Source organism: Eublepharis macularius, chromosome 10, assembly GCF_028583425.1.
Source record: "Eublepharis macularius isolate TG4126 chromosome 10, MPM_Emac_v1.0, whole genome shotgun sequence".
NCBI lineage: Eukaryota > Metazoa > Chordata > Lepidosauria > Squamata > Eublepharidae > Eublepharis > Eublepharis macularius.
The window spans coordinates 70,429,748-70,501,836 of record NC_072799.1 but is presented as its reverse complement, the minus strand read 5'-3'; the positions used below and the strand labels follow the sequence as shown (position 1 = coordinate 70,501,836).

The window sequence follows — 72,089 nt, the reverse complement described above, 5'->3', positions numbered from 1 at the left end:
CTTTTTCACTGTTGTGGCACACTGAGCTCACACTCCATTGTGACATCAAGCTATCTTTTCCTCTCAGTCTCAGTAAGTTCAGATTCCATTAGCATATACTTGAAGTTGGGATTTTTTTTTTTTGCTCCAAGGTACATCTTACACTTGTCTACACCAAGCTGCATTTGCCACATTGTTGCCTATTCACCCAAATTTTGGAGATTCTCCTGGCAACTACACTGCTTATTCCCAGTTCCAAATTATTTATGAGCAAATTAAATAGCACTAGCCCAAATATCTATCTTTGTGGGATCCCACTGCTTACTTTCCTTCACTGAGAGAACTGCCCATTTATTCTTTCACTTTGTTTCCTGTTGTTTAACCAATTTTTAATCCATGAGGACCCATCCTCTTATCCCATGACTGCTAAGCTTACCCAGGAGTCTTTAGTGAGGAACTTTATCAAAAGCCTTTTGAAAGTCCAAGTGAGTAATATTTACTGGGTTACCATCATCTACATGCTTGTTCACTTTCTTCAAAAAACTCCAAAAGTTTGGTGAGGTAGGACTTCCCTTTGAAGAAGCCATGCTGATTTTCCCTCAGCAAGCTTTGTTCCTCGATGTACCTTATAATTCTTTCTTCGAGTACAGTTGCTAATAATTTGCCTGGACAGACATTAGGCTAACTGGCCTGTAATATCCTGGTTTCCCTCTGGATCCCTTTTTAAAAATCAATATGATAGCATGAAATATCTAGTGTTCTAGTACAGTGGCTGATTTTTCTGACAAGTTACATTTATAGGTTAGTAGATCAACAATCTCTCATTAGAGTTTCTTAAGAACTCTCAGGTATATGCCATCAGGACCTGTTTATGCATTGTTTTTTTAATTCCCCCATTAGATCTAAAACTTCTCTCTCATCACCTCAATTCACTCAGTTCTTCAAAATCCCTTACTGAAAAATGTGTCTGTAGAGAGGGTACAGTTTGGTGTAGTGCAAACTGGATTTGATTCCCCACTCCTCTGCTTGAAGACAGCTGGGTGATCTTGGGTCAGTCACAGGTTTCTCAAAGCTCTCTCTGCCCCACCTACCTCACAGGGTGTCTGTTGTGGAGATAATAATAACACTGACTTAGTAAGCCACTCTGAGTGAGTGTTAAGTTGTCCTAAAGGGTGGCATATAAATCAAATGTTGTTGTTGTTATACATCCTCCACACTTTCCACAATTAACTTAGGGCCAAGCTACAAGTGATGAATGACACTTGAATGGGGGGAATACACGTGAGTCTGTTCACTTGCCATTCAAGTAGCATTCGTCAATTGTAGCTTGGCCCACAGATGCTAAGAATTCATTGAGCTTCTCTGCCATCTTCTCATCTTCCTTTAGTAGTCTTTTTATTCTTTGATCATCCAAAGGCCCAGTTACTTTTCTGGCTGGTTTCCTTCTCTGTAGTCTTCAAGCAGTGCCTCTCTAACACCGGAAAAATGCAATTCCTAGCATATTATAATACATTCTCCACTTCAGTGTTTGCTTTATTGAAATACATACAAGTAGAGCACAGACAGAGGCAGAGAAACTCTTACAGGGAAGCATATCTGGTACACAATATAAAATCCCAAGAGAGAGAAAGAGAAAGACTCTGAACTCCTAAAGTGCTTTGGCTGGAGCTGGATTTACACATAAAACAAGTAAACTACATTTTAGGGCCACATATTATGAGGGGTCTCTAAAAAATACAAATTGTACAAAATTGGTTAAAAATATGCTTAGGAGGAGGAATAATGCTATTGAGCCTCTTAAGCTTGATAGAGTTTATGGCCTCAGCATGTCCTAATTTAGCACTGACTTCATCCAGTCCATAGCAGTCAGTCTGGTTCTCTCTGTCTTCATGAATTTCAAATCTGTTCCTTCCCTTCAGTTGATAGATCACTTCCTCCAGGCTTTGATAGGTGCCTCAACAGAGCCATTAGATCAATCAACTTTTAACAATTATCCCCCAATGAGGAAACATCCGCAGGAATTACAGAACATTATTATTCCTTCATTACAGGTCTGGCTCCAGCCCCTTTAGCCCTAATTCAAACTGATCAGCTACCAATCTTGCAACAATCAACTGAAGTATCATCTATATATTGCTCAGTAAGTTTATAGGTTTGCACTCCCCACTTCCTGGAGTGGTGAAAACTTCCAGGATAAATGCTTCTTTTTTTCAACTAAGGAAACTTTGGAGAATTAAGGTGTCGTTGTAAATATACCAACAGAACATCAACGGAGACAAAGGTTTCTTCCACAGGAAGGTTTTGCTCCAGTTTATTATCCCAACTAGAACTGGGTTTTTTAAACATCTACACAACATTACCCCCAGTTGTCCACTGCCCAGAGTTTTCCTTTGCTCATTCCCATATCTAGTTTTATTAAATTTTAGGGAAAGATGCTACAGGGATGGAAAAGTGTGCATTTTCCAAGTTCCCTAAAAAGAGAGAGAGAGAGACTTCTGATGGTATGGGGGGCAGCCACAGGGTGCTGAACCAAGTGTAGGGGAAACTGTGAACATCCCATTCCAGCTGCAAATGCCTCTGCATTCACAGCAGCAATGAGAGGGCTTTGTGGAGAACAGTTATTGTGTGGAAACAATGAAAGACACTTCTGCAGGCATCGGACTTCTTAATTACATTAGAATCTATCCATCATCCCTGACAAGTATTTTGTTAATGTGTATAAAACTGACGTTTGTTTTTTCTGAAATATCCCTGCAGAAATTCTTCTACAAGCATTGTCTCCAGTAGTATCCTAAGGACTGATACGATTACTTAACAAAGAACATAATATAAAGGTAATAGCAATTAACTCAGGCTTATTTTCACCAGTTTGGAGATACACGGTCAGTCACAGGAAGGACAACATTCAACAAAAAATAATGTTTTATACATCTATCATTGCGCAGTCATTCAATCTCACCATTCGATTGCATTCAGACAAAACTCAATGTCATTATCATTTACATTAACCAGAAAAGAATAAGAATACATTTGATAAGAATCCATATTTTGTATACCATTTTAGACTTCAGCTCTTGCACCACACTTGTTGTATTTCTAGAATGAAGATGCCCTTTCTTGAATTTTGTTTTATCCCCATGCCAAATTTACAAAAAATTTACCAAACAGCCGTATGGCCTACTTCATCTTGAAAAATAACATGAACACACACATGAGGCTGCCTTATACTGAATCAGACCATTGATCCATCAAAGTCATTATTGTCTATTCAAACTGGCAGGGTCTCAGGGAGAGGTTTTTAACATCACCACCTGACCCTTTTAGCTGGGGATTAAACCTGAGATCTTCTGTATGTTGGCAGAGTTCAGGAAATAATCCAATCCACACTTTGGAATTTGCTTTCAATGCATTTACCGCAACCGGATTTTGCAAAAGACAACAACGGGCTACAGGCCATTAATGCAACAGAGAGGCCTTCGGAACATAAGCACTAACACATACTAACTCACAGCGGAGAGAGAAAAACAAGAGGTAGGTGGAACTGCAAGAGGAAACATTCAATAAACCCCCAAAACTAGAGAATGCTCCACAGCTCCTCCTAGGATATAAGTGGACTACCTTTTCAGCAGTATTTACATTTAGACACTTAGTAAGCTGTTGCGTCTCCAACACTTTATGCCAAGCTGCTGTACCACTGAGCCATACGCCTCCCCTCTCTTGCCACACCATTCTTGTTGTCTTGTGGACTATCCTGATATGGTAATAATATATAGAACAGCATCCAGTCAACATAAACGAACAGACAAAGCCTACTTTGCCTACTTTAATGCAAAAAGCAAAGCCTGCTTGTAGTCTAATCATCCGTCAGCTTAATCCCAGACATCAAATCTTAATGTAAACATTGCTTGGAAATGTTAAATAGTGGGTTCAGGTGCTGAGTGATTCAACAAGCTGTTTATTCGATCAGAACATCACTGAAAACCTAGGAAGCAAGCTGCACATATATACACAACTTTCATTCCCAAACCACCCCCCAACTATCTTAATATCTAATGAGAATACGCAGAACAGGAACCCTTCATTTGCATCAACTATATATATTATAACTTATTTACAGCTCAGTGATTGGCCTTTATGGTGTCGCCCTGATTGGCTGCTACCAGCAAAACAACCAATGACAGTGCAGGCTTCAGTACCCTTGTTTGAGCTAGAAGCCTGACCAATACACGTAACACTAAATATGTTGGTGTTTCTGTGCGTGTCTGAAGTTGTAGAATTATGTGCCAGCATTGTACCATGTAAGATTAGACCACTAAAGAGCAGTAAACCGTTCATGTAATACATACCTGCTTAACAGCGGAAGGGAATCCATTGCAGATAACTGTCTGAATATAGGGTTGTCAACTTCATTTGTTACGCTGCTAAAAGTGAACATTGCCATATGAGTTCAGTTATTCATTCGCGCAGGAATGTTTACAATTTTTTAAAAAAATACGGTTTGGATATGCTCGGTCACCCATGACTTTGGCATGTGCCTTGTTTGCCAACTGTGATCAGGGACCTGATTGTTCACCAAGCTATTCAAATGCCTCTGAGAGAATTTGGATACATCCATTAATACAATTACACTATTTTCTTGCACAATACCTCCCCCTCCCAACTGCAACGGCTTCCAGTTTTTAAAAAGCACATAGTTGAGTGAATATTTGAGATTTTAAGTTAAGACTTACTGTGTGGGAACCAACCATGAGTTCTGCTAGTAATAAAGGGGTGCACTTTGACCAAAAAAGGCTGTGCTGGAGATCATGGATCCTATATAGACAAAAGTCATGTGGGTTGAGGGCTGTAGTAAGGAGGGGAATTGGGTAAGATTCCATGTAAAAGCTGGATGGATCCAACCCACGGAGTCGTTGTGTATCTTCCATGTCTGCTCCAAATGTTGTCCTTGTAACCACTTCTTGCAATTGTTTCATGAATAGATGCTACTGACTGTGCATGCACAAAATGATGTCAGTAATTTAAAAGATTCATCTGTACGAAAGCATAAAGGTATTACTGTACGTAATTCCATGAATTACAAATCGGCCAGTTTCTGTATGACCGTATTGGGGAGGGGGGGATGTGCTACATCTCCAGCAAGTAATTATTCAGTTGGCTGTCTAAACAAAAGCTGCAAACTGTTTGTTTACTTATTTACCAAGGCACAATCCTGTTCTGCAGCCCAAGGGGTTACTGCATTGGTGCAAAACTGCACAGCACAGCACTATGCCTGGGATGAACTTCAGCAGGAAACTTTGACAAGAGACATCAAAGGGATCTGATCAGGAGCTTGAGCTGCTGGTAGACCTGGCAGCTCAGACAAGACCTGATGGCTAACAGCATGCCTAACGGTGAAATTCTGCCTTCCTTCTTTCCATATTTCTACAGACGTGTAGCTAGGTAGTCTAATAATACATAAGTGCTTCTGAAAAGTCTATAGAAATATACATTCTGGAAAATTTTATTTTTATTTCAAAAACTTGTTTTTTGCTTTGTGATTTCCTTTGTGACCATACAGTATAAAATTGGGCAATGATACTGAATATTTAATGACTGAGAAAAAAAGAGATTTTTTTTTCCCCTGGAGGTAAAGTTGTAACAATGCTGGCACCACTATTGAATGATGTCTCTACAGCTTGTAGAACTCTAACTGTAACCTCATTGGTTTTGAAGGCTTTTGTTTCACCTTGTGCTTGGATTACCAAATTACTGCCCCAACCCCAAACAGCATATTCATTGCATCTCCAGGGACTCTGGTGAACGGAACAATTTTGCTACGGCTGCTGCACACCCAAGCCTCAAATGCAGTTTTTTTGCCAGCCCTGGATATGCCACTCTATGCTAATAGACAACTCTCCCCCCTAAATGGCTCCCAGTTAGCCATGGTGAAGCTGAAAATTTTTTTTTGCTGGACTGGTGACAGAGAGTATTAGTGAAAATTTATCCCTGGGTAGGCACCTGGCCCGAGTTGTAACAGGAACAACAATTTTCAGAACACCATCAGCCTTACTGAGAGCCAGTTTGGTGTAGTGGTTAAGAGTGGCGGGACTTTCATCTGGAGAACCAGGTTTGATTCCACACTCCTCTGCTAGAAGCCAGCCAGGTGAGCTTGGGTCAGTCACAGCTTTCTTAGAGCTCTCTTACACCCACCTACCTCACAGGGTGATTGTTGTAGGGATAATAACGATATATTTTGTAAACCGCTCTGAGTGGGTGTTAAGTTGTCCCGAAGGGTGGTATATAAATCGAATGTTGTTGTTGTTGTTGTTATTCTAAGCAGCAGCAGACTAACAAGGTTGCAGGATGAAGGGCCACCTACTCCTCCATCAACAAATGTAGTGCATTAAAGATGGGGTGGGAACTTGTGTGCAGATATCCTAACTATGGGAGAAGGGGGGAATTTGTGCCTGTCTACATTTGGTTGCCATTAATCTCTGTCCCTTCGCCTGTGACTATTCATCTACCTTTTCCATCAATCTCAGAATGTTCTGGCCAACCTTTGACTGGGAGTTGTTCTGAATGGTATTTTCAGAACAAACAATGTGAGTATAAGCAGAAGGGAAGGCTGCTTTTCATGAACTAATTTTAGCCATGAAGAAACAATGACTAGTTTACCCAATGCAAAAAAGTTGAAACCTGGCTGAATGGAAAGCCAAGAGAGAAAGTGACTCAGTCTGGCACAGCCAGCTTTTCAACTATTATACCACCATTTCAATCTAATCAAGGTGTTCCTTGGCACAATACTCAGTTGTCGTCTCTAACAAAAGGACCCCCAGTAATGGTAGCCTGTAATTGTTTCTAACTCTCCTCCTTCCAGTTCTCCTTAGCAGGAAAGCAGTCCACCACGGCAGCCCTTCTTAGCTACACCGTACCCCAAAGACTCCTGCTTCCTTAGTATACAGAAGTTCCTAGAGCCCAGGGCACATCTCTGTTTCCTAACCAATCCAGAGGCTTGCCTCTGACTACTTCTGAAATATCCCTGCCTCCCTCCAAGCCAAGAAATCCAAATGTTTTGTTCCTATTATTCCTTAGCAAGAGCTCACAAACTGCATATTCTGCATTCTGCTTTGTTTGCCAAATCCACTCCTGTTCCCTGTGATATTCCTCCCTGGATCTCCTTTGATTATTCCCTGGAATCTCTGCCTGAAACCTTGCTTGACTCTCCTCTGGCAAGTGTCTTTCCTGGAACCCCAAGATCTTCCCCCACCAGCTTGTATGGAAGTCTGAGTTCTTGCTGGATTGTCAGATACCTGGACACCTGCATTCTCAGAGGACTTCTCCCCATGCAGATCAAAACAGGTAAACTCTTTCTCTTCCTGTCTCTTGAGTTACTTGCCGTCTAACATATGTATTTGGTCAGCATTGAGAATAGCAACATATACTTCCAGGCTTCGTAGTCTGCTGTAACATGCTTGAATGTTATTGTGTCTGCATACATTTCACCTCAAATAAACTGTACTTGTTATTCTCTATCATATCCTCACTTACTTACTCAGATGTGCTCTGGAGCCCCATCATTTTATCATTGGTTCTTAAAACAAAAGTGTGGTAGTCTACATCAGGTTGTAGATGTATTTTCTTTCTAGCCAAGTGTTTATTTTATGTCCATATATATTTTACAGTATTTATACCCTGCCTTTCTGTCCTCATAAAAGCCACATTATTTTAAAAAAACATGTTAGCAGCTCCTGATAAGACAGAAGAGAGCCACAACAGAGAAGAGATTTCACTCCTGCCCTTGATCATTTTGTGTCACTTTGGGTCCATTTTGAGTATTTGGGCTCACTTGCACAGTACACAGTTTTGGTGTACTCATGTATAGGCTACAGGCTGCACAGTATCATGCTTTCTCCAAGGACCTCAAGGTGGCACATACCTTCCACTCCTACATTTTATCTTTGCAACAACCTTGTGAAGCAGGTTAAGCTGAGAGTGACAAATCCAAGTTCACCCAGTAAGTTTCATGGAGGAATAGGGATTTAAACCCAGGCTTCCCTAGTCCTAGACCATCACTCTAACCACTCACTGCCTACCTTACAAGGTGGTTGTGAGAATAAAATGGAGGAGGAAACTGTGTGCACTGCCCCAAAATGCTTGAAAATGGTTTGGACAAATACGTAATATAATTCCAGGTGATAAGAATAGGATAACTAGAAGGATAACTACAATTGGGTCTCGAGGAATGGTTCAGCAGAAATAATTGTCAGAAAAAAACAGCAGTGTGTGTGTTTTTTCCCAGAAATGTTCAAATCAGGTTGTGGCACAAGAACACCATGTAAAAGCTTCACTTAATCAGAGCAGCACATGAACACCCAATCCAATGTACCAATGCGTCTTCGCAGGGTGGTTCCCTGTGACATACACCCTGTTTCTAGGAGGAACACATTTTATCTCTTTAATCAGGAAGAGATGCCAGAAACTCCTGCTTTGACACGTGCTGTATAATACAATGGCTCTTTGCAAGGGTAAAATATGTATTGACCGGGACAGTGTTTATGCATCTCAGTGTGTTAAATGTTATTATTATACTTTGAATCCTCAGTTCCTGTACCGAAGATTTCAGATCTGTAATAGCTCTCTGGCCCATACGGGTTATGCACCTATGTTTGAAGTCATGTTTTGGCATGTTCCCTTGAGGGTTGAACCCTATGAGGCCTGAGTCAGGAGGAACCTCCACTTCCTAGTCATTCTCAACATGAACAGTTTACAGCCATGCCGAATGCATCTTGTGTTCATTTTATTGGTTTCTGTATTCATTTGTGCTCTGCATAGTACTGTGACATATCTTTTGCTAACTCGGCATTTTAAAAAGAGTATCTCCTCCCTACACACAAACACACACTTGAGGCACATACATGTAGCCGCTTAAGAGATGACATCTGACAATATGGCCTATAAAACTTTATGCTACAATAAATGTGTTAGCCTTGCTTCTTGGATATCCTATGATGTGCCAGTTTCCTATGTGCTCAGTTGGGTGTGCAGTCTGATAAATATTCTTCATTTCCTTCTTATTGGATTGTTGCTGGAAATAAGGTAAGTTTTGCCTTACTCTCAGATTCCCCTTTAGTGGAATTTAAAACCCTTGCATGAATGCATTGTCTCATTGAACTACTGGGATTATAGTAATGCCTACAGTGAATATACAATTGCATATTCACTTGTTGCTTGTTCCAGAGTCTATGTTCCCCTTGCCATACAAAGGACTGCTTCTCCTCCCCACTTCAGACAGGAACCCATGTGTGGACTAGGTTATGGACCTTCTCTGTGAGTTTCTTCTCCTCAATAAGCTGTGCAAATGACTGGGTAATATGGTTTGGTATGACCAGGGATTTTTTTCAGTGGGAACGTGGTGGAACGGAGTTCCGGCACCTCTTAAAAATGGTCACATGGCCAGTGGTCCCGTCCCCTGATCTCCAGACAGAGGGGAGTTTAGATTGCCCTCTGCACGGAGGGCAATCTAAACTCCTCTCTGTCTGGAGATCTGGGGGCAAGGCCACCGGTCATGTGACCATTTTCGCTGAGGGCAATTTAAACTTTAAAAAACTCCCCCCTTGTTCCAGCTGACCCCAAATGGCGTCATTGTGCAGTCTTGAGTTCCACCACCACTTTTCCCAGAAAAAAAGCCCTGGGTATGACCATGCTTCCTTTCATGAGTGTTGGCCTGTCAAAAGAGTGTTACTTGCGGGAAAGGACTCATACCCCAACTTGTGAGCCAATTTGGTGTAGTGGTTAAGAGCGTGGGACTCTAATCTGGAGAACCGGGTTTGATTCCCCACTCCTCCACTTGAAGCTAGCTCACATTGAGTTTGTTGTGGGGATAATAATAACATACTTTGTAAACCTCTCTGAGTGGGCATTAAGTTGTCCTGAAGGGTGGTATATAAAATCGAATGTTGTTGTTGTTGTTGTGGCACTCACTGCAGTGTGGTAGTTACAGAGCTCCTACCAGACATGCTACAATCCTCCACATAGTGGGTGCTGTGTTTCCTTTACTTCTTCCGTTCTATGGGAGGGTAGAAACACAGTGATGTCAGAGAGGCATGCCGAGATTGTGTTTTGAAAGCTGCTTCCATGCACAGCTGACATGGAAATGGACAATGATGGTGTTGCTATAGGCTCCTGTGTAATTGCCCTGTTCTCAGCTCCTTGGAATTGGATCTTTTAAAAACAAACATATTTTCTCTGCTGAGTGTATGTTACTGGCATCAGTAACACATTTGAATTGGGAGGCTTGGGATTGTTCTGTTAGTTTCTCAAAATTAGTTTCAAGCTACTCCAATATGTCAAAGATGCCATCTGCAGCAAGTTCTCTGGGCTGGCTACAAAAACAAGAAATGTCAATGCCAATCTTGATTTCAACAGATCTTGGATGGTATTCTCTGTTTGGGAAGCATTATAACCCCCCCTTTACTGTTTTTTTCCCCTTTTTTATTTCAGATTTCCCCCGCAAACCTGGACACTGCCCCAGGTTTGCAGACACATACCATACATGACTCCCATTGGATAGATTTTGATCCATATTCTGTGGGCATGTTCAGAATCAGCTGTATTCGTTATAATTACTCTAATTTGGGGGGGGAATGGCAATATTTGAATGTTTTCATTCTGCACCTGCCTACCTGGTTTACAGTTCATGAAGATCAGAAGGAAAAAGAGAGAAAGCATCTGCTCAGTGGTGCTGCACCTGCTAGTCACAGGGCAAAGGTTTGTTTCCACACTCTAGCACACAAGCAACACTGGAGTCTGACGGGCAAATACAGGTGAATGCTGCTGGGACGCATAGAGGCTATTGTCTACCCCATGCTTTCATCTCGTTGGTGAAAGTAAAAGGTATCTGCAATCTTCTCTCAGCAACATATTTTCTCTGCAATAAATAATAATAATATAGAACCCTGACGACATGGCTACATTACACTGTAATACGTATCTTGGTTAGGAGGCTCAGAGAACTACATGTAACATGTAGTTTCATTCTTAGGGTAAGGAAAAGAGGGGGGAAACTAACTTGGCTATATCACAGCACGGACAGAGGTATTGTGTGGGACTGCTGCAATCTACATGGCCAGATCCCATTCTCAGCATGTCTGCCATGTTCTGGCTAAATGCAGTGCCTTCCGGACAGCATTTACTTTCTTATTATATATTACCTGTGCCCTCTTTCCCTTGCATCTTTTCTTAAGTTGTCAAATGGAAGCATCTTTGTTTGTTCTGCCTTGCTACCTGCTTTCTTAGCTTGTGTTGCCAAAGTTTTTTTCTGCCCTTTTTACACAGGGATGCTTTGTCAGAAAAGATCCCTTGAGATAAAAATTCTGGATAACTGCATCCCACACAAATTGACAAAAAAGGTTAAAGGTGCAGCATATTTCCCACTTAAACCAATGGGAATGAAAAAAAAATGATAAAAACGTGTAGCTTAATTTTACACATAGCAGAACTTTAACATTTAAAATGAAAAATAACTAAATGTGAAAAAATATGCATATCCCTAATTGTCAGGTGCACCTTATTTTGAAATGACCTTAACTTTTTCACAACTCATGATGATCCTTTGCATTACAATATCACATCTCTTCAGAACAAAGTTTGCATCACCACTTCTAAAGAACTACACCACAGCAGAACCCTTATTTAAGTAATTTTGAAATTGTTCAGGCTTTTATGTTGAAATTCTGATTACATGAATTAAGGTGATAGTTTATGTGCCATAAAATAATCATAAATTCCATATTGGAAAACATTGAAATATTTCTAAAGACAAAAATGCTTCCAAAGACAGCAAGGATGATATATTGAGTAACAGGGAAATGGAACCCAGTGTTGTGATAAATGAATCTACACTGGCTGCCTTTCAGATTTATGCCAAGTGTGCTTCTATATCAATTCAGACAACACAATTACAGGACCTAATATTAGCCGTACCATCATACCTGCTCATTCTCCAGTGTAATAATCTGTTGAGATGCCGTTGTGCTGTTCACCCAAGACAAATGGGTTAATTTATATGCAAAAAAAAATAGGCAGTCTCTCTCTCTCTCTCTCACACACACACACACACACACACACACATTAAGAAATACTGGGAGAACACTTCAATCCAATGCCTGCTGCTCATCAAAAACACGCCAGGCTTCAGCAAATGAATTTCCAACAGAGACACCAGTCTGAAATTAGACTTTGTCAACTGGTTTTATTATACGGTCAGGGGGTTGCGTGATTAAGTACGTGTAGAATGCAGAGCACTGTTTTTAAACAGAGGACTCCTTAGGTCAAGGCTTGTCAATGTGAAAAGTGTGACAAAAACACAGCTAGTATTAACAAGCGTTTGTTTTTACGGCCTCTGAGGAGAAACTGCCCCCACCCGTCATCTCCCCCCCTCCCTTCCCATTAGGGACTTTGCTTCTGGGTAGGGTTTTGATTCCTTCTATGACTTTATTTTTGGCACTTCCCTGCCTTTGTCTTGTGCTCACTACAAAGGGGGCCCAAGGAAAACGTGTGTAACTTTCGGAACTGCCAAAGGAAGAATGCCTTATTTTTTTTTCCCCCCACAGAAGCTTATAATGTCTTTTCACACCGCTGAGGAAGATGATCCAGGCTCAAGTTTGAACAGTTCAGCCTGGCTTTTGTTTGCTTATCAAAGGGGGGGGGGGGCGGTAAGAAGAAGAAGAAGAGAGCTCCTCCAGGCGTCGATGGGATCCTTGGCCTGCTGGGGCAGTCTCTCTCCCAGAACTTGGCTGGAGCGTGACCTCTTCCAAAGATCCACGCCGAACAATAGACGAGCGCTGACAGAACCCGACCGCAGGGACAGCCCGGCCGCGGGCCTCTGTCAGCACCTCCGAGGGAGTCACTCCAGAAGGGGAAACGTGAGGAGAGGGAGGAGGGAGGAGGGAGGGAGGGCCGAAGGGCGGGAGGCAACTTTCAGCGCAGGTGACACCGAGTTCGGCTCTGCCGACGAGCGCTCGTGTTTGTGTTTTGGCTCGGACGCTTCCTTCCTTCCTTCCTTCCCGCCTCCTTCAAAAGCGAGCCAGCCAGACCGTGGGGGAGACGCGCGGGGAAGCAAAGCTGCGCGGGCACCAAGGGCCATGTACCTGAAGGACAAAGTGGCGCTGGTGACTGGAGCGGCTCAGGGCATAGGCAAAGCCTTCGCTCAGGCGCTGCTGGAAAAGGGCTGCAAGGTAAGTGCGCCCGCCTGCGGGCTTGTGCGTGTGTGAGTTGGTGTTGTTTGAGGGGGTGCCCCTGCGCAGCTCCTCCCCACGAGCGACCTGCCTTTCCCCTGAGCTGTGGAAGGGCGTGGGGGAAGCAATCACAGGGGTTTCGGAGAGTGGCGTGTGTGTAGCCACACTCACACAGCTTTCCAAAGTCTTGTGACACCTGAAAGGCTAGCAAGGGCTTCCCTCTCCCCAGCATGAGCTTTCGTGGAGTAGCGCCCATGCGTTTGCTTTCATTCCCTAAGGCTTACAAAACTGGTGTCCAACGACTCCTGTTTACACCTCTGCCCCCTGGAAACGGGGTACAGGTACCGTATGTACGGTACCTGTACATACTGTACATACGGTATGTACAGGTAAGCACCATGCATCATTCTTTTTGACATTCATACATCAGTACAAGACTCCCTCTACGCTCACTGTATCTTTATAGTACGCATATGGAAAGATATAGGTTCATGGAAACCAATGCAGTTGTGTTTACTGTACAACTAGAGCATTAGCCAGTTGTTTCAAGGAGTATTGAATAAACATCTTGCCTTTTATTCAATACTCAAGGAGTATTGAATAAACATCTTGCCTTTGAAATCAGTGGGACAAAGTTGCTAGATTACAGCTATACTGCATACATTAGAATTATATATGCAATTTCTATTCAGATTATCTAATTAAAAAACTGTAATTTATAACAACAACAACATTTGATTTATAAACCGCCCCTAAGGACAACTTTATATACATTACATACATATTCATTCAACTTTATATACATAAAACTTTATATACCTTATCACTATCACAAGCTGCCTCCTTCCTTCCTAGGCTGAACAGACTAATTATTTCTTGTCCCTTATATGTCATTGTTAAAGTTCTTATGGGGAGGGGAGTTTCTTTTTCACTTTTTCTCAATAAAGCCTATGATTTTTTTTCTTTTAAAAATGGCATTTCTCTGTCATTCCTTTTTAAATTTCTCTTTGTAGATATATTAACACAACCTGTTGTTACTTCAGTGCTTGCAGTTGTTCTGTGTTACACATCATGGAACAACTGCTTTAGCAAGAGGTTAGGAAGGTTCAAGAAGACATTGGCCATCTCTGAGCATCAGCAGAGTGAAATTCTAAATTGTTAAAAAAAAAAATAACCGTCCTTCTTGCCCTCCTCTCTTTAGATGTCTCATTTCAATTCCTCATTGATTAGAAACTGATTCCAAATTGTATTGTCGAAGGCTTTCACGGCCGGAGAACGATGGTTGTTGTGGGTTTTCCGGGCTGTATTGCCGTGGTCTTGGCATTGTAGTTCCTGACGTTTCGCCAGCAGCTGTGGCTGGCATCTTCAGAGGTGTAGTGACACTGAGAGATCTCTGTCTTTTGGTGCTACACCTCTGAAGATGCCAGCCACAGCTGCTGGCGAAACGTCAGGAACTACAATGCCAAGACCACGGCAATACAGCCCAGAAAACCCACAACAACCATGATTCCAAATTCCTAAAAAGGGGGAAAGAAATGGAGTGTGGGATTTCAGGGAGAAATGAGGTAAAGAGGAATTATGAGAATTTCTCTAAACAATGCGGGCCATGGTGAGGACCCCTTTTTTAGCCATCCCGTATTGACTATCACTGTTTATCTTGCACAGGTAGGCCTTGTGGATCAGAATGCAGAACTAGGTAAGGAAAGCAAAGATAACTTGGACAAGCAGTTTGATACACAGAGAACCATCTTCATTCCCTGTGATGTTTCAGATGAAGAACAGCTAAAAGGTAATGAGGGAAATGCTTTCATTCATCATTCTCTTGTTACCTTACCATAGCACGCAGCAGCCTGGGAGAAAAATGTGCTCCGGAAAGAAAACCTGTCTATACCTGAGATTCAAGCAGCATTTAAAAGTCTACAGCGTATACTAAATCTATAAGTGTGAAATATTAGCTGTATGTGTATGTGTGTCCTAAACTGAATTATTTGGCACATCATGAATAAAATAAATGCCATAAAATGTTTGGTGACATAAGTTCAGCAGAGCTGAACTGTTTTATATAAAGTACTGTGTTAAAGTTCAAATACAGAACTTTATGTTCCAAAACTAAGAGTTTAAATTTTGAAAGTAGTATATTTTAAAAATAAAATTGAATCAGTTTTTAATAACTATGGGGAAGAATCCATCATTTGGGATAGGCATGTATTTAATAGGGTTTTTTTTTTGTTTTTCTTACAGCGCTACTTATGCATAGACACTAAACTGATTTTAACATCCCTACTATTTTAAGAAAATATTTGTAATATAGATTGGAAAAGATACTAGTGATAGTGGAAAGTTAAGTCTGCTGAGAGTTCAGGACAGAGTTAGTAGTGCCGTATGAGCTTAACCACTTTAGTTAGAAATAAACCTCAATAATTTCAGTGGGGCTTACTCAGTGCAAAAGTGATGTATGGGCTCTAGGAAGGAGAACTTCCAAGAACGACCATATTTCACTCCAGGGTTTTCTCTGGAAGTGATGTTGTGGTGCCAAGGATTTTTTTAAAAAATTCTCCCACTGCTGCTTGGAATGGTGTCAGACAAGGACAGCTACTGGTGGGAGGCCTCCTGCCATAGTGAGTAGCAGATCTAAGATAGAAGCAAGTTCACAGCTAGGCTTGCCATCCTCCTTCCCAGGACAGGGGAAGCCCTGCCTCTTCCTGCTCCCCCCGGCTCTGCTCACCTGGTTGGCAGGGGAGAGGCACAGGGAGAAGAAATGTGTGCACACATTCCTGCACACCCACATTACACCAGACATTGAGGCACAGTTGGGTACTGAAGCCAAGCTCAATGGAAATCACCCATTTGGAGCTTAGTTCAAGTTCAGCATGCCCAGTGGTTCCCCTGTCAAGCTGGAAAATGAGCATGATGGAGGAGCCACAAGGTGTGCGTAGATGAGCTCAGTAAAAATCCCTTCCGAACGGGTGATTTCCACAGAGCTTGGCTTCAGCATGCCTAGTGGCTCTGCCGTCATGCCATAAAATGACATCATTTTATGGTGCCATGGGGCAGTGAGGGAGCATGCACAGCCTTGACAAGTGCAAGGGAGGTAAATACTCCACTTTGGCCCCTGGGGCCCCTGGCAACTCTACTCACAGCACATTGGACTGTGTTGTGGTTTGGCGACAGACCCTTTTTTTAAAAAAAAACAGTTTGGTGTAGTGATTAAGAGTGGCAGGACTCTAATCTGGAGAGCCAGGTTTGATTCTCCACTCTTAAACTTGAAGCCAGCTGGGTCAGTCACAGCTCTCTGAGAGTTCTCTCAGCCCCAGCCACCTTGCTGGGTAATTGTTGTGAGAATAATAATAACACACTTTGTAAACTGTTCTGAGTGTAGAATTAAGTTGTCTTGAAGGGCGGTATATAAATCGAATGTTATTATTATCATTATTAAATATAGCATTAGGCACCTATAAGATGACTGGGTAGCCAATAGGCAAAGGGATTTTAATCAGCTATTTAATTTGGTATGGTTTCCATTCAACAGGTTTTCTTCAAATTGGTCCCTCATGGAAGAATGTGAGAATAGCTGGTCTCTTTTGGGGGGGGGGCTAAGCAGGAATTTTGGAGCTGCTTTCCTAGGAAGGAGGCCTTTGTTTAGCCTGCTTCATATTGTTCCTGGGTTGGCGGCAATTATCATTTACTTTGTTCTTTGACTGGTTAGGCCATACCTGAGATGGCAGGAATTGTTTCTATAGTATGGATGCCCTGAGGCATCTAAGGATGAAGTTTATTGTTTATAGAAACTAACCTTAGAGTGGCAGGGTGAGTTGGGAGCAAATGTCCTGAGCAGCATCAACCATGTCTTTAGTTGCTTCAGCAGCATGTGGAGAGTGGGAGGTGAAGCATAGGATCTGTTTACACTGTTTTATGTGCAGACTATGATAGTTTATTATTTATTTATTTATTTATTTATTTGATTTATACCCTGCCCTCCCCATAGATGGGCTCAGGACGGCTAACAATATTCAAAAATACATTAAAAGTAATAGTAACACTGGGCAAGTTTGAAGCCATGGTGGGTTTGCCCCAAAACTGGTAGCCATATGGCAGGGGGGGTATGCTTCAGCCATTAAGAAATCCTAGCTCTACACATATACCAATGTTTTATGTGTTCATCAGAGGTGCCGCTACAATGTGGCATTTTTGTAGTACTTTGTGCGACCATGATGGGAATCGTGCTTCTAAAATAATTTACTTACTCATGGGTCATTTCGTAGAAAAAGAGCTGCAGGAACTCATTAGCATAACACATTAGCATAACTTATTAGCATATGCCATGCCCCTTGATATCACTGGAGCAGCTCCACACAGACAACAAAGCCAGCAAAGCACAGATTTTTAAATAAAAAATTCCAGTGCACACTGCACATCTGGGAAGGGGGGACATACTGCAACATTCAAGAACAGTATGTTTCTATGCATTTCAAGACAGATTCGAGCAGCTCCACACAGACAACAAAGCCAGCAGATATACTCACTTCTTGCAGGTCAGGAGGATGGGTTCTGGAGGACTCTGCAAGCCATGGGCCACCTCGACCGACCTGCAGGCTGGGAGGATGGGCAGTGCAGGCCATTGCGGTGCCAGCTGACCACAGCACCGGCTCTGGAGGCCACTGCAGGCTGTGTGGCCTGCCGGTCGGGACGACGGGCAGCATAGGCTGCAGCAGCGCCAGCTGAACATGGCGCCAGCTCTAGAGGTCCCCCCTGCACAGTGCCCCACTCATGCACAGCCACCCCTGGCTTCCTACCTGCTGCTGCTGCTGCCTCTGCTGCCACCTGCTGCTGAAGACACGGGCAGCAGGGAGGAAGAGGAATCACATGGGCAGGGCAACCAGCCACGTGATCTCTTTTTTGGATCTCTCGGAACGCCTTTCCGGCACGTCCCCCCCCCCATGAGCCCTGTACTTACTTAACCTGAGTCAGGATTAGAAATAATACTTATACATCAACACACAAACCAAGCCATTTCACTGTGAATTAACCTGGCCAATCTCCACACCAGGATCATAATCACCAATTTTAGCCATTGCAGTTCACCTAGGAAAGATATATCCAAATACACTTACCCCAATAATATCTTCACAAACATAAACTGACATATTTTCACTTTTGAACCTGCAAACACCTAGTCTCAAGAAAGACAAAATTTGCTACAGCATAGACTTTTTTCCTCTACCCACCCAAAGATTCTGCAAAACATGTTTTTCTTATTAATAAATTAGTAACATTTCTCCTAAAAAAATGTGTGCATTCAGTTCATGCCAAAACCAATGAAAATAAATCATATAAACTGAAATGATAAATTTTAAGTGATTGAAACAATTATTTGTCTTTTAGGGAATTTGAATATCATTCCAGGTATCAAATATAAACAGCTTTAGAGAGAAGCGTAGATTAATCTTAGTTATTTGGAAAATTGCCTTAGAAACAGACAGCCAGAAAAGATTAATTTGTGGGCATTTCCTCCATAAGTGAATTGGAGAGACTTTTTGCCCACAAAGCTTTCAACGTTTAGGGCTAAGACCCTGATTTATTCTATATAGTCTGTTGGGACAGAGATACCAATTTGCAAAAAAACTCAGGGCTTTTTTTCAGGGGGAACGCGGGGGAACGGAGTTCCAGAACCTCTTGAAAATGGTCACATGGCTGGTGGCCCCACCCCCTGATCTCCAGACAGAGGAGAGCTTAGATTGCCCTCCGCACCGCAGAGGGCAATCTAAACTCCCCTCTGTCTGGAGATCAGGGGGCAGGGCCACCAGCCATGTGACCATTTTCTCCGAGGGCAACCCACTGAGTTCCACCACCTCTTTTCCCAGAAAAAAAGCCCTGAAAAAACTTATTTCCAAATTATTAGCAGCGGGTCATTTGACAATTGCAGCCTTTTGGTCAGAGTCATCTGGGCCTTCCTTGGATAGATGGCATGAGAAACTTTGGGAGATTTGTGTTTTGGAGAAAATGTGCACAAACCTTTTTTCTGTAGTGTTCAGCAGAGCAGTTAACAAAGAAATTAGAAATCCTGTCTTTGATTATTTGGAACTCAGAAGGATCCTAGCACAGAGAAAAGACTATAGACTTTGGTTTTCTCTTTAATTGTCCTTATGTCTGAAGCTAATATGTTCTTTTACATTCTCCAGGGGTCTAATTGTGTTTATATTTGTGTACTTTTTATGTGAAATAAAAGAATTAAATAAATTTACCTCTATAGATAAAATTACAATAACATGGGACACATTTTCAAGGTTACAAAAGATAAATCACTACTTAAGATTAATGAAGAGTTAGAAAAGTCTTGTTTCTATTATATATATTCACTTTTGTTCTTTATGCAAAAATTGTAATTTGAATTGTATCACTGATGTTGTTTTGATATATAGAATTGTATAGAAATAAGGAAACTCTCTTTCTTCCGCTCCTTTTTACTTATAGATGCATTTAAGAAGATATTTGACTCTTTTGGGAGGTTGGATATTGTTGTTAACAATGCCGGAATAAATAATGAAAAAAACTGGGAAGTCACAGTCCAGATTAATTTGGTAAGTTAAATAATGCCTTAAATAGAGTAATGGGGCATTTTATTTAACTAGCATTTTTTTTTAACAGAGTAGCTTCCGGAATGAAAGGATATAGGGTTTCAGAATTTAGTATTTTTAGCAGTTTTATTTTGATAAGCATATAAGAACTATGCAGCATGATCATATATGCTTCATTTTAGAAGTAAGTCTTGAATTCAATAGTCCTTACTTCCAGCAAGTATGCATATTATCATAGCAGCAGTATGACTTACAAATGTCAAGCTTTTCCTTGATGTGAAGATTTTAAAGCAGAAGTTACTCAAGCATTGCTTTATCTTGCTTGCACGTCTCCTCTGAACCAGGACCCAAAAATTCTGCTGGATGTACATTGAGTCAAGTCAATGTACCACTGGGCTCAAATCCTGCTGTCCTACTGCAGACCAACATGGCTACCAACCTAAAATCAACCACTAGGCTTCACAACTGAGAAAAAAGATTGGTTAGAGCCGCCTTGGGAAATGGACAATGGGAAAGCTGAAAGGAATATTTACAGGGTACTTCACATTATTGCCTTAGAATAGGAGTAGCTATTCTAAAATAGCAGTTTATAAATTAAAAAGCAGTTTATAATGTCAGCCTTTACTACCTAAATATGTTCTTCATCTCTAGATACAAGTAATAGTATGCTCCTGCATATATTATCAGATTTGGGTTTTTTGTTAACCAGGAGAATAAATCATGACAGTTCTTTCATTCCCTATGAAAAGGTGGGTTGAACTGTTGGGAAATATCCTCTCAGAGCCAAACTACACGAGATGCCAAACACGTGTTCTTCATGTGTCGAGTCCCACAAGGTTCCTTGGGTAGTGTAATCTTACAAAGAGCAGCCGCTTGATGCGATTCTCTTCTGAGTGAAGAGCGATGGGAGGGATTCTCTCTCTTTTACAAAAAAGCCCTGGCTTGGGTTTTCCTCTGGAAACATGGAGCGGGTGGTGGTGGTGGGGAGATGTAATAGGAGCCAGGAAATCCAGGGTGACTTTTTGAAACAGAAAGAGAAAGAAGGGTGAAAAGGTCTTGGAATCGTGTGACTCTGTTTAAGATTGCCTGCCAGACTGTTAAATAAAGTCACTATCATGTTCAATAGTTCAGTTGTCTGGCATGTACAACATATACAGTTGTCTGAGATATTTTCCTCAATGCAAACGAAATAAATGCAAAGTCTGTCATAGCACTAAGGTTCCTCTAGTGTCACCGGAATATCTACAGTGAAGTTACTTAGCTCCAGGAAATGTTTCTGCTGCTAATTTTTGCATATTTAAAACTATTAAAAGGGTCAAGACATTTTTTCCTGGTCAGTTGGGCAACCTTACATTGTATTAAGAATCTTCACTGCACTATCAAAGAAATGTTTGACAATCAGATGATGTTTAGCTTCTACCAGTGATGCCACCTTTTTAAAGAAAATGGGGAAGGGGGAGCACCAGTGGTCAGACCAAACCTGCTTTCTTCAGAGAAGTTCACTTCTTCTACCTGGATCTTTCTGCAATCTGATTTTTCAAAACCTGGTGAGAACATCTAGGACGAATCACAAATAGCCTATTTAAAGCTGCTCTCTTATGTACACTTGACTAAGTCTCATTTAGATTTGCATTAACATAACCCTGGCTAAATATGTAGAGCATGGAGCCTGCATTACAATGCTAAAAACAGATCCATTTATACTTGAAAGTAAATCTCATTTACAAATAAAGGTACAAAAAGCCATGCCCAGAAAAGAAAAGCTAACTTCTGACTTAGCTGTCAAATCACAGATGTTTAAGTGGTATTTGATACAATACATTCAAAGGCTACATTTTTACTATGGTAATAGTTTTCACAGTATACATTATTTTAATGGCAGGAGCAGATTAGAAACTCTTTTGCAAGCAGCAAATGCTATATATTCACTGAGGTAAGGGGTATCTTCTCATTAGGCTCTGTTAGGCACTAACAGCCGATTATGTTAAAGAAAGTAAAGGTTTTTGGTAAATGTGCTCTGCTCCAGAATTTGTGTTTCCTCTGCAATAGTGATCATGGGGGATCTCTCTTAAAACACGTCTATAGAATTTCAGACTAAATCAGGTCTTAAAATGCAGCATAAGCAAGCCATAGTTTGAATTAAAAGAGATGGTCTAAAATGATATTGTTTTGTAACATCTGTAGGCTGGTTTGAAGAATTTCTACTGATAGGTGATGGATCTTCTACCAATGAGATTTCTCACTTAGCAGAAAAGACTTTATAGATGTTTTCTAGAAAATAGAATGGAACCATGAATGTGTAATTTCACTGTCATCTGGAATATAGTAATTTTTTTTCTTTTTGAAACATTGCATACATTAGTAAAAAGAAGGCCAATTGTTTAATTATCTTCAATATATTTAGAACTTAGACTTGCACCTTACACATATGAAATAAATATTGCAGTTCAGTGAAAGTTACTCTGAAGTACACATACATAGGATTCAAGGCCTAAGTAAACTGGGAAACAGGCCAGTTCTTTAAAAAGAAGTCCATGATTTTATATTTTAAAAGTTCTATACAGAAATTTTAAATATTTATTAAATATTCCGAGTAATCCCAATCAAAGTGCTTTATGAGCTTATTACATGGAACAATGGAACTTCATCTATTAGCTACAGAGTGGCCACAGAAGATCTAATATGAAATGCTATTTTGCATCACATAGTTAGCATTCAAATTGTCTTAATAAGAAATACAATCCAAAAACACCTCAATAAATGTTAGCAGATTATAAAGGGGACCTGATTCAATACATTTCTATTCTTACCCTGTTCAGATAAGTTAGGGGGTCATTTTGTAGAAAAAAACCTGCAGGAACTCATTAGCATAACTCATTAGCATATGTCACACCCCTTGGTCGGGCCAAAATGGCCAGGATTTGGCTGCTGCCAGATGGGGGAGTGTTCCCCCACCTGGCAGTGGCCCGATCAGGGCTGTATTGCCCCCAATCCAGGCCAAAAACCGGCCCAAAATGGCCATTTTGGTCATGTTTTGGCCTGGATCAGGCCCGGATTGGGTCAGTGCCAGACAGGGAGGGGTCCCCCATTTTGGGCCCGTTTCAGCCTGGATCAGGGCTGAAATGGCCAGGACCATGTCGGTGTCAGGCGGGGGAGGCTTCCCCCGCCCAGCACCGACCTGATCCCAGCCATTTCGGCCCCAATCTGGGCTGTTTTGGCCCTTATCCAGGCCAAAACGGGTCCAAAATGGCCAAAACCAGCCATTTTAGGCCCGTTGAGGCCTGTATCAGAGCTGAAACAGCCGGGATCTGGTTGGTGTCGGGAGGGGGATGCTTCTTCCGCCTGGCACCAACTCAGTCCGGGCCATTTTGGATCCAATTGTGGCCATTTTGGCCCCAATTGAGGCCTAAATGGCCCAAAATATTTTAAAGTCACCTGACTTGGGGGACCTACCGGAATGGCATTCTGGCGCGTTCCCCCTTGAAATGAGCCCTGGTGCTTATGACATCTTATACTGCATTTTAGTTGCTGGAAATGGAATACCAGCACATAAATCCAACCTTGAACTATGTCAGCACTTGTCACAGAACTGGCACTAAAACTTGGATGGTTTCCAGGAATGATTACATGTGTATTTACTTTTGGTACAGCCTTCAACATACAAAACACTACTCAAAAGGAAAAGAATATAGACAAATGACAGTCATGATCTAGTTTATAGTACGAAGTACAGTACATAACTCTATAACCCAAAACAAACATAGAAGAAAGTTCTCTCCTTAAAATTCCTTTTATAGTTTAGGATTAGCTTTCATAACCTTTTGAAAGAAGGAGGAAGGGTAAGAGAGAGAGGTACTCAAATGGCTTATCCTGTAACTTAAGGAAATACAGAAGGAACGAATAAAGTAGAATAGCCTGCTCAGGAGAATACAAAAGCTTAAAGTATGAATATGTTTTGTAATAAACATGACGGTATTCATTTATTATTGACGTTCCAAAATCCTGCAAGGGAAAAATAATTTACCCTCTGGAACTTTTTCAGTGCTGTATATGTTCCATAATTCTATCTCAACTGCAGACTGATCCTATGAATACTTTCTAAGGGAGCTGAAAGTTCTACTGAGGTCAATATGACTAATGGCCTAGTGATTACATGAATTCTAGTTCATTCATGGTTAATTGGATCCACATTTACTTTATTTCCACATCCACTTTTATTTTGCATAGCTAATATTTCTCATTATTATTACCATAAAACTATTTTTGTATAAATGTTGTCTTGTTAGTTAAAAGTATAAAGGCAATAACAAGTACAGCATGCAACACTATAAAACAAAACAAGCATAGAAGAAGGTACAGTCATTAAGACAAGAACATTTTATAATTTAGGGTTAGCTTTTATAACCTTTCGAAAGAAGGAAGAATGATAAGAGAGAAACGGAACAAAAACAAGCATATCTACTCAGAAATAAGTCCCCTTTTATTCAACTCTGGGGTGGCTTATTTCCAAGAAAACAGTCTTAGGATTGCTACCATAGGTTCTCAAATGTCTGATAATGTAGCTTAAGTAAACACAAAAAGAAAGAATATAACAAACATTTGAAAGTAGACTCCTAAGCACAATACAAAAACTCAATTTATAGTAGTATAATAATCATACCAGTGTTCATATATTCTTGACTCCCTCCAAAGCATTTTTTTCAGTGCCCTGTATGTTTCATGATTCTTATCTCAATGGCAGGCTAATCCCATGCATGCTTTTTGAAGGTGATAAAACGCCCACTGAGTTTAGTATCATTAATTCTCTACTAATTATATAAACTCTAGTGCATTCATAGTGTTTTGGAACCAAGCCATTAGCATGCTCTGATGTTTCTACATGGTATTACTTATTATAAAACCATCTTTTATATAAATTCATTATATAATCATCATTATATAAATTCATATGTCGATCATTTAGACTTATCTCAGTATAAAAATCAAAGAAGATCCAGCCTGTGTGAAAGGAAAGTCTGGATCATGTTTCCTCAGTTTAATTAATATGTATGTATATGTTGAACATAACCAGCCAGTCACTTAAATGAAATTAATGCTTATGGAACTACTAGGCTTTAATTAAAGGATTTTTTGATCAACAGCATGTGTGAATTGGGTCAAATGGTAAAGTAGTTTTTAATAAGAGCTCGGGGAAAAAACTGCCATTTAAAAGCACACTGTCAAGTTCAAAACTGCAAGTTGTTCCTTTCAATACAAAAAATGTCAGGAAGAATAGTAGATAATCAAGTTGCGTAATGACTTTTACAAACGTTTTTGTAAAGGGAAATTTACAGCAAATGAAAGGGAGGATTTATCACTAAAGATAAGGACACTAAAGCCTTTCTCTTACTAGGGCAAGATAAGGGGAGGGGGGGCTAGAATAAACATCAGAAAAGGCAAATACAGTTAGCAAGGAATGTATGGAAACTGACCAATAATAGTAGTAGTAAAAGCAGGGGAAACATAGTGAGGCAGGATGAAGGTGTAGATCAAAAAAGGAGCAGCTCAAATACTACCTGGCTAATTCAAAAGTTCAGTTCAACAACATTATATTAATTTATTTAGTGGGACAGCCTATTTAAAGGAATCACAGACAACTATAATGGGAAAATAGTTATGTCTAAGAACTGGGGAACAGAATACATATTTCCTGATTGTGAAATAGTAGGAAAAGAGCATGAAGAATTACTGGTTGGTTACATTAGTTCTAAGAAAAGAATAGCACAAAATGCAGCAGATTTTCAAGAGAAAAAATGATACTGCTAGAAACAGCCAACATGGGTTTAAAGGAATGCACTATAATATAATAAGAGAAAAGACTTACTGTGTTTTAAAATTCAGTTTCATGTCACATTTTCATAAACTTACCTCTCTTCAAAACTGAGAAACTAATAGGGATACCTAGAAATCTGTATGAGAGCTCTGTTAGACTGCCCTGCTCATTCATGAGCGGAACTACAAGTGACAAAAGGCACAGGTTGGACACTTGTCAGCTTCCCTCAAGTTTTGATGGGAAATGTAGGCAGCTTGGCGGAATGTTGGACAAGTGACAGTTGAAAAGTCCATTGGACAGCAGTCAGAGAGCGAAGCTGCAAGACCAGGATGCCTACATTTCCCATCAAAACTTGAGGGAAGCTGACAAGTGTCCAACCTGTGCCTTTTGTCACTTGTAGTTCTGCTCCATGACAGGCTACTTTTTAACATTCTTAATCCTCATCCTCACAGAAATAAACCTTAAGTACATATAACTTCACTAGTACATATTTATACCTTGTTACCCTTGCCTTCCCCATCCTACTGTCTAAAAAACCCTAAAGTGGAAACACCTTGGGATAGCAATCTTTCGTTTTTCAGGTGTATTGATGGCACTATCATTTCACAAGTCTCTTTGAAGTGCAAACACCATTTAAAATGTTTCCACTTAATGGTAAATGCTAACAATTATAATCACACACAACACTGTACCCTCCAATAAATTATATAGAATGTGCGGGGAAATGGGAGGAGGAGACTTGAGATGAGATTGAGAAGCAGTGAAGTTTAACTTTTGCTAACAGAAATTAAAAGATGCCATGAACATTGACCTACAGGAATGTGTATTTATCCGTTTGAGTTTATGTATGTTTATAGAAAATCTGTTTAAGGGGAAGTTTGTGAAAACAGACTTCTAGAGTGGGCTGATTGCTATGGTATGCGGGTAAAATGCAAATAAAATACTATAGATTATAGTTCTGGCAATAGGAGATTATGTGCTGTTTAATTAGTGTTTTCAAAAATTATATTTTTGAAGATTGGCCTTTACGGAATGTAAAGGGGAGAAAAGAAAGAAAAGAGGACAGGAGCAGGGCAAGTATAACATTTCTATCCACAGCAATTATACAAAGGTTTCTAACTCTTTAGTGAGATAAAAGCTTTTAGACAAGAAAACTAGAAATAGCGATACTAAACATGGATTGCATTCCATGTTCTATTTATGACACATCCATTCCTTGATCCTAACCACAGTTTCAAAGGACCCTGATTGCAGGGTCCTTTCCACATCCGATGGGCTATCAGTTTTCTAAACCCAGCAAACGGCCTGCAGGACAACACAGTGGAAATGGTAAAGTTACAGAAGTTTTAATGTACACAAAACTGACTGCCTTCCCAGAGACAATAGTTGTGTGATATCTGTGGAAATTCCTGGATAAGAGGTTGTCAAACTTCTTGCCAATTTCACTTTCCAGTGAAACTTCTTCTTTAGATTATCTGGTGAGGTGAGAAGAGAGTTTCTCTGTTTCACCAAAGCCATTCCATACTCATCATTGCATGAGCAGCATTTATTTTTGCCCTCTCATCAGCAACATGTGCAAAGGTTTGCACATCCACTTTTCCTTCTCAACAGAAAAGAAATAACAAAGCATAAGAAGGGACTATAATATTCAGCATGAGCAGAATAGAATGAAATTGAGAAGATTACACACCTATTTTTTCTGCTCATGGAATACAGAAGTTATAGAAGTGATAGAAGAATACAGAAGTGATACGGAATACAGAAATGGTCCATCTTTTCAAAGTATCCAATGTGAAGCAGTACATGATTCATACATAATAGAACCAGACCATTTTGCTCACAAAGAAAAAAGTGAAGTTGATAGATTTAAGAGTCCATCAAGAAGCCACAGCAGAGAAAGTTGAGTCAGCAATTGTTTCGACTTCTTTGCCATTCCCATTTTGTTTGGAACAATTGCTAAGAAAAAAATCTGTCTCAAAATGATACTTCAGTTAAGAATGTACCTTTTATCAACATTCGGTACAAGCCAAAGGTACCATAAAAATGATGTTGTCCAACACCCTGATTCCATATTTTTTGGGTACAGCAAGATGTGATGTTTTGGACATGTCAGAAAGAGTATCCATGGTTTTTCTGTCTTGGGAAACAAGGCTGGTACAGTAAGGGGAGCAGAGGTCTCTCTGGCCGTACTGGCACCTGCTTATCCTTTTAGTTTGGGTCAAGCTGACAACAGCAGTGATCCTGCCACCAACTCAAGCCAACATAGTATCTGGAAGAGAGGAGGGGGAAAGCTTGTTTATCAGTTATTAGTATACCACTTGCCCTGCGCCCCTTTTCACCCTTGGTTCTAATCTCATGATGAATTCTACCACACAGGTACTAGAATAAGGAAGGTATCTGAGTATCAATATGCGAGTTCATTACAATAACAATATTAATTAAAATTATTTTTTCATGTTTTTGTTGATTAGTTGATATTTGAATAGCCCTACTCAGTGAGAAGTATATTTATAGATAACTTAGAAGATGATGGTATAACCACAGGGGTATTTAACCTAGTTCAAAATGTATACTGAAAGAGTAATTTAAGCAGATTGATCTCAAAGTGAGATGCTGCTAAGCATAGTACCTGCTTTGTATTTCTGTATTAGATTTCAATGATTAGAGGAACATACATTGGTTTAGATTACATGAAAACAGAAAATGGAGGCAACGGTGGGGCTATTGTTAATATATCATCATTGGCAGGTAAGAAGGTTGTATAATTAAATTTGACTATTTCAGAAGCAAATCAGTATTTAATGGTCATTTTCTAACTATCATAGATTGTACTTTTACTACTATTATTTAAATTTTTATTCCAGTAATTCTTGAAGATACTGGAAAGAATTGCAGCATTTTATTAGCAAGATAATGTTTTGAGTAATGATAAAAACACATAATGCTCACCAATTTTCCTCATCAGTCACTACATCCTCTTTGTAATCTGAGCTCCATGCAGCCTAGTAAAAGCTAAGGGATATACACAGATTCACATTTTTCAGATGGCGAAATTCTCATACCACCAAAATCAACCCCATTCCACTACTTCTGTTTCCCCTGTCCACCCCCACCCCCCACATCACAGGCAGGTAATCTCCCACACATTCCCATCGCCCTGCCTCCCATTTTTCTGCCTTTGTACTCCCTTCTGACTGGGCTCTCTCATAAAATGCTTTCCCAAGTTTCTGGTCCCATTTTAAACACTAAAAAGGAGAGAGAAAAGTTTAGCCCTTTGTACTAACTCCACCTAGTGTTTTTTCTGCCAGAAGAGAATTGGCTTCATTGGTCCAGTGACACACTGTTATAGTATCATTATAAAAATAATTCTATTGAAGGGTGAAACTAGATATGATGGTTGATTTGGGGCTTCTGGCAAAAATGACAATCCTGTATCCAGATTTCAACCCTCCTTCCCCAGAATGTTTATGTAGAGTTCTCAAGCTGTGATGTCATCATATCATGCATATAACTTTCTCCATACCACATTATTGGCCAACACATGTAGGGAAACAACACTAGTAAGTCTGCTAAAATGTTACTGGAAGAAGAGAGGGAACTACTCTAGTGTCATGTCTAGTTCTGCTCTTGGAGATTTCTAAAAATTAAAGGGAAACTGAAATGGCCTTGGGGGCATTTGCACCGCCAGAGGTCTGCATGTGCAATCATTCACCGTAATGTAAGAGCAAGGTCTAGGTCCAATAGCATCTTAAAGACCAACTAGATTTACAAGAGCTTTTGAGAGACAAAGCTCCCTTTGTCAGATGTAAGAGGAAGTTATAGCATAAGAACAGTCCTGCTAGATCAGACCAGTGGTCCATCTAGTCCAGCATCCTATCTCATACTGGGGCCAACCAGTTGCTATGGAGGGCCAACAACAGGGCAAAGAGGCTGAGGCCTTCCCTTGAAGTTGCCTCCTGGCAGTGGAATTCAGAGGTTCACTGCTTCTGAATGTCGAGATTCCCTTCAGTCACCATGGCTAGTAGCAACTGATAGACCATCTTCCATGATTCTGCTGTGGCTATCACTACACCCTCTGGCAGTGAATTCCACATTTAAAAAAACTAATTGAGTAAAGAAATATTTTGTTTTGCCTGTCCTGAAGCTACTGCCCAACAGTATCACTGGATGCTCTCAGGTTCCAGTATTTTGGAAGAGGGAGATCTATCCACCCTCTCTACCCCATGCATGATTTTATAAATCTCTATCATGTCCCACCTTCTTGTCTCTTTTCTAAACTGAAAAGTCCCAGACTCTTTATCCTTTCCTCCTAGGAAAGGCGTTCCAACCCCCAATCATCTTGGTTGCCCTCTTCTGTACTTTCTTCAGCTCTGCAATGTCCTTTTGTAAATGCCCCTGGCCCCAGACTCACCTGGGCTGGCATTTGCGGGCCCGCGCGGCTGGGGAAATGGAAGCAGGAGCAGTTCTCGCCGGCCCTGCAAAGACGCGCGTCCCGGCTTGATGCTGGGAGGCGCAGTTTGAATTTCACAGCCAGCCAATTAGAACAGCCAGCTGTGAGTTGGAGGGTGGGAGATGTTGCCCGACCTGAGTGAACATGTTTTCACTCAGGTGAACATGTTTTCCATGTGTGCTTTGCAATACCCAGACTGAGCCTGAACACAGCATGTGCTGACAACCAGGAGCTGGAACATGTTTTCACTCAGTGAACATGTTTTCACTCAGGTCCTCCCACCCTGTATATAAGGCAAGGCCAGCCAAAGCTCCTCCAGTAGGCATCGGAACAGCGATTCCCACCCACCCTCCGCATGATTTCAGTCAAGGGTTCTATGTTGCAAGTTGTATCAGCTACTGCGTTAGCGTGGTTATTTCCTGCTGGGGGAACCCTGGCCGTATCAAGCTGGGCACGCAAATGGTGACCAGAACTAAACACCATATTCCAAATAAGGCCACACCATAGATCTGTTCAGGGGCATTAAATAATGGCTGTTTTATTTTCAGTTCCTTTCCTAATAATCCCCAGTGTATAGTTTCCCATTTTCACTGTTGCAGCACAGAGTTGACACTTTCATTTAGCTATCCACTGTGACCCCAAGGTCTCTTTCCCTCAGAGGGTATCTCTAGACATGCAGGTTGTGTTCAGGTTCCCCAGACCAAACTTAGGTCCTCACAAAAATGGCTGTTAAAAAAATAACGGAGAGCCCAAACGGCCTCAGAACGCCACTGTAGGGATAGGAGGAGCTCCTGCTTTCCCCATGAAGCCGTTTCCCAGTGTCAAAATAGTATGGGGGGTGTTTCCCTGTTTTTACTGTTCCATGTCACAGAACGTTTCACGTGGAGCAGCAAAAACAGAGACAACCCCCAGCTTTTCTTTTGGAAAAGGTCTTGAGCAGGGAAGCAGAAAACCTTCCTCACCCCTTGGAGGCATTTTGAGACTCTGAGGGCTCTCCTTTATTTTTTAACAGCTATTCCCCACAGCTGCTGAGTAGCTACTGGGAACTCAACTCTTTAAAAACCTGCACATCTAGAGAGCCTCTGCAAATTCAGACCCCATTAGCATACATAGGGCACTTACACTGCAATCCTACACAGATCTACACAGGATTTTATTTATTTACTTTATTCTTATTTATTTTACTTCTTTTGTATCCAACCTATCTCCCCAGTGGTGACCCAAAGTGGCTTACAGCATTCTCCTCTCTTTCGATTTTCTCCTCAAAACAACCCTGTGAGGTAGGTTAGACTGCATGTGTGCGATGGGTCACCCAAGGTCACCCAGCGAGGTTTCATGGCAGAGTGGGGAATCGAAACTGGGTTGCTCAGATCCTAGTATGTCACTCTAGCTACTGTGCCACATTGTTTCCGGTGTGGCTTATTTATTTAAGCCATTTCTATCCCATTTATCTCCTTGGACTCATGACAGCGAACAATGCAGCAACCAAGTTACAAGGAGATAAATAATAGAATCGTACTCTAGACTGCCCTGATCTGGAGGCCATAATTTGGTCTGAGTTCTTCAGATTTTGGAAGCTATGCAGAGTTGGTCCTGGTTAGAACCTGGATGGGAAACCACCAAGGAAGACTAGAGTCACTGTGCAGAGACAGATAATGGAAAACCACCTCTCTTTGTCTCTTGCCTTGAAAATCCAGCAGGGGTCACCATAAATTGGCTGCAACTTAACAGCACTTCACACACAAGTGTGCTCTGGTCTACTCAATGGGGTTTACTCTCAGGGAACTTTTAGGGTTGCTCTGTTAATCTCAGATTAAGGAAATCCATTCAACTCTTCAGAAGATAAATTTCTAAAAATTTAAAGTGAATATGGTGTTGACTTTGAAGAACGCATAGAAATGTTAACTGCTGAAAAATTCAACACAAAGTTTCTAACTAAAGCCAGTTTCAGAGAGCACATTTTAATAAGTGTATGAATACAATCACACCAGATAATTATTTCCAAGTGATGTCATTAACATTTCAAGCCCTAAACAGCCAAGGTTTCCTAAAAGGCAGCTTCTACCTGTATGAGCCTGGCTGCGACTTCTTCAAGTGCTGCTGCTCTGTTCCATGTGCCCATGAGATTGATGGACAAGCATGATTCCCCACTCCCACCCCCATTTTGGAATGTTGTGCCCCAAGAAACCTGCCTCTTGCACTTTTGGTCTTCCAGCAGAGTGGATGGGTAGATTCATATAGCAGAAGGTGGTTCTTAAGGTATGCTGGCCTCAAGCCATTTAAGGCTTTAAAGGTCAATTCCAGCATCTTGAATTGGGCCTAGAAGCAAATTGGGAGCCCATATAGATGGAACAAGACTCGAGTGACATGGCCCCTACAACCCAGTTATTCAACATTCTGACCACAGCAATCCATACCAGCTGTAGCTTCCAGTCTTCAGGGGTAGCTAACAGGAAGCCTGGCTCCAGCAGCACTTCAAGCTCTGAACCAGCTCCTCAGTGAGTAGGAGTTTAACCCCATCCAGAACACGACATAGCCCAATTCTCGGCTTAAACCTTTCCCCACTAATAGCACCTCTATTTTGTTGGAATTAAATTTCAAATTAGCCCTCATACATCCCGAAACTGTCTCCAGGCACCCGTTCACACTCTCCACAGGCTCTTTTGGATCTGATGGAAGCAGGAGATAGAGCAGAGTGTCATCTGTATATTAATGACAACTTAGCCCAAATTTCTGTACCATCTCAGTGACTTTATGTAGATGTTGAAAAGCATGGAACCTTGCAGGGTACCAGTGGTCAAAAGGTGGAGCAGCTGTCCCTCCAGCACCACATTCTGAAAACTACCTTTGATGTAGGTTAGGGTAGAATAGGGTCTGCAGGTTCCAACTATGAAAGGCAGTCCTAGAAGGTTACCATAATTAATGGTATCAAAAGTAGTTAATAGGTCCAGAAGTGTCACATTCCCTGTGTCCTTCTCATGGCACAGGTTATCCCCCAGAGTGACCAAGGACATTTCAGTCCCATAGCCAGGCCTGAAACCAGATTGCCTGTCTTCTGTTTTTTCAGCGTCTTTTCTGGGTGCTTCCAGAAAAGGCGCTGAAAAAACAGAAGCCAAATAGCCTGCAACCATTTTGAAAGTGGAGGCATCTGGAGTCAAGGGGAAAAGCTGCCAGCTTTCAGAGAGTGAGCTGTCTCTTTAAGGACATGTGGGAAGGGCCTATCAGAAGGCAAGAGGGGATGTCTGGTGTATCGTTGGGAGAAAAAATAGGGATACTTCTGGCTGGGGTGATTCTGAATGTTACTTTGGCCATTGCGATATCTTTTTTCATGGATTATAGCAAGTAGAAAATGATAGGTTTTTTTATCCTGCTTTATGTGGATTCTAGTGTGGTACTACTCTAAACATTTCAGTTAAATGAGTAGTATCATTTAAGCAAGCAAGTAGAGTTCCACGGTAGCTAGTGTGGTGCATTCCAGTATGTGGGTCCCTGGTGCATTGTTTTATGAAGAGGAAGAAATTTTTTCCAGTTACATTAAATTTCAGAGAAGCATTTGACATTTTTGCACTACTTTAATTTTGCTAAAATTATCTACAAGGCCTTTGAAACAATCCCTCTATGTTTTCTGTTATGTTCCTTAGAAATGTAGTAAAGATAATCAGCTAGATTTCATATTCTGTGAGAGAAGGGCATCCCTTCGAGACCAGAAATCTATATTTCTCATCCAAGTTGTCTGATAAAGCCTTTTAGGGAGGCATTAAAGTTTCTTATCCCTCTCCTTTTAAGACAGGCTGTGCCTTGGTACTTTGAGTTATATCATTTCCAGACAGACCTCAAGGGCACTGTTGCACAGCAGTCAGGCAGGTCATCATACTGTAACTGAGCAGTAGCCGAACTGAAGATCTGTAGTATAAAGGAAACAGCTAGTAATGATATAGAGAGTTTTTAGTTGAGTTCCTTCATTCAAGTTTCCTATTTAGGGGTCAGAAATTCTGACATTTGCCTTATAATAGTGGTGCTAGCAGTAAGAGGTTAAGAACTTGGAATCTGCCTTATCTTTGAGTTTCCTGTCCATTATAATGGGTGTTAGTCATAACTTGAGACTATGTGTCTGTTAAACATTATTATTTCCAGTTCAAATAAACATGGGAAGTTATACCAACAAAAACCTGGTGCGCAAAACACCCACAGCACAAGTCACAGAGGACTGAAGAAGGCTTGCCTCAGCCAAACACTTGTAAGAATGAGGAAAATAAGCTGGAAACCAGCAACTCCCAATATCCTGAGAAAGAACCCGGCTGGGCTAGGCAAAAGGTATAAGAGAGCCAGTTTGGTGTAGTGGTCAAGAGCGCAAGACTCTAATCTGGAGAACCGGGTTTGATTCCCCACTCCTCCACTTGAAGCCAGCTGGGTGACATTGGGCTAGTCACAGCTCTCTGGAGCTCTCTCAGACCTGCCCACCTCACAGAGTGTTTGTTGTGGGGATAATAATGACATACTTTAAAAATGCTTTGAGTGTGCATTAAGTTGTCCTGAAGGGCGGTATGTAAATCGAATATTATTATTATTACTATTATAATTTCTACCTCTGAAGGTGCTTTGCCTTATTCTGTAGACTGCTGGAAAGCAATGGCTTCATCAAGACTATCTTTCTAGTTCACTATTTAAAAAATTGCTTTATTTCTAAGGCGCTCCATTTACTTAATGCTTTTCTGCCCTCCCATGCAATCTTTTTCAATACCAACAAATTGGTAGCTCCTTACAATTTCCTGATAAGATGCTCCCGTCTAGCACTTTACAATATTCAGGCTTATCTCTGAACCCTTTCGTATTTTTTTCCCTAGAATATTGAGGGCTATTTAACATGAGCTCTGTAACTTGAGCTGGACACTTTTTCTCATTGTGAACAGGTTCCCACAGATGCAAGCTACTATTTATTGTATTTATTTTATCTATTGTATTGAGAGCCAGTGGAGCATAGCAGTTAGAATGTCATAGTAACTGAAGAGACATGGTTGAAAGCTCATTGATAAGTCACATGCACTCAGTAAAACCTATCTCACAGGGTTGTTATGAAGGTAACATAGAGCCATATATGTCATTTTGAACACATTAGAGTAAGGGTAAGATAAAAGTATAATGAATAATTATAATTAATATATGGCGTTGTGGTTAGATACTGCTTCAGAAACTTTTGGCTGAGAGGCAGGGCACAGGTTTTTTTAAGTAAACTTTCTTGCACATCTGCAGTACCTGCAAATGTGATCTGAGCAATTTCATGAAAAATGAAGTCTTGCATTCGTAATGAACAAGCAGTGAACATGTACGCAACCATAAGCAAAGTGATCGTGTGAATCAGGGTTTTTAAAAATTATAAATTCAAACCATTTCATACATGTAAACATTTTAAGTTTATCTCATTGGATGATATTCAACAGCAGAGGAAACTAGGAATATTTATTTATATCTCACTTTTCTCTCCAACAGGAACCCAGAGTAGCATATAACAACATTCTCCCCTTCTCTATTTTAGCCTCACAACAATCTTATGAAATAGAGTGAAAGAGAATGTCTGGCCCAAGGTCGCCTAGTGAGCTTTCATGGCAGAATAGAGATTTAAATCTGGGCCTCTGAGGGCCAAGCTACAAGTGACGAATGACACAGGTTGGACACTTGTCAGCTTCCCTCAAGTTTTGATGGGAAATGTAGGTGTCCTGGTCTTGCAGCTTGGCTCTCCAACTGCTGTCCAATGGACTTTTCAACTGTCACTTGTCCAACATTCTGCCAAGCAGCCTACATTTCCCATCAAAACTTGAGGGAAGCTGACAAGTGTCCAACCTGTGTCAGGCATCACTTGTAGTTTGGCCCTGAGATGCTAGTCCAACATTCTCTCAGAGATAGTGTGAATAACTGTATTACATATATTATTTCCATAGTTTCAGTCAAACTTCAAGATAAAATATATTAACATAAATGTTATTGTATATACGCTAACACTTGTATTATATATACACTAACATTTTATCAGAATGTATGTTGATTTTTAATTAATATTTGCATCTAATTTATTTTCCTCATTCAAGGACTTATGCCTGTTCCATACCAACCAGTATATTGTGCTTCAAAGCACGGGGTTATTGGATTCACACGTTCAATGGCTGTGAGTATGTATAGCTAAATAATTATCATAATTTTCTAACAACAAAATCACCTATCCACTTTCACAGAATTCTTTTTCATTGGGTGAGGGGAAGCTATTGAAAGCAACTGTGGACTTTGTTCAATGTAAAAAGAGTAGAATAGTCTTACCAGGTTGCCTTCCCCCACTGCTCCAGCCCTGGCTCAATGAAGTATTGGGAACAAATTGGGGAGATTTTATTTTATTTATTTATATTTAATATATTCTGCCCTCCCCACATCAGCAGGCTCAGGGCGGATCACAACCAAGTTAAAAAATATATTTCATCATATATACAATTTAAAATCATAAAACATCCTAATACATAGATTAAAATACATGTAAACATATTCACACATACATACACATATATATGTGTGTATGTATGTATGTAAACACAGTGGCACATAATCCAGATGACCCCCTATTTAGTCATCTCTAGAGTATTTTGCCAGGGATGTATGAGAGATGGAGGTGTCACTAGTAGGGGGGGCATAGACTGTGTTCCCCCGGCTAGGGGGCACCGCCCGGCATCAACCATATGCTGGCATACCAAAATGCCATGACATCACTTTTGGTATCTGGAAGAGATTTCATGTCCACTCCACAACATTCTAGAAATTCCCCCAAATAGCTACAGTTTTTACCACAGATTTTTGGGGAATTCCTAGAGTGCTGTGTGATGCCTTTTCCCTCACTCTGCACCCCTATGCTCCTTTTCCCCACACCTTCCCAGCTGGCAAACCTAGACTAGAGCCCCTCAAGATGGGAGAAGTGCAAGATATAACTGTCTTAATGAAATAAAATCATTTTTCTTCTTTAAAACCCAATTCTCTGATATTTTTAATATAGCCTGGGTTACCTGTACAAAGTAAAACCAGTGCTAAGAAGGCACCTGCAATCAAAACAGTATAAATCTATGCAGGATATTTGGGCTCATCCCAGAAGCCTTGTAGGGCAATGGCCAGAGCCCTTTGAGTGTCATGTAAATACAATTATATATTAGCTTCTTATATATATATATTTTGTATGGATAAATAGGCAAATGCTAATTTAAACATGAAGTGTGATTCTTGGCAAAAATTGTATAGAGTAGCCAGTAATTAGATTGGTTAAGAAGCCCATATAGAACTAAAAGAGACAACAGGCCACTTCCCTTTCTCTTCTCTGCTCTCAATAACCTGTTATGAATGAAAGCTTCAGACTAACTTTCTAAGTATCCTGTGAGGAGGAGGCAAATTGTGAGAGACAGGTGGATAGTACAATCTGTGTATTTCCCCTTCCACCTGAATGATCTATAAAAATATTGGCTTGGACTGAAAGAGTCCTTGTCTCTGCTAGAAGGACATAGATGGACAAACTAATTATCACCTGAAGGCCAGATTTTGTACACAGGCTAGTTATATATTATTTATCTTTACTTTGTTTTGTTTTTTAAAAAAAGCTCAAATCTGTAATTCAGCATTGGGCCTGACTATATTTGTTATTTTACAGCTAAGGAGTAGACAATATTTCCAAGAGAGCCTTCCATCCTTTTAAATTTTAATATAGAAAATTATATGGCTCAAACAAACACCGCATAATATTCCATACTGTACCACTGGCAACCTCCTCCCTAAAAATACAGCAAAGGCAAATGGTACTAAAAAGAGAAGAGTTGGCAATGGGATGCAGATGGGGTTATTTCATTATTTATTATTTGGCCCCCCAGTTGAAATAAAGAGGCAGACACAAGGCTTGGGTAAAAAGGGCCACTTTTATTAATGGCAACAACATGAACTTCAACCCATGAAACCTGGCAAGGGTCCTAAAGCGGTACAGGTCAAGCCCTGGGGTCACTACCCTGGACCCCGCCTTGACCTGTCTGGGCGAGACCCGCTGCCCCGGGTGCGAGCCATCCAACTGCATGGCTTGGATCCGGCCGGCCTGGCAGATGGTTTCCCCCTTAAAGCTCCACGCACCCCCGCCGCAGAGCATGAAGGCAGGACTTTTCCAGGGGCTCCCACCAGGCAACCTGCCCTCTCAACTGGCCGCCGCAAAGCATGCCAGCCGATCCTGACAGGCCCCCAATATCCCCACCAATGGGGATATGCCAAGGGTGCTCACCATCCCGCTAGCATCCCCCCAGCTAAATCCTGCCAGTGAAACCTATACAGCACCACCGTAGCCAATAGCCACAGCCCCAGTGAGCAGTGCAAGGTAGGCGAAAAACTAAGCTCCCAAAGCCAATCAGGGAACAAAGAAAAAATTCCTACCTGGCCCCCCAAAAGGCAACCGGTTAGCAACCTGCACTAATACTGGGCGGGCGGGTGGGCCGAGCACGAGGAGGCGAGTGCTAAGCAGAGGGCGAGGCTGCGCGAAGCTATGCGCCAAGCCCCGCCCCCTCCCAAGAGGCCCTACGAGGCCGGGGAAACTGCCGCTTATTCTGCCGCGGCGGCAAATGCGGCCCCCGGCCTCAAGCCTTTGGCTGCCGGCCAGGAGGGGCCGAATTATTTCATATGCTGCCTTTCCCCCCATGGGAACCCAAAGTGGCTTTACCTTCTTCCCCTCTCCTCCATTTATCCTCACAACAGCCCTGTGAGGTATGTTAAGCTGAGTGTATTACTGGCCCAGCAAGAGTGTCCCAGATTCCAGACCAACACTTTACATGCTACACCACACTGGCTCTGGATTGTTAAAACAAAAGAGGAATGTCTTTCTTTCTTACTTACTTACTTACTTACTTATTTTCTTAACAGATGCTCTCTAAAACAGGAAACTATGGTGTACGAATCAACACAATTTGTCCTGGTTTTGTTAACACACCAATTCTTCAAACAATTGAAAAGGAAGAGAATATGGGTGAATATTTAGCATACAAAGACGAGCTCAAAGATATGATGAAATACTACGGTTTACTGGCGTGAGTAAAACACATATAATATCAATTATCATCTTTATTCAGCTAGAAAATATATAGCAATACTGCAGGCTGTTATACACATATAATGGAGATTGCAGAAGGTAGAAAATAAAGAGGACACCAATCTCATAACAATTATTATAAATAGTGTGAGGGTTTCATAAAGCATTCCTGTTTAAGATGCTGGGATATGTCGGCATGGTATTCCTGTCCATGTAATATATCTCAGTATGTCTCCATCTTTGAGATGTATTTACAACCAGTTATTCCAACTGTGTTCCATCTTGGACTTTTAAACCGCTCCAGTGCTCAAGCTGGAATCCCTTAGACTCTTTAAGGGACAGTGGAAGTAAGTTTTCTCACTTCATCCAAATCACTCCTGGGATGCTGAAAGCAAAATGGTGCCCAAGAGGGTTAAATTTTTAACATATGGGCTATGTGGAGGATGCCACTTTCCACTCAGCTGCCCTTTTAATAGCCTTTCTGTTTCTGGCTTCATTGATCATTGCAGGTGGGGACAAAAGTGGAGAAATATCAGCCTCTCATCTTTTGGCATTGTAATAGAAACTTTTCCAGTATGCCCATATACCCCTCAACAAGGGATCAGGAAACCTCTGATCTTGCTTCTTGCCAGCATCAGCTGCAGATACCATAGGGAGCATATAATGGTACCTCTTAGGAGAACCAAGAAGAACCCTTCTGAGTGAGATCAAAAATCTCTCCATACCACCATCTTGTTTCCAACAGTGACCAGGAAGGCAGGGTATGAAGGCAACACCCCACGGCCATTACAGATGGGGCCCATACTTCAGAAAACCAGCACCTCCCGGGGGAAGCTATTACCACCAGGGGGCACCCCAGCCTGCCCCGAAAACAACTTCTTGAACAACAGCACCAACAAACGCTACCCAGACCCTTCACAGTTGCCCTACCGGGAACTTACCACCGGTACTAAATTGTCCTCAGCCTCACTGGGCTAGTAACCCTTGCCTGCAACCTGCTGGCCTCCTCCCCCACCAGATCACCCACCATCCCCTCCCTGCCTGGATCTGGGACAGGCTGCATAGGGCTGGTTGCCCGAGCAAGAGGGACCCTTCACAGTTGCCCTACCGGGAACTTACCACTGGTACTCAATTGCCGTCAGCCTCACTGGACTAGTAACCCTTGCCTGCAACCTGCTGGCCTCCTCCCCCACCAGATCACCCACCACCCCCTCCCTGCCTGGATCTGGGACAGGCTGCATAGGGCTGGTTGCCCGAGCAAGAGGGACATTCGTACCTGTATTTGCAGGCTCTCCAATTACAGGACCCTTTTGCTGTAAAGTCCCAGCAAAGGAACCAGAGTTGTGACTGCTGCCCCTCCGGAGCCCAGGCCCCTGTGGACACTAAGGGGCGGTGGATGATGTGACTGCTATCTGACATCTCCTGAATTTGGTTTTGCAGGGGACATCACCTGCAGCCACAACTGCTGGTGAATCTGGTCCCAGGGGAGGTGCGGGTTGAGAGCCGCCCGCATCCTAAACTCTTTGTCGTACTGCAGCCATGCAGCACCAACGAAATCCATGTATCCCCTGTAAATAATGTTCAGATACTTGAAAAGAGACACCACCCATAAAGGCTGGGCTCTACCCAACACCCCCACATATATCAAAAATCCCAGAAGCCAGTTGTGCCAGTTGCGGTCCACCTATCTCCTCCTGATTTTTTCTTTATCCCTCTTATCTAGATTGTCTTTATCTTTCTTCTCCAGCTCCCTGAAGAGAAGGATGAAGACATCTACATACTCCCCTATTATTATCCTATCCCTAGTAGCCTGTGTCAGGTGGTCCCCAAGGAGCAGGGCTGTGTCTCCAAAAGGGACTGTCCTGTAAGGCACCTGCCCATAGGCTGGCAATCCAAAAGGTGGAAAGGCCCATGGCTGGCATGTGCCATACTGCCAACCCAACAAAGGAGGGCCAAGGGGTTGGCCATCAGCTGTCCCTCATGCTGGCTGATGGCTCCCCATCATCAGCTGAGTACTCAGGTTACCCATTACCTGACCTGGCCACTGCATTAACCCGGACGGTAGCCATGATGAGGAACTGAAAGAGTAGGAAGGTGTTGTGGGACCCAGGGACCCAGAGGCAGTGGCCTGACCCCAGGGTCTCCGTGGCCAGGTGGCATGCCTGCTGTGGCAGGGGTGACTTACCCTCTGCTGTGCTGTGCTGCACCACCGCGGCAACTTGGCCCCCATCTCCTGGTCCTTCCGGCTCCACTTTGAATACTGCTCCCCCTCTGGCACCTCCTGCACCTCCTGGCTGGTACTAGCCGCCACCAGACCCGCTGCGGACTCAAGAGCAGAAATGCGTTTGAGGGGCTCCCGCTGCATAGCCACCCTAGATGCTGCCCTGACTGGCCTGGCATGCTTCTTGGTGCCACTTACTGGAGGGGCGGCCTTCCTAGATGCCATCTTGCCTCAGCGTACAGTTTTCCCCAGCTTACAGATCTCTGCCCTATATGAAGCACTCAAGAACTACTATATTATTATTATTAATGTTCAATTTATTTGTTTATTTTTATTGCTTCTTGCCAAATGGAAGTCAGACAATGAGGACACAGGCATCCCCCACAGACACACCAGTCTGCCCACAGGGCCTATAGGCAGCCTGCACAAAATGTCTGCCCCTACAAAATGGCGGTCCGTTCGTAAAATAGAGCCTACCAAGAACAGGCCATAGTTGCTGCCCAGGCCAGGCCTGACTATCCCCAGGAGGAGGGAGAAATGGGCAAACCGCCCTGCAAGGGGAAACTGGGCAAACCACCCTACAAGTCCCGTAGGCCTTTGGAAAATGGGGGGGGGGAATGAAAAGAAGGCCAAAACTACCTCCACACACTACCAACGCCACTCTGACTTTCGGCGGTGCCGAGCAGCCACCAGAATCGCCCCCACTGGTCCCCTGAGCTCACTGGGGGGGGGAGCCAAAGCATGAACCCCCCAACCCCGCTGCTGTATTCCTACCATGGCCACGGCCTACAAACCACTCCAAAAGGAGGGGGCAAAGCCAGGCGCATTCGTCCCCACCACTACTGAGGCCGTGCCGCCGAAAGGGCCTTGTGAGTGCCCCGCTCTGCTGCCTCCATAGCAAACAGCAGCCGCTGCTGCAGCATCAGGAAGGAGCCGGCACAATGTCGGGCCTGAGCTCCCAGCAAGGAGGACAAAGCTATAGCCCTAGTCGCTCCCAGGAGCAATTCCATGCAACGAATAAATGGCAGGAGCTCAAAAAGCCTCCTGCTCTGTCTGATCACACGGAGCAACTGAAGCCAGAGGGGGAGGAGACACCTTCTCCGATGCCTGTCTCTGCCCCCTGGCAGGTCCCAGATGCCTGGGAAGAAGAGAAGTCTGCCTCCTTCTCCTTCTGGGGGGGCAAACTTCAGCCCCCAGCAAAGCCTCTGCAAGGCAGCTGGGAAGGGCCGCATTAGCAGCTCTCATCATATTGCAGAAGCAAATTTCATTGGTGTCCCTGAGTTCTAGTATTATTGGAACGGGAGAAAATTCTCTCTTTATGTACTTTTACCACTCCCTGTATAACTTTATGAAACCTCTATAATGTTTTTAAAGTTATTTTCTACACTAAATAATCCCAAGCATTCAAGCCTTTCCAACTTGATCATTTTGATTTTTCTTTCAATACCCTTTCAGCTCTATGAAATCTCTTTTTTATTATGTATTGAGCTTTGATATAGAACTAAAATTTAAAAAGGCATAAAAACAATAAGGAATGACAATCAGTTGAGAACAATGCTCCTATTCCATTATAAACATAAACACCCCCCAAAAAAATTAAAGTCTATTTATAGTGTCTGTATGTCCTGGTCATTCCATTATCTTTTCTTGCTATTACACAAAACAGTTGGCATCACTGGTGTATATTTAAAAGAAAGAAGAAAATAGAGAGGAATGCATACTAAATGAAAAAGAGGGATACAAGATCAAACACACACAAGGGAGAAGGAACCTGCTAGAATAAGCATATGTGCTCAGACTCACTTCGTCCATCATTAAAACGAGAGGTAGCGTTCCACTGTCCTAAACAGTGTAAAAAGACACTGAACTTAAACTGGGAAAGGCAGAAGCTGAAGATGGCTACTGCCACACCCTGATACTGATTGCCTTTCTCTACTACACAACACTATTATGTTTGTTACGCTTCCTGCCTCTCCCAACTGTTCCCACTTCTCATTTCGTGTCTAGCAAGACTACAAAGCCAAAACACATCTTGTGAAATTTTACCTGACGCAGGTCTGAAGCCCGATGAAGCAAAGCCCAAACAGACTGCCTTTTATCTCTGCCTAGTGAGATTCCCCCCCCCCCCCGCCCCCAGGCAGGTGCAGCAGATGGAGGTATTCTAACAAATCCTCTGTTGCTGTTTTGTATCTATGGAAGAGAGGGTTAAGCAGCTATTTGCCTACATCCCAAAGGGACAATGGCTGCTACTTGCACTGGAGGAGAGGGAGTTACAGAACCATTTGTATATGTTTATGTGCAAGAGAAGGCATCTGATAACTGTAATACCGAGTAGGGGATCTCTTGGAACTGGAGGCTATGCAGGGAGCTCTGAAAATTTCAGAGCTAGCAGTTTGGCCTCTAATGTAGGCTTTCATCATACATTTGACCAAGTAATCACATACTGAATGTGCTGAATCTCAGCAGGTGTCAAAGCCATGGAAATAAATGTGTGTCCATTCTGCTGTCATATTGGCATGCATGAGCATATAAGCAAATTGGCTCTTAGCTTCACTGAAACTGCTGGACTCATGCATAGATAGCCAGACATAGGATTACAGTTTTATTATACTTCTGCTCTGTCACCTTTCCCAGGAACAGACAATTATAATCTGTAGTGAACCATGTCTGATTCTTATCACTTGAAATTCTTTTATAGACCATCACTGATTGCTGAGGGACTGATAAAAATACTTGAAGATGATACGTTAAATGGAGAAGTTATGAAGATTACAACAAAGAGAGGAATCCATTTTCATGAATACAGTCCACTGTAATTTCTGTCAGACAATAAATTCTAATACATTACCTCAGTTTGCTTTGAAGAAAAGAATACTGTTATTTACATAAAATAAAAAAATAAAGGTATGTTGGAATAAATGGTTCTGCAAAAAGAAAATCTTGGTTAATGTTAGTTTACCTGAATTTTTAAAAATTACTGTCAGTATCCCTTATGTGAAGGATGGGGGATGTTGCCAAAAATGGGTTTTTATATCAGAAATGTAATTGTTACTTATTTTATACAAAACGTCATTTCAATTATTGTAAAAATATTTATGATACTATCTAATTTTATTTGTGGCAAAACATTATAGAGCTAAGTTATAAAAGTCAGATAATTTAGATGTCAAGTGTGCTTTTAAAGTTTATCGCTAGAACAGCTGCAGCACACCCTTCAGGCATTCACAGTTACAGTGAAATCCTAAACAGAGCTACACCAGTCTATGCCCATTGAAATCAATGGACACAGACTGGTTTAAATCTGTTTAGGATTTCACTGTGAATCCCAAATATTGACACGGTCTGCACTGTGTACTGTCAGGGTCTGATTTACTTTTGCTATAATTGTCTAACTCAATGGTATTCAGAGTGTGGATCAGGATTCGGACCCAAAAGTGGGTCACAGCTTTCTTACAGGTGGATTGGAAGGCCAGGAGAGATGAAGTCAAGCAGGGAAAATTGGCGGAAGAGACTCTGAGATAGCAAATTTGGGTTTTTCTCTGCATAGTGTGTGAAATGGCCATAAAATACAGCTTGCTGTTCAGTAATGTTATATATTTATAAACACTAAACTTGGAAAAATAAAATATACATTTGTTCAATATTAACTGGTGAGATTCCTGCATTTATTTGGGTGGGGGGAGCATCATGTAGTTACTTTATAAATGATTCCTGAAAAATACAGTAAGTTTAGATTCCTCTACAAATTATTTGAGAACCGCTGGTCTAATTAGTGCATAGGATAAGAATAATATTGGAAGCTGTCCATTAATCTTACTGTATACAACCATTAGCTTTACAAAAAAATGAATTTAAAAATATTGTCTTTGGCTATGGGACAGGCATTGTACTAAGCACAAAGGCAATGATGTAACATTCACTGAAGCTAATCATTTCTGTAGGCACTGTACCAAGCCTCCCCAAACTATCACAATTACATATTCTGAGCCCAGTTCAAAGTTACAATTTATTTAAGCAACTGGCACCAGAAGTGCCAGTTGCTTAAATAAATTGTAACTTTGAACTGGGCTCAGAATATGTAATTGTGATAGTATTGTGTTATCAGTTCAGAACCTGCTTTTGTTTAGTACATTAATTTTCCATAGTATTTATGCGATAGTAGCAACAATTCCTAGTTATCTAATAAGAATTGAAGAAATATATGCCACAATTGACATACAACAATGAATTATTTGCCAGTATAAAATAAATATAAGGCTACAACATATCAAAAATAAAAGATTAACTGTTGTAAATTAATAGTTCATCATTTACCATATGTTGCCCTGAATGGCATAATTAAATCTGAAACTTGAGATATTGATACATTTGAGAGTCACATGCTTGTGACTCTAAAATTTATTTTTCAATTGCTAGGATGAGGTGGGGGACAGAATTTAATAAGACAGAGAAATTAACAGTTCAGTCCTCAGGGGAGGGGGACATGCCAAAAGTGCTCTGGAAGCAGACTAGTTCCCACCACGATGGTGTATCTGTACACCAACATAAACCTCATTTATGATGGAGGAGCACCCAGGCACTGCTACACCAGGGTTTCCTGCCAGAAGGCAGCTGCAGTGGCTGGGCACTGGCAGATCTGGAGCATAAATCCTTGGACCAATGGTGGGACGGATGGGACGGGGGTGGGGTGGGAGTTAGTCAGCTCCCTAAGCCCTTCCAGCCTCAGAAATACATCCAACAGCTGTGGAAAGTTACGCCTTGAAAAGGGTGGTGTAGCCCATAGGTGCCCATGTTATGGGAAAAGTCATCTTCCCCCCATGCACATCCCCTCCCAAATGGCCCAGAGGAGCACAGGACGCTGACTAAAGCCACAACCAATCTGCTTGCACCCCAGCAGCAGACGAGACACCTCCCCGGCACCCAGTCATGCCCCTCCATGCTACATGAACACTGGCCAATGTGACTATTAACTCAGTGAGTGCGGGCGTGGCACATGGCTCTGCCCAAGAACCTTCTGCCATGGGGACTTAGAGCCAGAGACACCTTGGTGGTGAAGAAAGAGCACGGAGAAGGCACATAGCAAAACTGACCAAGCATTTTGTGCTCACACACGAGAGGAGAGCTAAGTCCAGAATGTCTGACTAACATCTCCCATTCAAAAGTGCAAGAGTCCAGTTGCATCTATAAGACTAACCAAATTTGTGGTAGGGTATAAGCTCTCATGACTCACAGCTCACTTATTCAGATACAGCTAGAATGTGAGGCCATCTGTCTCACATTCTTGGAGAGAGGAGTGATTTCAGATGCCAATTGAAAATAGCCAGAAAATGACAATAGCAGATGTGATTGGATTATGTGGGCAGGGCCATAGTGAGGATAGCCGGTACCCGTGGGCAGCTCAAGGGCTGTTGCTGCCCCCCTGAGCACTTGTGTGTGCGCACATGCACCTAGACTGTGCGATGATGTCATTGTGTGTGACATCATCGTGCAAGGCACGCCAGCCAGTTGGAGGGCTGGGAGGCCACCCGCTCAGTTGCCCCGCGCTGCCGCCACCAGCACGCACTTCTAGCCAGGCACAGCTGCTGCAGGCCAGGTGCACCCATCGGCATGGCAGGTGGCCGGGGCGGTGTGCGGACAGCCTCCCAGCCCTCCATCTCAGCTGCCAGTGCTGCTGCTGCCAGTTCTGTGGTGCACGCTCCCAGCTGGCAGCCACATCCAGCACCCCCTCTTTGTCGGCGCCAGGGGCAGGCGACCCCCCCTGCCCCCCCATAAATCCGGCCCTGTAGGTGGGATATACCGGGGGGAGGGTAGGTGTGGAGAAATCAGCATTGGTAATGAGACAGGAAGCCTAGATCTCGATTCAGTCCAGGTGGATGCATTGTCTTGAGCTTTATGATCAGTTGCAATTCAGCAGTCTCTCTTTCTGATCTCCCTTTGAAATTTCTTGGCAGAATAACCACTACTTTTAGTTCAGCAGCTGTATATCCCAGAAGGCTAAAATGTTCCCTCACTGGTTTTTGACACCTGTTCTGATACATAGGGATCATTCTCTGTTTAACAACAGTATACCTTATGTATTTTAAAATCATTAACTCCAGTGTTCTATATTATAAATGGAAGTTATGCTTGTTTCTGTTTTAACCCTGGCTGGCTTGAAGTTGTTGGCTGAGAGGAAATGAAACACACATACAAAACTCAAACACTCTTGTCATGACAAATGGGCAAAATAAAATAAATGGTGGCAGCATATATAGGAGAAGTAAAACTCTTTCCCTTTCCCCAGTAGCCTTAGGCAGTAGTTGGGTGAAGGGAAGTAAATATAGGGAGCTGGCTGCCTGTTTGGTGGAGTCTCTGGGAAGAGAAGGGGCCCAGTGTGGATTTCAGTCAGGGCTCTCGGCCTGATAAATAGAGAGACAGGTGCCATATTGCGACTGCCCTTAACTGCCTATGAAGCCTCTGATCCTGTGAAGTATATGGTGGACGGCAATGTGTAAAGGGGGGGGGGTCATCACTACATCACTGGCATTGATGTTACTCCCCATGCTCCTAGAAATGACATCAGTATGTCGCTGGGGGGGCACTAGGAACACTGGTATTTAGACAAAACAATATAGTTTAACCATAGAGTTTTAGCCAAATACCACAGCATCCCCAGTATCTCCCAGTGATGTGCTGACTTCACTTCCAGGTGCACAGGGAGTGACGTCAACATGTCAGTACACTGCCAACACTCACACACCGTTTCCTGCCATTTTCCTCTGCCAGACACCTCAGTGGCTGTGGAAAGCGCCTTCTGGCAGCAGGTGATCCTCCGGCAGTACCAGAAAAAGAATAGACCTGTTTATACCCTATATTCCTCCACAAAGCACCTTACTTCATTCTCATCTCATCTCCTCCTCCACACAATTACCCTGTGGGATAGGTTAGGCTGAGAATGTGTGACTGGCCCAAGGTCACCTATTGAGAACCATGGCTGGATCTGAAACTCTAACTACCACACGTCTCCATAGTTTCCATATGGTAGCCTCTGTTGGATAGTAGAGAGCAGATGGGTCTGCTAGAGGTTACTGCTGCTTGTTGCTATTCAACAGCAGCCAGCATATAAAAGCCAGTCTGGTGTAGTACTGACAGGCCTGGCCTCAATAACTCCTCCCACAAAGGCCTAAACAGCCCAAGAAAGGGCTCTAACCCTTCCCCCTGCTTTTTACTGAAAGGAACCAAGGCTTGAAGGCTGGCAATTTTGTTGTCTTTGCCTAGAACTCCCCCACACACAAGGAGCACCTGAGAGGGCATCTGTTTCTTAAAGGTACAGGCACTGCTTCTATTTTGTAACTTTTTTTAGACTTCAACATTTTCTGCCAATTTGGGACTTTGTAGAAAAAACTGTCTTGTCTGCTCATGGCTTCAATCTCCAGATTGAAGTATCCTCAGAGTCAGCCTCTTTAAGAATTAGATATATTAAAAAGTGGGGCCCCCAAGGATTTGCAGAGGTATCTCATTTCTCCCCTCCCACTATTTCCTCTTTGCCTTCCCTAAAAGTCCGCATAGCCTCTCCCCTTTTCCTGCTTCCTTCTCTCCTTCCCACCCACCAGCTACCCTACCTTTATCTGTTCCTGTCTTCAGCTTTCCCTCCTTCCCTCCCTGTGGCAACTGCTGCCCAGGAGAAATGGCCAAGTTGCAGAGTTCCAGCTAAGCCTGGCCCAGTTGCATGGTCTTCCCCTTCCTAACCAACCTTCTTTTTATCTGCCCATCAGTTATATGTCTTATTTTTTCACTTCATTTATAACTCGCTTTTCTCCTCAACGGGGACCTGAGGCACCTTACATTATTCTTCTCCATTTTATCCCTACAACAACCCTGTGAAGTAGGTTAGGCTGAGAATGTGTGACTGGCCCAAAGTCACCCAGTGCGCATCCACAGCAGAGTGAGGATACAAACCTATATCTTGCAGATCCTAGTCTGAAAATCTAACCCCTGGCTATAACAACTACATTGGCTTTCATGGGATGGCTGCTGTCGAACAAATGCAAGCAGATGAACCTGAGTGAGTCACGCATGTCATGTGGAAGTATGTTATTTTGTGACTGCTGCCAGGCCTGGCCCCAATAAGTCCTCCCTTAAAGACCAAAACAGACTTGAGAAGGGTTCTTCCCCCTTTCCTTTATTACAGAAACCAGGGCTGAAAATCTGGCAATATTGTCATGGTTGTCTAGCAATGGCCACTGACAACATCTTTTTCTTTAGATTTCAGATTTTTCTGCACACCCGGAGCTTGTAGAAACATCTGTATTGTCTGCCCATGGTCCCAATATCCAGATTTATGTATCCACAGATGTGGCCATGCTTAGAATTAGATATATTAATAACACTATTGCAGTATAGCATAGTAGCAATTATCATTTTTAAAGCTAAAAAATAGCTCTGTGGTAGTGCGGAGAAGGGAAGGGAATCATGTGGATGATTTCCACATCTGAAGAAGTGAGTAGTGACTCACAAAAGCTCATACTAAAATAAAAATTAATCTTTAAGGCGCCACTGGTATAAGAGAGCCAATTTGGTGTAGTGTTAAGAGCGGGGGACTCTAATCTAGAGAGCCGGGTTTCATTCCCCACTCCACCACTTGAAGCCAGCTGAGTGACCTTGGGTCAGTCACAGCTTCTAGCTCTCTCAGCCCCACCCACTTCACAGGGTGATTATTGTGGGGATAATAACAACACACTTTGTAAACCACTCTGAGTGAGCATTAAGTTGTCCTGAAGGACGGTATATAAATCGAATGTTATTGTTATTATTAAAAGTTTGCAATTCTGTATTTGCACATCCTATCCCTCTGAGCTGCAATACTGTTCAGATCTTGTTTATTTGCCCCAGAAAACTGGCAAAGGGACTTTAGACTATTAAAGTTGCATGCGCAAAGTTATTAAGGTGCCAGGTTTGCCATTCCTCAGCTTCTGTCTAAAACGAAAGGGGTAGATGAGTCACATTTTCTTTGTGACGTGGGGAAGAATAGAGAGATACTGCATTTATGTACTTTGTAATTGTCTAAAGCACAATTGTTCCAAATGTTGTATGGTGTCAGATTTCCAGGTGCTTGTATAGGGTAAGCCTGAGCTGAGAAATCCAAGTCAGAATCGCACCTGAACCACAAGAAAGCCAGTCAGCATGAATGTAAAACCAAAGTCCAGTGGTGCCTTAAAGATTAATTTTTATTTCAGTATGAGCTTTCGTGAGTTACTGCTCACTTCTTCACATGTGGAAATCAAACTTAGAATGATTTTATGGGGCAGGTTGGGCGGGGTGGGGATTAAGATCAAGGATGAATTCTATCATGGCATGAGTCTTTCAAGTGCAGATTCATTATGTGGAAAAAGAAAACTTGAGAATGATTCTCAGGTTGATTTCCATACATATCTGATTTCAGCACTAATTCACAATATCTCATCTTGAAATAAACGTGCTAGTCTTTAAGGTGCCGCTGGGTGTCTGCTTTATTTTGCAGCAACGGACTAACACAGCTACCCTTTTGCAATCAGCATGAACATATATCCATTTTTATACAGAAGTATACTCTGTTTTTTATGGCTCTTTCACCTAATGGGACTAGATGGTCTTGGACCACTGGTTTTTATTATTAATTTGTTTTGATTGTAATCAAAATATATTACATGGTTTTTGTTTTTGGATTCTACAGAGGCTAGAAATCAATGAGTTATTACGTAAATCCCACCTACCTGCTGCAATCTTGTTGGAATAGAGAAGGTTAACACGTGCCCAGGGTGGGATGCAGACCCTAGCACATGTTCTCAGATATATTTATATTTGTATATCATATAGTTGGGAAGGAGAAGTATTAATAATTTTACCTGCAGAGTAATTTAGTTTGATATTTAGAATCCATGTTTGAATGACTGCTTGAATTGTTGCTTCTAAGTGAGAAACAATACAAATTAGTTCGTAGTTTATGTTTGTAGACTGAAATAATTTTTTTTAAAAAGGAGGGCGTGCTCAAAACTTTAATGAAATTTGTTGTTTCAGCTCACAAAGTAGATTTTTTAGCTCACAACACTGCTCAGCTTAGAGGGAACACTGCTTGTAGCTTCCACATTTTGGAACCACCACCACCCCCTCTCTTATGATAATATTTTCTATTGTGAAGTTTCTGTATTCTGATGTTAGAACACTACACTATTAGTCATTCAAAATGAAGAGCAAATACTCTTTGTTAACAAAGTGTACTCCTATATGCATAGGAGAGCAGGTATGAAGCAATGCGTGTTGAAAGTCTGTCTGAGTAACAGGAAATGTGTAAACCCTTTTTTCCAGTGTGTTTTTAAGTTATCCATCTTCTTAAAAACATAATCAACTATAATAAAGAGTTTGTCATGTTCCTATGTAGCGTCTAAATGTTGACTTTTGATTAGAAAATGAATGTTTTCATGTGGAACCAATTGGAATATTATCCTAATTTGGTATCTTTCTGTTACTTTCAATTCTCACTTGAAAGTTACATGTTTCTCCGTTGTTACATCCCCTTGCATATACACACTCTGAGCAAGACTGCAGTGAGGAACATGACACGGGAGATTCAGTGTCTTCTGAGAAAACCACCCATGATATGTAAATCTACTCACATGTCAAATACATTTTAAAATTTGGTTTTTAAAGATGCATGAATTCACAGTTTGGGAGATAGCTGCTCAGGTTTAGGTGGCATTCGTCCAGATCTATAATGTTTCTACAGCCTGCAGCAAAATACCAGATTTTGTATCATTTAATCTTTAATGGGGAGGGCAAGGTCTACTGCAGCAGAGCTAATTTTCAGAAGAGCTAAAGGAAGTGAGATATACAGATTGGAGCCCATGGATCTGTTCTGCTAACAGTGATGCCTTCCTTTGACACAAGGAACCTTCCTTTGATGCAACAGGGTTTTTTTCTAGCAGAAGCTTTTTGCATCAGGGAAAGACTCATGGTGCCCCCCCCCCAAAAAAGCAGTGTAGTTAGTGAATAACTCCTAAGAATATCACCTCAAATTCTGTTCTGAAATTACCATCTAATTCTGTCACAATAATTGGTGACTGAAATTCATTCAAGCGTAACCCGCTTAAACCACCACAAGAAAAGCAGGGAATCAGACCATTTAACACTGACTTCTGCTGAGACAAATTGGCACATATATGGAATTGATTCTTATATTTCACAACATTTTTCTAAAATATCCCTTCTAAGACAACCTATTCATTGCTATGGAATCTTTCAACAAATCTTTCAGCAAAACATCAGTCCTTGAGCACTTCCGTAGCGATTTCTCGGTCCATCGTTCAAATCTTAGTATTTGACCGAAACCATTTTCCTTTTTCACACTTCATAATCGTATAAGCTTCCAGTTATTCAAAGTAAAAAGTCCAGACTTATTCAGCCTTTCTCTGTAAAGTAGGTTGTTCCAGATGACTCTAGTCAGACTCCGTTCAGATACAGGTCTGCACTTAAAAAACCCTAAGCACCTAGTTTGCTTTTCTATATCTGATCATTTAATTCCTGGCAAGAGGTATGCCTCAATAACATTTTTAGGTTCATTAAAGGGTATAGTACACAAGTAAATACTATTAGAAAATCTCTGCTTCTGTTCTAAGCCTTCATTAAAACATAATTTTTCCACATTCTTAACACTGGCTAGATCAACAAAAAAACATACTATCCATCGTAAATTCATAGTTAAAGGAGAGCAATTACATGAGTTCAAGAAAGTATCTTACACCAAAGATAAGCAGGCCAAGCATGATCAATTCCACTTCCAATATTTATAGGTTTTGAGAATCATCTCTGAACAATAGCTTAACTGTCCCACTTGATAAGGGTGCACATTCTTGTCTGGCTAATTATCTTAACTTCAAACACCATACAAGGTTATGTATATTTGAGATGTCTTCTTAAAATATATGAAAATTGTAAGTTCATTTTTTCTACTTTTTATCTTAAGCCTATGTAAAAAATAGTGACCACAAGTTTCTCGTACATATGAATATGTTTTTGGCCTCAACCAATACCCCCATCCTGGAATCATATCTCCATCTCTGTGAAACTGAACATTCTTTCCATTCTCAGGCACTCTCTGAACCAGAGTCTCAACTCATGGTATTAATTGATATGGATTAGATGGCTCTTCCAATCTATGCAAAGTTGTGTTACTACTTTGTTTTGTGCCCCTCTCCACGACTATTCTGTTGTGAGTCGCTCGACTCCCTTTCTGGCATATCTAACCATGAGGGCGAGCTAATTCTGTCTCTGCATACAGAGACATCCTCTATGATCTTCTCTGGTCAAATCCATCAACTGTTCTTCTGTATTTTTGGCTTTATGTATCACAAGGCGCTCCATCTCTTGCCCTGCCCCACCCTTTCTCCAGTTCTATCACATTTTTATCCATGCCTTCTGAGGATCCCTCCATTTTATCCTTACAAAACCCCTGTGTGGTAGTTACACTGAGGGTGATTGGCCCCAATGAGCTTTATGAACAGAACCCAGATTCTTTAGTCATAGTCCAGTATACTAGCAATTATACCACAATGACTTTTATTCTAGAAGTTCTATTACATCTATAATAGTAATTCTGTTTGAGACTGTGCAACTATGCTAAATGCACCATGGATTTACATAGCTACATTTTGATAGTTTCTCTTTTATTTTCAGTCCCTTTCTTAATAATTGCCTTTTGAAGCAAGTTTGATTGAGCCTGGCAGGCGCAATTTCTTTGGTCATTAAAACAGAGGAAATTTTAATTGTATTGGGGGAGTTTCTGCATGAATGTGTCTGGTCAGAAGTCAGACAGGCTGACTGGAAAATAGCAATAGGTATTGTTTGCCTGAGAATTAAATGTGTTCCTTAATAGTTAATGTGTTGGCTCTAACTTCAAGAATATAAATGGCAGCCAAGATTATGAAGTTTGGTTCCAAAATGATGCTCTCACCTCATTAGAAGTGAAGGGTGCAAAACGTATCCCTCGAAAAATATTATCTTTCTGAAAATGTTTGTTATTATTCTCTGGAATTATTGGATAACTCTTGGATTTCTTAAATTGGACTTATCAGATGTAGATAGGTATTGGAGCGGTAAGAAACCAAGAACAAATTTGACATATATTATTATAGGTATGTTCAATTATAATGCTATTTTGGTTAGAAATTAATAGACAGATTAATCTTATAATATTCACTGGATGTTAATCCATTTACTGCAATATTGGGGTACATTCTTTCTTCCTATAACTTTCTTCTGGCTTGTTTGTTTCATTTTGCAGCTTGACCCTGCTACACTACCCTACATCTGTCCCATGCAATGATTCTGCGTGATTCTCAGGCAAAAGGATGTAGGCACTGGGAAGGTATAAGGGAACACACAACACATTCCCAGTGAGCATTTATCTCCCCAGTATCTCATATGGGGAAAGTATATATACTTTAAACAAGTATGACTCTCATCAAAGGTGGAGCTGGCAAGAACTCTTGAACACATGAAACTGTCTTAATTGTTAGCAGTCCAATCTACCCTCATGTTAATAGGAATAATGAATATGGCAATATCATAAGCCCCTCTCCTCATGTGCTTTAAACGTAGAAATTCTACTTGGCAATGCAGGAAATGACTGCCAACCTCTGACTAGGAGCTGGAAAACTACTGTCATGTGAATCACCAGGCAAGACTAGCTTTCAGCCCCACACCCCGGAGATGTGCAAAGACCCTCAGACAATAGGATCTTCCAGGAGTTCCTGAATTAATCATCTCCACACCCTGCTGGTTTTCTTATCTGCTGTCTCATTCCGAGCTATTCAGGGCTCTGGTAGCCTCATCTATCCAGCCATCACAGGTAATCCGTCATCACTGATAACTTTCACTTCACCCAGGAAAGCTTAATCAAAACCTTCCCATTTCTTTGTCTCACCCCAGAGACAGCCATTAAGTTAATGTTTTTGGCAGAAGATGCAATTCTGTCCCAAGATATGTTCCACAGTATCACTGGACTACCTGCTGCCCCATTCAGTGTGTGTTCCAGACCTACCCACGCACCCTTGATCTGCATGTCTGAGCCCCTCTCTCTTCTTGCTGCAAAGCTCTGGACACTGAAGCTGTTCCCCTTCCAGACTGGTAACTATAACCCCCAAACCCTGAAATTCTATCCATTTCCTGCTTTTCCTAGGAAACTCCGTATGTGTGTGATGTGTGTTCTTGTATGATTGCTTTTGATATCCCATTAATAAGAATCATTCTTCAAACACTTGCTTGGTCATTTTGAGAGTCCTCTGAAGAAAGGGACCTCGTAAAAATTGGTGGAAGATCCTGCTAGTTATCCCTTCTCACTAGCTCGTTTCCTTGCATGCTAATTTCTCCAACTCACAAGGAGACCTGCCCATTTGGGTAGCATGAACATATACTGACTCATACCCCTGTTCTACCAAGATCAATATTGTAAACTGGCAGTGGCTCTCCAGGGTCTCAGGCAGAAGTCTTCCGTATCACCTACTATGTGATCCTTTTTTATCTGGAGATGCCGGGGATTGAATCTAGAGATGGGCATGAACTGGAAAAAACCTGAACCATGCAGTTTGTCAAATTTCACAAACCACGAATCACGAACTTTCACGATTCTGCCCCGGTTCGCGAGCCGGTTCATTTGGTTCATGAAAACCTCACATCCAGGTTAGAAAACCATCACTTCCGTGTCAGCAGAAGGTCACTTCCGTGTCAGCAGAAGGTCTGCAGGAAGTCCATCCCCTGTTGCCTAGGAAACTGATTGATTGGCACCAGACTGTCTGGAGTCACAAACCAAAAAATGAACCAAACGAACCAGCCTAAAGTTTGTGGTGGTTCGTCAGAAATGGGATCTGATGAATTGTGGTTTGCAAACCACGAACCGGCCTGGTTCGTGCTTAATTTTGGTTCATATTTCGGTTTGTGCCCATCTCTAATTGAATCTGGGACCTTCTGCATGCCAAGCAGATTCTGAGCCCCAATCCCTTCCCCAAGAATACAAAACTCATTGTTCAGCCAGCAACAACCTTATTAGCACCACTGCAGAAAAAAAAGGGCAGACTAAAACCCCTGCATGAGACACACAGGAGCAATCCTTTAACTACACACTCAAGTGGGTGCACAGCATCAGGTACTAGGAGAAACGCACAGCTCAGTGGAAATGCACAGATGAAGCATAAATGGTCTCCCAGTTCAAGCCCAGCATGGAGCCAGGTATAAAACAGTGTCTGGCATCATCAAACAGCATTGCTTGGTGTTGATCATTCAAGGTGATTGGTTGCCCCACATGCTAATAATATTGGCTAGCAATCTCCCATGCACAATTCCCCTGCTGTATTCAGGTGTTTCATTATTAGCACTACCTAATTCATCCCTGCAGTCCTTGTACTCCAACCTTCCCCACTCTGTTTGGTGTACCAGTTAAAGTGTTGGATTATGATCTGGGAGACCCAACTGAATGTGTGATCTAACATCACTGAGAAGCATGACAAGTGAGGCAGTTTACTTGTTGAGTTTGATTCATGATTCTTTCACAGGGGCTGAAGTGAAATCATCAAGTGATGAAAATATGTAGGAGAACCAGCCTGAAGAGTCAATAAGCTGGATAAACAACGATCTTCAGAGCCTCATGGCTGAAACAGTGGGAATTCTATCACAATGTTTCAATTTCATTTGATTCTCTCATTTACCAAGACAACGATTTCAGAGTTTTTAACAATACAGAACACTTCCTGCATATATAAGTTATAGAGCTCTCAAATCTGCAAGCATAAAATTAAAAAAAAACCTTTGCAATTATTTAATAACATAACCGTGCTATCTTGTATAACTAGATCAAGTTAAGTACTTGTGCATCTGCTCTAATCAAACATACCCCACTTTCGAATCGTTTTGAAGGGATACTAGCCCGTTAAAGCCAAAGAACTTTTTCAAAAATAATAAGAATTAGCTTTTGAAATGCTTCTTCATTACAAACTTGGAGAATTCGCCAGTCTTTAGTTTGGATAAAGAACTGCAGGATCCTTTTTAGCTCTTTGTGTACCAAACAGTTACAGAACAGAACTATGTTTGATTTTGTCATCCCAGATGATGAACACGTGACCCCGGGACTAATAAGCATCCCAAAGGGATGCTCATAATGAAGCTTCTTATCTCTGCCCATCGTGGTTTCCTTTGTTTGCCAGCACATTTCTTGGGAAGAACTTGGGGAAATAATCTTGCTTTTTGCAAAATGTTCTCATGGGGGGAGGGAGTTGATTATTTGGATGGTAACATGGAATTTATATTATATATCAAGGTCAGAATTCAGCAGAGTCAGGAAAAAGCATATTAAAAGTCAATAATGTTGAAGTGATCAGGAGGGGTAATTAAAGCAGAGAAACTGGCACCCATTGAAAGCTGTACATAGAAAAAAATGATAATGAAAGTGCCTTTTGTCTCCATTATTGACTAGAATGAAACAAAACAAAATCTGGAGTTCCATCATGTTAGATCAAAGAAAGAAGATGTCTTAGAAACATTTTGGCTGAACATTTTGTAAAGACTGAAAGGGCAGAACGAACAAGGTCAGATGGAAGGAGAGGACGAATGCTTCCCTTTGTGTGGTCCTCAGATACTTTAGGAGCAGAACAAGTAACAGCTGCTGAAGCAAAGGACTCTAGGTTGCCCAGCAAGCATTTATATCTGACTGGAGTCAGGAAAAGACATTTGAGTCACCTGCTTTAGAGGAAAGTTATGCAAAAAGCCAATGTTGCTAAACTGCTGTCATCTGATGGACCATCTCCACCATCAGGACGAAGCTTTGAAACTCACAACAGCTTTATCAGATACAAAGCTTCAAGCCTTAACATCCTTGACCATGTAGATATTTGGAAGCTGAAGCTATGCAGCAGAAAGCTATGCAGCTCCTTGAGCTCGAGGAACATCCCGCTTTCAGTCAGGTCAGTAACACGCATAACCCATGACAATGAATGCAGATCTTCAGTTTTACGTAAAGATAAACTGGAAAATACAAATGTTTTGGAGGTAAGTCAGGACGTGTGGTGCTCTTAACTCATTAGCTTCTTGATTATCATTGAGTAACTGCTGATTATGTACAATGCTAGTCCTGCTTTCATAAGAGAAAAAAAATATTTTGTCAGGAAAAAAAATGAATTAAAAAAGCAACACACTCAGATAAATAACCAGAGCAAAGAGGACATTGACTGTATTGTCAGGGAGAGAAATTGACAGTCACTGATATCATCTAGTGGGTCTTTAAGGTGATACTGGACCCAAATCCCCTTTTTTTGCTATATTCCCTTTTGCCTTCAACAGGTGATGGTCTGACCACAGCTCAGGCTGTATTTCCAATGCTGTATTTCCAATGCTGAAATGAGACTTTCCCTCAAAGGCTCAGTGCAACATATTACGTCCAAGGTGTGGCCTCTTTCATGCATATGGCCTGTCACTATTTGAGAGAGACCCGGGGTTTCCAGGAGAACTGAGCATGGCTCAGAAATGAGCATGGCTGAGAACTGAGAATGGCTAAGCAGCCATTTTCTCCAGGAGAACTGATTTTTGTGGCCTGGAGAAAAGTTGTAATTCTGGGAGTTCTCCAGTCACCGCCTGGAGGTTGGCAATCCTAGGGGGCCTAGGATGAGGTTTCTCATTTGGGAGAGCAGAAGTTCCTGGCAGTGAGAAAAAGGGCACTGGATATGATAAATATTTTCTGATCATTGCAAGCCAATGTACTTTAATGTTGGACTTTGACGACCTGAACTTCTTTGTGAGCTCACACACAAAGCTCTCTGAGTGATCCTGGGCCATTCACCAACTCTGAGCTTAATAGCTGTATTGTAAGGATAATAATAACACTGACTTTGTTCACTGCTCTGGGAGGGCACTGATCTGTTCAGAAGAATATTGTACAAATGAACTGTTACTATTTGTCATTTCTCTTCATTTGAGTAGGTAAATAATTTCTTGGCTTCTGAAGGACTCCGTCCTGAGTCAATCTAAGCCACTCCCATACTGATTCATGCTTTACTACTGTAACTTAAAATCACAACCATAGAATATCCTGTTCCACAGTTGTTAAGTAGTTTGGCTGCAAATCAGTACTGTACTGGTTCGAATCTCACTACTGCCATGAGTTCAAAAGGTGGCCTCTCAGGCCCAGCTCCCCAGCTGTATTATGGGGATAATATTAATAACACTGACCTTGTTCACTGTTCTAAGTGGGTCACTAATCTGTCTAGAAGAGTGGTATATAAGCACAGATTATTATTTACTCTTATTAATTTTGAATTACTATTACTAATGTATTTAACCTCGGTATGTGCTGATACACAGTTCCTTAAAAGAGGCCTACTAGAGAACTAACATGCAATCTTCCACTAGATACAGATAACTAAATTATTGTTATTCCAAAACTTGCTAACAATCTTGGGCCTAGCTCAGAAAAAGAGGGAGACACCCTGGGCCCCAGGGCTGGAAGCCACACCTAAATAGTTATCTGCTGCCGAAGAGAGGCCAGCTACTGGCGAATTGCAGGAGCCCTGCTGTGAATGGAAGGGAAAGAATGAGGGTCAAAGAGAAAGGAGGCAGAAGAGAAGATGGGAAACAAAAAAGAGGAAGTTCTGTCGTTATTCCTCTCTGCTCTGAAGCTTTCAGCGGCTCCAGAGTGGAGAAAGTTAACCCTGAAAGGGAAGCAGACGCTGAAATTACTGTACTTTTCTGCGTTGAGCCATCTGGTCTCTATCTGAATCCTTGTTCTAATGTCAAGATAAAATCAAAGACAGAAGCCAAAACCACCCACGGCCCCAAATATATTGACAATAGACCTCTTCACAATTTTTTTCCACAGGGAATTTGTTTACCTACTGTGAGATGTGAGAAAACTTCAGAAAAAAAATCTCTCTGCATTTGATTAAAATATTACTCGCGCTCAAGTTTCTACTAATGTGGGCCTCCAACGAAAAGGGCAAGCAAGTATGGTCAGTGTTGGTTAGATAAGGAAGAGAAAAGCTGAAGGGATATATGCAAATGGCCCATACAGTCCACCACCGGTACTATGCTGATCAAGTAACAAGTACTTTGTCAGTAACGTAGCCTGGCGTTCATCCAGTTAAGGAAATTAAAAGAAACTGAAAGAGAGCTTACTTGCCTGCAGGGTAGCTTGATTTTTATCTCAGATAACTATTTTTTTTAATGTTATGCAATGAAGACTTGACCTTTTCCAAATATTTAAGCTCTCTCTAGAACACTGAAGCTTAATATGCTGCATTAGGACAACACCCAAGTGCTGGCAACAAACAGATGGAAGAGAAAGATTATGGACTAAAAGGCAAATTGCCCTGGATCTGTAGGTGGTATAAACCCATAGCTGTTGAGGCAAAGAAATACGCTCTTGGTAGCTACCACACACATACATACAGAGAGAGAGAATTTTGAAAGCAATGATTTACGGTCTCGAGTGACACCAGACGCTAAAACGCCTTCTCCGTCTTTCACATGCCACGCTACATACCAGCAGGTCTTTTTTTCAGTGGGAACGCAGTGGAACGGAGTTCCAACACCTCTTAAAAATGGTCACATGGCCAGTGGCCACCAAGCAGCACGGAGGGCAATCTAAACTCCCCTCTGTCTGGAGATCAGGGGGCGGGGCCACCGGCCATGTGGCCATTTTTGCCAAGGGCAATTTAAACTTTTTTAAAAAAAACTCTTGTTCTAGCTGACTCAAAGTGACATCATTGTGCGGTCTTGAGTTCCACCACTGAGTTCCACCACCTCTATTCCCAGAAAAAAGCCCTGCATACTAGGTATGATCTACATTATGCAATGTCTGTGACTGTAGGTTTGCTGCATATCCTAGCATTTAAGGAGTATCAGCATTAAATTGCTATGCACTTACTACCTTCCTTCTTTTGAAAGTTCCAGAGACAGTATTTACTTGGTTTGGTTCCCTTTGGAGATGAGAGCGCTGGAAATGCACAGCTTTTATGGTAGCATTTGTTTTATTTACATATGTGCATTTGCACAAACAGAGAAATACCTACAAGGGCAGGTGCTTCAGGCAGCCCACAAGAGTCTCTGTCTGCTTCTTCCTCTGTCTCTTCCAGCTTCTTCACAGACCGAGTGAAAGACACACATTTGCACCATTCCTTCTGCAGGGGAGGTCACTTCCTTGTAGCCCAGATGAGTGCTTGGATGAAGCCATTTCCTAAGAATTCAAGCCCTTTGAGGAAATATCTACAGTTGTTAAGTACACCTGGAAGCAGATGGTTTGTAGAAGCTGTTGGCCGGCTTCGTTCCAAGTATCAAGAAGGTTCAGGAAAGACAATGTGGCTTTCCTGACACAAGAAGTTTTGCCTAAAAAGTGGAGCAGAACCAGACTACGTTGTCCGGCAGTCATTCCTTCCTTAGCAGCAATAGCACAAGATGGAATCAGCAGCACTAGGACAACAACAAGCTATTATAAAATGGGCTGTTTCAGATTACTTCCTTGGAAGGAGAGGTCTCCAAGTTCAGCAACAAAGAGTTCATGCGTATATGCCTCTTCAGTTTCTGGTTATACTCCAATGAAGTTCTATGTGCATGTAAGGAAGAAGCATATCATACAAGTAGCCAGAAGTTTCTTTAGAAATTCTGTCTGATGTTTTCCATGCTCACAAGAGTATAATCCCATATGAATTGCTGTGGATTGCCTCTTCACCAGTTCAAGAAGCCGAGGTTCTGCCATGCCATTTCCCATCCTATATCGCACTATCGCACATGTATTGAGAACCTTTTCCTCAATTCCCAAATAAATATTATTGGAAATTACAGCTCAGGACCAAGGCTTATATAATGCTTTGTGTTAGCACAGTGGAGTTTGGAACATTTGGAACACCCATCCACAGTAGCCCTGATCCCATGTTACAGTGAACACACATATACCCTACCCTGCATATACCCTGCAGGTACATGTACATACCTGTTTGTAAGAGAGGTCTAATCTGCGTTCACTTTATCAAAAAAAAAATGGGGACCAGTAGCTGGATAAATCTAGGACACAGATTACATGTTCAGCTATACATGCATTTAATGTAACATGAGAATGACTCAACACATATATGAAGCAATATCATATGTACTCTATACATGGATTATATGTGTGCTTAGTGTAACTTGTGTTTTGAACTTCAGTTTCAGAATCACTTGGCTACGCAGCAGGAGCTGTTGAAGAAAAACAAGGATAAAGTTCTCTTGTTTTCATAGAACTTGTTTCACTGTTCTCAGAAACCTAGCTTTTTATTTCCTAGTGGAGTAGCTATCTCTTAATCCTGTTAGCCAATAATATATTTATATGCATACATAAGAAGGAATCACATGCTGTCTATTGCCACTGACTTAGAGCTGACCTTGGTTCCTTCCTGCTTTATGTTTACCTTACAAAGAATAGTGAATGCAAACTTCTCTTTTCATTTCATTTTTTTCCCAAATCAGCCAGGAAAATGAAGTCAATAGTTGTGTTTCACAAACAGGAAAGTGACTTATCTTAATTGAATCTCTTGATTATTCTGGGTGAAAATGTCAGCTGGGCACACCGATTAACTACTATTTCGTTGTTCATTAAGGCGGAAATATATGCCAGCAAATATTTGAATCACTGCCACCTGCCATTTTAAGAAAAAGAACGTGTCGGTATATTTGTTTGCTTATGCTGCCTTTCCACCCACTATAATTTAGGAGGTGAACAGCAAATATTAAAACATTTAAATAAGATTTAAACTGTATACATAAATAGAAAAAAATAGACATGTAAACAAACACATACAAACAACAGAGGAGGCCAATAAATTTTACTGAGGGTATGCCAAACCAAATCAATCAAACAATGTTCATCCATTGGTAGAAGACAATGGTTTTTCTGCCTGGTCAGTTTACCGCAGTTCAGATTTCATTCCGCTTTTCTTGATGTCCAGAGTTCCACATAAGAAAAGGAGACATGAGATGCAAAATAGAGCTTTCCCTTGACTTTTTCCCGTGTGCATATGGCAACTTTTTTTTAAAGCTGCTTTTAAGTTGATGTTGATGCATCTTATATGTGAGCAGGTCAAGATGGGTAGCCGTGTTAGTCTGTCTGTAGCAGTGGAAAAGAACAAAAGTCCAACTAACAAAATTAATGGTAGGGTATGAGCTTTCATGAGCCACAGCTCACAAAATAATAATATAATAATATAATTTGGATATAACTTTGGTATCTGAAGAAGTGAGTTATGGCCCATGAAAGCTCATACCTTACCGCTAATTTTGTTAGTCTTATAGGTGCTACTGGACTCTTGCTCTTTTCCACTGCTATATGTGAGCAGACTTCTTAGTCCTGTACTGCTTCTCTTTCCCCCCTTTTCCTTTCACTGAGTGCTGATTGGTTGACCACCCACTGGAAACCACTCCCTCCCTCCCCAGATCTCCACACCCTCCCTCTTTTTTTAAAAAATGAGGGAAAGGTAGTAAGGCTGCAATGTCATTTCACATACGGCTGTATTGTGAAATAAAGATTGCAAATTCATAACCTTACAAACAGTGTACTGTGCCTGTAAATTATATTTTTCTCATCTGACTCTTTGGCATTAGGAGAAACCTGACAACAAAGCCCAAGCAGCCAAGCAGCCAACCCTTCCCCCCTTTTTAAATTAGAGGACAGTCTCAACGTTTTGACATTCATGCATTCTACCCCTTTAAGCAATGTCCATCCCATTCGCTGATGGCAATCCACATTCCCCACTGATTGTTTCTGGGGTTTACATTTTTATTTTCTGACTTTATAACTGGGATTCACGATTATGAGGAATTGGAAACTGGGGGGGGGGACCTCGTCTCAAGAATCCACCCTCCCCATCCCAGAAGATGGCCACATGTTCTTCAAGGTAGGACCATAACCACCACAAGACAGAGCCTCCCAGAATACAACTTTGGAATAATATAAAATTAGGATATAACTTTGGAATAAATCACAATATTTCTGACAAATGCCACCTAGAAGACATCAGCATTTTTCTTCGCATTTTGCTAAGGACAATTTCTGCATAGATTGCAAAGTACATTAAAAGCAAAGTGGGATGGAGAGAGCAAAATGTACTTTTACACCAGTCACAACTGACAAACAGCCCTACCTCTCACATCCTCATTTTCAACTTACATAAAATTGAAACCCGATTGGAGGGTGGAAGAAAATAATTGTCTCTTCTGTTCTGAAAAAATGACTGATACAACATCTCAAGCTGTGTCATTAAGGAAAGTGTAAAGACTTATTCATACAATCCTCCCAAATTGCAACTTCTCTTTTGTTTACCCACAAAGCTCACCTCAGCTTTAAGTTGCTTTGAAGTTTCATTAATTTACAGTGAATTCCTAAGCAGAGTTACGTCAAGCTAATCCCATTGAAATCAATGGATTTAGACTGGAGTAACTCTGTTTAGGATTTCCCTGTTAATCTCCTTTCAATCAAAATCTAGGGAGTGAAACTGACAAGACATTGAGGCTTTCAAAATTCAGGGCTTGTATGGTGGAGCAATACAAAGGGGGGAAAGTGTAGCTTTTAAAAAAAAAGTTACACATTTTTGAAAAGGGAAGAAGTCCATAAAATGGCAGGAGGCATTGCTATGAGAACAAAAAGTTGTGCTTTTCACTTTTAAAAATTGTGGTCTCTGACTACAGACCTTTTAAGCATATGTATAGAGAGGCATTTGGACCATTTTAAACTATCTCCCCTTCTCTTTTGAATTATCAGTGATAAATGTACACCTGGCAGTACAGTAACTTAATGATTGCTGACAACATAAGCATGCCATAGTCTTGAATGCAATATGGCCATTCCTAGAACCTGTTTGCTGGCCCAGTAAGTTAAGAAAGAAGGTTTACAACCTCACTCAAATGCCCTGGTATGGATTACAAATGGACCTATCAGCCTTCCACATTCAACTGGTGAACTCTTGAATAAATGCCTGTGGGTTTCTTCCCTCATGTCTGGTTTGCCCTTGGTTCAGTTAACAGGTATGGGAAAGTTGCCTCGTCATGGATCTCTTGTACAGCCTGTTTGCTTTTTTTGTGTAATTCTTCCAGAATATATAGGAATTAATGCAAGGAACTAGCTGATCTGACTGCCAAGATCAACCTGCCATTCACGATTGATTGGTTTTACCCTCATCTTTAAGAGCCCCATGGTGCAGAGTGGTAAGCGGCAGTACTGCAGCCCAAGCTCTGCTCACAACCTGAGTTCGATCCTGGCAGAAGCCGGGTTCAGGTAGCTGGCTCAAGGTTGACTCGCCCTTCCGAGGTCAGTAAAATGAGTACCCAGTTTCCTGGGGGTAAAGTGTAGATGACTGGGGAAGGCAATGGCAAACCACCCCGTAACAAAAAAGTCTGCCAAGAAAACGTTGTGATGTGATGTCCCCCCGTGGGTCAGTAATGACTCAGTGCTTGCACCTTTACCGTTACCTCTTTTTTTTTACCCTCATCTTTACTTCCAAACAGAAGGTATGGGAAGGCCAGAACAAAATTAAGTCATATTATGTTTATGGTCAAGTGAATCTCCTAGAAATTTTGGGGGAAAGTTCTTATGGCTGAGTTAAGAATTGGACATGGAGTCTATAGTTTGCAGTACCTCCTAAGGGAAGCCTCACTAGAGTATCTCCTAAGGGGAGTACCTCCTAAGGGGGCCTCACTAGAGCTGTTTACATTTCCCATCAAAACTTGAGGAAAGCTGACAAGTGTCCAACCTGTGTCATTCGTCACTTGTAGTTTGGCCCTCACTGAAGTCTTTGGAATGTATACAGAAGAGATGGTGAGAATGGCAAGGTCACTGAAGATCGAAGTCAGCTGTTTGGCTCCAACATTAGCAGATCCAGTGTGAAGAGTGCTCAGTCCAAAGCTTCAGCTCCTCTGGTGCCTGATGTGGCTAAAGACGTTTGGGCTAGGCCAGCTTCAATGCTTGCTAATTCAAAAAAGCTTGATAACGTACAAAACCACCCTCCTGCCAATTCCATAGTTACAGAATCATTGCAGGGTAAAGGCCTTTTAAAAAGCACAGGCCATTCTACACCTCTCAACAAGGAGGGTAGAAAACTCGATACTCGAAGCCTCCTCAGCACTGACTTTCCATATAGGGAACTACAAAGCTATTATGGCTTGATATCAGCTTTTCCTTTGGGAAAAGATAGGCCTTTACATGGAGCTTATCCCAGAGGCAAAGAAAAGGCTGGCTAGGATCTTACAAGGGGAAGCAATAAAGCTTGCCAAACAGCAAATAAACTCCGTCAAAACGTTCTTGATTGGCTAAACTCTTTGAAAAAGATCTAAAAATAATTAGAACGTGGTCCCTGAAAAGTGACCATGGTCCCTGAAAAGTGAGTTTTGAAGTGAAAGCACAAAATACAGAGCCTCCTTGCAAAATCACTTAGCTCTGGACTAAATGCTACTGTGCCAAAAAAAAAGAAAACTGTCTAAGATACCTACCCAGCAATCTCACGCCATGCTGTTGATTGCACAGACATGTTATTGACTAAAGATGACAGCTGCTTCCTGACTTCTGGGGATGAAGAGCAGCTTTTGTCTCTATCCCATCCTCCCTGGTCTGCAGTGCCGCCTGTAGTAAGAGAAGTGAAAGCAAACATTTCCTTCTGTTTGTCCTCTCCAGAACTATAACATTTGCATGTATCCCCCATTCACTGTCTGCAGCACTGCCTGTATGAAACAGCATGGAAATAAAATATTTATCCTTGTGCCCAGCAGTTGCCGCAACAAAGAAAAGACTAGAGAGCTGCTGAGTACATAGAATCAAATCGGTCCACATGCCAGTGAGCCAGCAATATGATTAATGCATACTTAACCTATTAACATAATCATCTTCAAGGGCAGGATCTATGTAAGTCAGCTGATTGGAAAATATCCCTGTCAATTGCATTATTGGCTAAGTTATTCTCTCTTCCCCTTTTTCAGCAAACTAAGTCCGATAGCCAGATGCCAGAATAGTAGCCAGATCTAAACATTTATTTCTCTTGTCATTTATTCTATTCAGAAATGGGCAGGGCTCATCTCGAGAGGCAACACACAGGAACACAGTTCCGGCAGTTCCCCCAAAAGGTCACATGTTAGGTGGCCCCGCCAACCTGACTCTTGGCCATTTTGGGCCCGTTTCAGCCTGGATTGAGGCCGAAATGGCTCGGATCGGGCCTCTGATGGGTGGTGCATCACTCTCCTACTCAGCAACGGCCTGATCGTGACCATTTGTGGCCCCTTTTCAACCATTTTCAGCCCCTTTTTGCCGTTTTGGGCCCAATTTCAGCCCTGAATGGCCAGGATTGGGTCCAAAACAGCCAGGATAGGTGATGTCAGGGGGTGTGGCATATGCAAATCAGTTATGCCAATGACAAACTTCCGGTGATGTCAAGGGGCATAGCATATGCTAATGAGGCACATCCCTATATTATAATGAGCTAAACAAATTACACACCAAAAGTTTGTTAATTACAATTACTACCTAGAACTTTCCTCTGCAACTCAGGTATCACATCAGTAACTTGTCAAATCCACTACAAGGTAAATCATGTTCTGCCTCTAATGTTTTTAAATTAAATGAGTATGAAAACATTTACACCATTTCAAATACGCATGATTGCAATATATAAATGTGAAATTGTGGGCATTATAAATGTTTTATTGCCATTCCTTCGCCACAAGACACGTGGCAGGGCTCAGAGTGAGTCATCTGAGGTTTTGCAAACACTCCAATAAAAGCTTCTTAATAGACCATGCCATCCTATAGTTTAACACATTCAATTTGTCCTAGTTTTATCCTCTCCAATTTTCCACCTTTGAAGTGGTTTAATCACTGTGGAAATGTTGATGTCATTATTGTTGGCAAAGGCAAGTGCATGAAGTCCACTTAGGTAATGCTTGCTTTTCTTTTTTTTTGATCTTTTTGCTTCTTTTTAAACTAGAGCAAACGAAATACAAAGGCATGGTGTTGCCCTGCACATGGGCGTCAAATTCCTTTTCTCCACTTGGCCTTTATGAACATATCTGTATGACTCAGGCACTAACATAACCTCATAACACAAGTCAGGCCAACATACAGGCATTGCCTTGCCCTGTTTGTATTGTTCCAACGGGATCACTCATTCTGTGTTTTTAACAGCAAGAATTAAGCAGATGAAAGTTTTATTGTTTCATCTCCATGCTAGGAATGGCTTTGTGTGATAAATATCTGCACATCAGACCATACACCCTAGCACAACCAAACAACACAGCTTATCTATGTATGTTGGAGCTATGCATATTGGAGCTCCAACTCGCCCCCCGCCCCCGATGGGGCCTGATCTTCATACTACAGAGATCATCTGTCCCCCTGGATGAAATGGCATCTTCAGAGAGTGCTCTACAGCATCACGTCTTTCCTGACCTCCGTCCCCAGATACTGCCCTCAAGTCTCCAGGAATTTTGCAAGCAGGGGTTGGCAACACTAATTAGAGTTGGGATTCCAGAATTACAATTGATTTCCAGACGGCGGAGATCAGTTCTGCTGGGGGGTGGGGAGGGCTGCTCTGGAGCGTGGACTCCGTGGCCTTATTTCCTGATGACATCAAACAAGAGTCCGGACTTCAGTGGTGAGACCTGATGGAAAGCGTAAGAAGAAAACCCATGTGAAAAGAGCCGAAGAAAGGCAACGCCCACCAAAGCCGTAACTGAGCCCAAAGCAAGAAAGCATGAAGATGACCAGAAAGGGAAGTGCCAGCACAGCCATAAACACAACAGAGGGATTCTTGCATAGACCTTGGTGCAAAAGGAAATCCAGGCCAAACTGCATCACGACAGAGGCATTCTTGGAAGCTGTTGTGCAGTGATTTGTCATTTGACAAATGCACATATTCAAAATAAGTAGCATTTTGGAAAAAAACAAATTGTTTAGCTATAGTGCAGTTTAACTTCTATTAAAGTCTACTGGATTTTAAAAAAAAATCTTCAGGAATTTCCCAACCTGGAGTTGGCAGTCCTAGTCCCTGTGGCAATGGTCCCCAGAGTCCCACCTATCCTCCAGGGCTCTGAATCAAGCCTTGTGATTTTGGCCTCATGTAAAGCCAAGTGATGATTATTAGCTGGCCAGCGACCATGGAACTCCACTTGAAGGGAGGGGGCAAGCCAGCTTCAGCTTAAGAAAGGGGACAGAGAAACCTGTTCCTCAGACAGGGAATTGCGGGTCTGGATTAAAGCATCCTCTTGGAGAGAACTTGTATCTGGCTTTTAGTTAGGCTTTTGGGTCAGGTTAAGAAAGAAACTTGTTTAGCTGAGCTAAAGGGTCAAGCTAAACGTGCAGGTTTTTAAAGAGTTAGGCCTGGGTTTCCAACTTAATGTAAGCAGCCTGAGGGCCAAGCTAGAAGTGACGAATGACACTTGAATGGCAAGTAAACAAACTCATGTGTATTCCTCCCTGTTCACTTGTGCTCCACTTGATCACCTAGTGGAGCGCAAGTGAACAGGGAGGAATACACGTGAGTCTGTTCACTTGCCATTCAAGTGTCATTCGTCACTTCTAGCTTGGCCCCCAGTCCTTCTTGTCCTATAATTATAGACAAAGGACAAATCCCACATAAAATCCTAGCAGTACCTTGATTACCTTTCTTGTGTGAGTATTTGTATAGTTAGCTGAGCATTCATTGAACAATGTTATCAACATAATATCTTTATTCTGAATGGAAATGCCAGTCAGTAGACAATATTATGAAAATGTCATAATATCATAATTAATATGGAAGTGAAAGAAATTCTTCATCTAAACAGGCTACAATGAAAAAACAATGATTTTCTTTAGTTTTTTCTGGTTCCTTTCAATATTTATTTATTTGTTTGTTTGTTTGTTTGTTTGTTTAGATTTCTATTCCGCTCTTCCCACAAAGGGAGGGTGGAATTGTAGTCTCTTCAGCCAGCATTTTCCAAATAAAGGCACAAGGGCATTCACTCAAAAAAAAATCAGGTAATCCACGTATGGGATTTGGGAATTTAAAAAATCCAGGATCCCTGAAACCTGCATAAGATTCTCTTATCTGGTTTAGAGAAATCAGGATTAAAGTGGCCATTATTCCCAATTGGTAAAACGTCTGCGGGTGAGGAACAAACTCCACAAAATTTTCAGGGAATCTACTGCTGAATGTCCACTAAATAATCCCAAAATTTCAGGAGGATTGGACCCTGGGGTCCATACTTCCAGGTCCCTAAACAAGTTGCCCCAGCCATTCTTCATTATTTCCTCTGCAGCTTATCCCTCCTCCCCCCACCCCTTTTGCTCGGGATCATTTGGTTCAACATTAACTCCCCTGCAATCAACAAAGTCCCACAGAGCGAAACTGAGAATTCCAATGTCAAATTAGAGAATCTCAAAGTAAAACCAGAGAATCTCAAATTTCTGACGCAAGGAGGGGGGAAGCTTAATTGAGCCACAGAGTTTAAAAGGCAGCCAGCAGTGGCTTGAAGGGCTCTTTTGGAGCTTGGGAAGGAAGGAGGGGCAGAATAGGATTGGAATCCATTCTGCCTGCTGCCTTCTCCCCTAACCCACCAGCCTCTTGCCACTCTCCTGCAGTGGCATTGAGCTTGGCACTGCCCTCTTGTCACTGCAGTCCTCCAAGCTACTCAGCTGACCTGGCCTACAGCCAGACAACTTTGAGCTACTGGCAGGTCATTTGACCCAGATCCGATCCAGGACATAGCTGGTTTATACTGGATTGGTATAAATCTAGCTTTTTTGCTGGTTCCCAGTCTCAGATCACACTTCTTTAGGCATGAGCACACTGTTCCTTGGGGGGGGGGGTGTTTCTAAGATTTCTTAACTGACTTCTGGCTGTAGCCACTTTGATTACATACATGTGTGAGACATTCCAGTCCTAAAGGATATGGGTGGGACTTTGCTTTCCTCTCTCCTCCCAATGGCTGTCTTGTTGTGCCAAATTTTCCCTTGCAGTCTGCACTCTCGTGCCTGCCTGCTGTTCTTCAAACTTTATGCACCAATCAAGCCAATCATCTCAAGGTCCTTCTCACGATGCCAGCCTGCCCAGATGCCTTGCCCTCCTTGTGCCATCCACTGCCTTTGCCTTGTCAGTCTGCCTCTTCCTCTCGCTACTGTTCTTCAGGCTCCAAGCCTGCAGTGCTGATCTCCCGTATACTTTAACATTAAATATGGGAGCATTTCATTGCAGCGAAAAGGGAGGGGGGGCTTCATACTATCTGTTTAAAATTTGGCTGTGTGATGCCCTTGTGGAATACTGTGATTTTCCTGGGTTGTGTTAAATTTGACCTCAGATAAGGGGGAGGGAGCTTCCATTGAAAGTAATGGGAAATAACAAAATAGAATTATGAAAACAAAACAGTAATAATGAAATAGGTAGGTAAAGTAAAGGTAGTCCCCTGTGCAAGCACTGAGTCATTACTGACCCATGGGGGGATGTCGCATCACGATGTTTTCATGGCAGTCTTTTTATTAGATGGTTTGCCATTGCCTTCCCCAGTCATCTACACTTTACACTCAGGAAACTGGGTGCTCATTTTACCAACCTCGGAAGGATGGAAGGCTGAGTCAACCTTGAGCCAGCTACTTGAACCTGGCTTCTGCCAGGATCGAACTCAGATCGTGAAACAGTAGCAAAACAAAACCTTGCGAAACAACCCAATAACAAAAATGTCCCTTTTAGGATTAATAACAAAACAAAAGAAATGAAACAA

At 41.8% G+C, this 72,089-nt stretch overlaps 1 protein-coding gene across 2 annotated transcripts; it reads left to right on the top strand.

Moving 5' to 3' along the window:
- The first annotated feature begins 12,917 nt into the window (after window positions 1-12,917).
- HPGD (15-hydroxyprostaglandin dehydrogenase) lies at window positions 12,918-44,980 on the top strand. Of its 2 annotated transcripts, XM_054989491.1 has the most exons (7): window positions 12,918-13,193; window positions 14,859-14,982; window positions 19,665-19,771; window positions 28,232-28,328; window positions 36,114-36,190; window positions 38,947-39,110; window positions 44,032-44,980. In XM_054989491.1, exons 1-7 carry the CDS (start codon window positions 13,101-13,103, stop codon window positions 44,147-44,149), a joined length of 780 nt encoding a protein of 259 aa, XP_054845466.1. In that variant the 5' UTR covers window positions 12,918-13,100; the 3' UTR covers window positions 44,150-44,980. The 2 variants fall into 2 exon arrangements, with proteins under 2 accessions (XP_054845466.1, XP_054845467.1); XM_054989492.1 differs by lacking the exon at window positions 44,032-44,980 and having other exon boundaries at window positions 36,114-36,194; window positions 38,947-39,034.
- The last annotated feature ends 27,109 nt before the right edge of the window (window positions 44,981-72,089 follow it).

Coding starts and splice junctions, on each gene's coding strand:
- HPGD (XM_054989491.1), top strand. CDS start 13,101: ATGTACCTGAAGGACAAAGTGGCGCTGGTGACTGGAGCGGCTCAGGGC. Junction 19,772..28,231: donor TCACAGTCCAGATTAATTTG/GTAAGTTAAATA, acceptor TTTCTGTATTAG/ATTTCAATGATTAGAGGAAC. Junction 36,191..38,946: donor GATTCACACGTTCAATGGCT/GTGAGTATGTAT, acceptor TTTTCTTAACAG/ATGCTCTCTAAAACAGGAAA.